At 43.5% G+C, this 72089-nt stretch overlaps 1 protein-coding gene across 1 annotated transcript; it reads left to right on the top strand.

The window, feature by feature from the left end:
• Positions 1–17105: 17105 nt before the first annotated feature.
• Positions 17106–71208, top strand: LOC138776561 (alpha-actinin-3-like). The gene is given in 22 exon segments (XM_069956141.1): positions 17106–17453; positions 47480–47594; positions 51061–51180; positions 55026–55112; positions 55578–55665; positions 60993–61071; positions 61152–61233; positions 61318–61403; positions 61492–61543; positions 61546–61583; positions 62329–62559; positions 62680–62813; positions 63857–64015; positions 64122–64230; positions 64309–64449; positions 64997–65179; positions 65278–65412; positions 66696–66875; positions 68300–68446; positions 68746–68811; positions 68965–69123; positions 69854–71208. Coding segments are annotated over 22 exon segments (2682 nt in total). The 5' UTR covers positions 17106–17321; the 3' UTR covers positions 70013–71208.
• Positions 71209–72089: the final 881 nt, after the last annotated feature.

Raw genomic sequence — 72089 nt, 5'->3', positions numbered from 1 at the left:
AATAAAAAAGTGTTTTTAATAATTAAAAAAAACTCTCCCCTAATAAAAGTTTAAATCACCCCCTTTTCCTATTTTATAAATAAAAATAAATTAATAAAAAATATGGTGTTTTATTTTCAACTTCACTGTGCATATAATTTTTTTCTGGTTTTGCAATATATTTTATGCAAAAATTAAGTCTGCTATTGCAAAGTACAATTAGTTGCACAAAAAATAAGGGCTCATGTCTGTAAGTGAAAAAATGCAAGTGCTATGGCCTTTTAAACCCAAGGAGGAAAAAATGAAAATATGCCCAGGAGGGAAGGGGTTAAAGTGCTACTCCCCTCAAGAAAGAACCCAGTTCAATCCCCACCCATAATCTAAGCTTCTTTCTATTACATGAATTTGACCATTTGTCTGTAGCACATCCTGACTCACACCCTGAAGGTGAAAAAAATCCTCACTTCTTGGTCCACTCTGCCTACACACCTTTGCCCTCTTCCTGAGACCAAGGTCACTCTGTCACTTCTGTTGCCAGGCAAACGGTAATCTCCTCATCTTTAACCCCACCCTCCACTGACATCAACATACCAAGCAACAGAACAGTGACAGCCTCCTGAGCAGTATAGGGGAAATGAAACAGATGTTTCATGTATCTCTCTCTCTCTGTCTCTCTTTTTAATCTAGATAGATAGGAGATAGAGAGAAATTTTGTTTACAGTGTAAAGGAGAAGCAGATTGAGCCAGCGATCGGCAAATATTACAAGATGTGGCGAATACAGTTGGCTTTGAGGTGCATTGCATGCTGGGAAATTTTATTTCCCGAACATTGCCATCTTAGATATAAACCGGCTTTTAGAGAAACTTGTAACTGGGTTCACACTATGGGGGAGATTTATCAAAGGGTGTAAAATTTAGACTGGTGCAAATTGCCCACAGCAACCAATCACAGCTCAGCTTTCCTTTCACCAGAGCTGGAAGTTGAGCTGTGATTGGTTACTGTGGGCAGTTTGCACCAGTCTAAATTTTACACCCTTTAATAAATCTCCCCCTATGTTTAATTTTTCCATCTGTTTTTGCAAAAAAAAAAAAAAAAGGTTAAAACGCATCCATTTTTTAACATACACAAAAACATGGTGGGCCATATTTTTGTGTATGCTAAAAAACAGTAACGTGTTTTAATGCTTTTTTTTATGATGGAAGTCAATGGAAAGATGGGTAAAAACAGGCAAATGAAGTGACTAAACATTATTAGTTTTAATGGGGCTGATTTAAATTTTTATTACAGGATTTTTTAAAAACTTTTTTTTAAGGCTTTTAAAAATGTTTGCCTAGAGGCCATTTATAAACAATCAATTGCTTAAACCCTAGATGACCTAGGCCATACTAGTACATCTGTCACCAGGCGACCCTGGGCATGTCAGGAATGTATATGCAATGCATTGATCTATGCTATTGGCAGACAGTATCAGCAGATCAGCCATGGCAGACACCAAGGTCTAGCAAAGGGTGTCAGCTGTAGATTCCCCCTACTCCCCAACCCAACCTGTGTCATAGCTCTACATCATGAAACAGAAAGGAGTTAAAGAAAAGCTACCAATAGCTCTGTACCCATCAGGGAGCCCGTTCCCATTTGTTTGTGCAGCTGACAGTGTTTCCTTTCCCTTGTAGCCACAACATTTCAACATCCTCAAAGTCATATCCTATTACTACATCTTTCACACGAACTTGCTAAGATTTAGACATACTCGTATCCCCCCCCCCCCCCCCGGTAGAAAAAATAAATAAATAAATATATATATATATATATGTGTGTGTGTGTGTGTATTCTATGTTGTACTATTTTTGAAAAAAATAAATAAATAAAACTTGTATTTTTCTGTAATAAAAATGTTTGCATTGTTTTGAAATTTTGTTTACACTCAGTGTTTTACAGTCTCATTAGAGAAGCTGCGATCATTTGATAACATACATATTACTTTGCAACAGCAACCCACAGGTGCAAGATCTTTCCGTTTAGTACCCAAGGGTGCTATAAAAAGAGATCATGTGGCTCCTATCTGCCCAGTTGTAGGCTTATTCAGCCCAGGAGAGGCCATTGCTAGTCAACCTGTGGGTTGCTGTTGCACTTTTTGTATTTTTGTCTGGACTTAAAGGAGAAGTCCGGTGAAAAATGTTATTTAAGTATTGTATTGGACCCTAAAAGTTATACAAATGACTAGGGCTGGGCGATAATGGCCTAAATTAATATTGCGGTTTATGGTACATGTAGCCGCGGTAACGATAATTCAACGATAATTATGACACGCCCCTTTTTGAAAACCACACCCACTTGCCATGCCAAACTGGCGATATTTTGATTAGAAAAAGTAAAAAAGAACTGAGCAGCAACCCATGGTTAGTCTATTATCATTATTACTATTTGTCATTATTAAGGGGTCTCAGCAGAGACCTGGATGTGTATATACAGGTATACAGCCTCTACAGGATGTGTATACACAGGAGGTCATATAGGAATACATGTGTATAACTATATGGGGGGGTGGATAGGTGTATATGAATATATGGGGGGGGGGGGGGTTGGTGTGTATTACTATACAGGAGGTACATAGGGATAGAAGTGTATGACTATACGGGGGGAGGTGGATCGGGGTTTATTACTATAAAGGAGGTACCTAGGGATGGGGGTACAGGACTATACATGGGAGTACATAGGGATAGGGATGTATGACTATACAGGGGGCACATAGGGATAGGGGTGTATGACTATACAGGGGGCACATAGGGATAGGGGTGTATGACTATACAGGGGGCATGTAGATGTAGGGGCGGATGGGGGTGTATGACTATACGGGGGGCAGACGGGTGTATGACTATACGAGGGGGCAGACGGGTGTATGACTATGGGGGACTAGGGGTGTATGACTAGGGGGGAATAGGGGTGTATGACTATACAGGGGGGGGGGCGGACAGGGCTGTATGACTATACGGGGGGTGTAGGGATAGGAGTGTATGACTATAAGAGGGGGCGGACAGGGGTGTATGACTATAGGGGGGTAGGGGTGTATGACTAGACGGGGGGTAGGGATAGGGGTGTATGACTATAAGAGGGCGGACAGGGGTGTATGACTATATGGGGGGGGTAGGGATAGGGGTGTTTGACTATAAGAGGGGGCGGACAGGGATGTATGACTATACAGGGGGCACAGAGGGATAGGGGTGTATGACTATACAGGGGGCACATAGGGATAGGGGTGTATGACTATACAGGGGGCATGTAGATGTAGGGCGGATGGGGGTGTATGACTATACGGGGGGCAGACGGGTGTATGACTATACGAGGGGGCAGACGGGTGTATGACTATAGGGACTAGGGGTGTATGACTAGGGGGGAATAGGGGTGTATGACTATACAGGGGGGGGCGGACAGGGCTGTATGACTATACGGGGGGGGTAGGGATAGGAGTGTATGACTATAAGAGGGGGCGGACAGGGGTGTATGACTATAGGGGGGTAGGGGTGTATGACTAGACGGGGGGTAGGGATAGGGGTGTATGACTATAAGGGGGCGGACAGGGGTGTATGACTATATGGGGGGGGTAGGGATAGGGGTGTATGAATATAAGAGGGGGCGGACAGGGGTGTATGACTATACAGGGGGGGCGGACAGGGGTGTATGACTACGGGGGGATAGGGATAGGGGTGTATGACTATACGAGGGGGCGGACAGGGGTGTATGACTATACGGGGGGATAGGGGTGTATGACTATACGGGGGGGGATAGGGGTGTACGACTATACAGGGGGGGGCGAACAGGGGTGAATGACTATATGCAGGGGTGTATGACTGTACAGGGGGGGGCGGACAGGGGTGTATGACTATACGGGGGGGGGGGGCGGACAGGGGTGTATGACTGTAGTCCCCTCTAACAGTACAGGGCTGTAACATAGGAGGAATGGATGTGCTGCAGCAGCCAGGATGCCACACACAGCAATTACTTATCCTGCCTGCTGCAGCCCATTCATTACTCCTATGTTACAGCCCTGTACTGTTACTGAGGGGACTACAGGTCAGCTGCTCCTCCACCTTCAGCTATGACATGACCGCGTCCCTGCACACACAGGATAACGTGTGCAGGGCTGACCGGCCGGGTGTGGGGGGACGCTCGGACGGGACTGGTCCGGGAGGGGGGACCGGCAAAGTCTCGTCCGAGCGCCCCCCACACCCAGCCGGTGAGCGCTGCACATGTTGTCCTGTGTGTGCAGGGAGGCCGGCATGTCAGAGCTGGAGGAGCAGCAGCACGTGGGGGCGGCTGTCCTGTACTCCCCTCAGTGTGCAGGGACACCGGACGGGTGGTGGGCGCATGAAAGGGACAGGTGCGGCAGGACGGGGCCTCGGACTGGACGGGTGGAGAGGGCGGACAGGTGTGCGCACGGGGCAGGGCGGGTGGCTTGGACCAGACGGGGGCGGGGCGGGCAGCATTGTCACCTGGGCCCTGCAGCTCCTCCAGCTCCCGCTCCGATACCGGCGTCCCTGCACGCTCGTGTGTGTGCATGGGGCTCTGACAGGACGGGCGCGGGGACATAGAAATACAAAAATACCGCAATTACTGTCCTGGCTAAGTTGAAGTCGGTTATCCGACGCCAGTGACGGTATCTGTATTTTGCGGTATACCGCCCAGCCCTGCAAATGACCAATATACACTTATATTATGGGAAATGCTTACAAAGTGCTTTTCTCCCTGCAGTTACTACTGCATCAATGCTTCACTTCCTGGATAACATGGTGATGTCGCTTCCTGGATAACATGGTGATGTCGCTTCCTGGATAACATGGTGATGTCACGACCCGACTCCCAGAGCTGGGCGGCTGTGGCTGCTGGAGAGGATGATGGCAGGGGGACACTGAGGGACAAAGGACACTGGTGGGACACTGAGCATCCCCCTGCCATCATCCTCTCCAGCAGCCACAACCCGCACAGCTCTGGGAGTCGGGTCAGGACATCACCATTTTATCCAGGAAGTGACATCACCAAAAAAAAAAAAAAAGTGGCCATGTTTTTGTAGCACTGGATAACTTGTAGGTTACCATCACTCGCCATTAATGCTGGACTGGTGATAAATCTGGAGATGGCACAGCCAAGGAAGTGTTACAATCTGGCAGAGACATTCCTTGGAAACCCTTGCAGTGTGTCCTCCCCATATCATCACCACACCAGTAGAGGGCAGTGTGGCCTCTCTACATCATCACACCAGTAGGGGGCAGTGTGTCCTCTCCACATCATCACACCTGCAGCAGGCTGTGTGTCCTTCCCACATCATCACACCAGCAGGGGGCAGTGTGTCCTCCCCACATAATCACACCAGCAGGGGCAGAGTGTCACTTCACAGCAAAGGCAGGATTGAAGCGATCACTATGAGGCCTCCATACTGTAACCTGACCATCATCAGATCCCCAAAAGAACCTGGATTCATTACAAAAGATAATACAATCTCAGTCCATGACACCACTGATGGTGATGCTGGCTGCTGTCAGTGGTGACATCCACAATGGGCACCATGAGCGTCAGGAAATAGCCAGGGAAGAGACAGGGGTGTAATAAAGGGGCTGCCTGCATCTAGATAAGCGGTGGGGAACCTCCGGCCTGTGGGCCTCATCCTGCCCCTGAGACCTCCAGATGTGGCCCGCGGCTCTCCTGTGATGTGCGCTGCTCTGGTGGGGAAGGAGCCGGCATACACAGCATCCTCCTGTCTCTGTGACAGTTGCCATACACAGGAGGATGCTGTCTGTGCCGGCTCCTTCCCCACTAGAGCGGCGCACGTCTTCCGTCTCCTGCGTGCTGCCTGCAAGAGAAGACGGGCACAGACTAGGAGAGAGAGGAGGACTTGGGCAGCGTGGGAGCAGAGGAAATGTGAGTGACATGTTTATTTTTTTATTTGGGACAGGCACTGGGGGCTAAGTACACTACCAGGGACAGTATAACATTGAGTGCGGTCCTCCAATGATTTTATTAATGCCTGAATGGCCTTTGACACAGAAAAGACCTAGATTGTGGCAAATTGTTGAAATGACCATCTCTGTTCTCCTCGTATAATGATACACCTCTCAAAATCTATCAGCTGGGAGAAATGCTCCACACAGGCATGTATTGTACTAAAAGGGAATGTGTCATCAGAAAATTATATTTTAAAAGATTTCTTTTTACATTAGTTCGAATTCTCCATTTTTCTATCTTTCTATTAAATAATAATTCAGTTCTCATTCTTAGCACTGGGGCAAAAACTAAGCTGGGACTTACTAAGCCGCTATTACACGGAGCGACGGAGAGGAGCAAGCTAGCCCTGTTAGTGCTCACTTGCTCCTCGTTCCCTGCTGACTGCCAGCGCTATTACACGCATCAGCAGCGAGCGGGTAAGTACAGGGGGAGGGGGCTAGACTGGTGATCACTAGATTGTCTGGGCAGCCCATAGCAGAGAGCAGCGGTCTGGATAACACCGCCACACCAGACCTGACCAATACCACCATACTGTGACTGGATAATACCGCCACACCAGACCTGACCATTACCACAATACTGTGACTGGATAACACCACCATACTAGACCTGACCAATACTGCCATACTGTGACTGGATAACCACCATACGTGACCTGACCAATACCGCCATACTGTGGCTGGATAATACCGCCACACTAGACGTGACCAACACCGCCATACTGTGACTGGATAACACCACCATACCTGACCTGACCAATACCACCACACTGTGACTGGATAACACTGCCACACCAGACCTGACCAATACCGCCATACTGTGCTGGATAACACTGTCATACCAGACCTGACCATTACCACAATACTGTCACTGGATAACACTACCATACCAGACCTGACCAATACCGCCATACTGTGAATGGATAACACAGCCAGACCTGACCATTACCACAATACTGTGACTGGATAACACCGCCATGCCAAACCTGACCAATACCGCCATACTGTGACTGGATAACACCACCATACCTGACCTGATCAATACCGCCATACTGTGACTGGATAACACAGCCATACCAGACCTGACCATTACCACAATACTGTGACTGGATAACACCGCCATGCCTGACCAACACCGCCATTCTGTGACTGGATAACACCTCCATACCTGACCAACACCGCCATACTGTGACTGGATAACACCGCCATACCTGACCTGACCAGTACCATCATACTGTGACTGGATAACACCACCATACCTGACCTGACCAATACCACCACACTGTGACTGGATAACACTGCCACACCAGACCTGACCAATACCGCCATACTGTGCTGGATAACACTGTCATACCAGACCTGACCATTACCACAATACTGTCACTGGATAACACTACCATAGCAGGCCTGACCAATACCGCCATACTGTGAATGGATAATATAGCCAGACCTGACCAATACCGCTATACTGTGACTGGATAACACCGCCATGCCAGACATGACCAATACCGCCATACTGTGACTGGATAACACCGCCATACCTGACCTGACCAATACCATCATACTGTGACTGGATAACACCACCATACCTGACCTGACCAATACCGCCATACTGTGACTGGATAACCACCATACGTGACCTGACCAATACTGCCATACTGTGACTGGATTATACCGCCACACCAGACGTGACCAACACCGCCATACTGTGACTGGATAACACCACCATACCTGACCTGACCAATACCACCACACTGTGACTGGATAACACTGCCACACGAGACCTGACCAATACCGCCATACTGTGCTGGATAACACTGTCATACCAGACCTGACCATTACCACAATACTGTCACTGGATAACACTACCATACCAGACCTGACCAATACCGCCATACTGTGAATGGATAACACAGCCAGACCTGACCATTACCACAATACTGTGACTGGATAACACCGCCATGCCAAACCTGACCAATACCGCCATACTGTGACTGGATAACACCACCATACCTGACCTGATCAATACCGCCATACTGTGACTGGATAACACAGCCATACCAGACCTGACCATTACCACAATACTGTGACTGGATAACACCGCCATGCCTGACCAACACCGCCATACTGTGACTGGGTAACACCGCCATACCTGACCAACACCGCCATACTGTGACTGGATAACACCGCCATACCTGACCTGACCAGTACCATCATACTGTGACTGGATAACACCACCATACCTGACCTGACCAATACCACCACACTGTGACTGGATAACACTGCCACACCAGACCTGACCAATACCGCCATACTGTGCTGGATAACACTGTCATACCAGACCTGACCATTACCACAATACTGTCACTGGATAACACTACCATAGCAGGCCTGACCAATACCGCCATACTGTGAATGGATAACATAGCCAGACCTGACCAATACCGCTATACTGTGACTGGTTAACACCGCCATGCCAGACCTGACCAATACCGCCATACTGTGACTGGATAACACCGCCATACTTGACCTGACCAATACCATCATACTGTAACTGGATAACACCACCATACCTGACCTGACCAATACCGCCATACTGTGACTGGATAACCACCATACGTGACCTGACCAATACTGCCATACTGTGACTGGATTATACCGCCACACCAGACGTGACCAACACCGCCATACTGTGACTGGATAACACCACCATACCTGACCTGATCAATACCGCCATACTGTGACTGGATAACACAGCCATACCAGACCTGACCATTTCCACAGTACTGTGACTGGATAACACCGCCATGCCTGACCAACACCGCCATACTGTGACTGGGTAACACCGCCATACCTGACCAACACCGCCATACTGTGACTGGATAACACCGCCATACCTGACCTGACCAGTACCATCATACTGTGACTGGATAACACCACCATACCTGACCTGACCAATACCACCACACTGACTGGATAACACTGCCACACCAGACTTGACCAATACCGCCATACTGTGCTGGATAACACTGTCATACCAGACCTGACCATTACCACAATACTGTGACTGGATAACACTACCATACCAGACCTGACCAACACCGCCATACTGTGAATGGATAACACAGCCAGACCTGACCATTACCACAATACTGTGACTGGATAACACCGCCATGCCAGACCTGACCAATACCGCCATACTGTGACTGGATAACACCACCATACCTGAACAACACCGCCATACTGTGACTGGATAACACTGCCATACCTGACCTGACCAATATCATCATACTGTGACTGGATAACACCGCCATACCAGACCTGACCATTACCACAATACTGTGACTGGATAACACTACTATACCAGACCTGACCAATACCGCCATACTGTGACTGGATAACACCGCCATACCTGACCTGACCAATACCGCCATACTGTGACTAGATAACACCACCATGCCAGACCTGACCAATACCGCCATACTGTGACTGGATAACACCACCATACCTGAACAACACCGCCATACTGTGACTGGATAACACTGCCATACCTGACCTGACCAATATCATCATACTGTGACTGGATAACACCGCCATACCAGACCTGACCATTACCACAATACTGTGACTGGATAACACTACTATACCAGACCTGACCAATACCGCCATACTGTGACTGGATAACACCGCCATACCTGACCTGACCAATACCGCCATACTGTGACTGGATAACACCACCATACCTGAACAACACCGCCATACTGTGACTGGATAACACCGCCATACCTGACCTGACCAATACCATCATACTGTGACTGAATAACACAGCTATACCAGACCTAACCATTACCACAATACTGTGACTGGATAACACTACCATACCAGACCTGACCAATACCGCCATACTGTGTTTAACACCGCCACACCAGACCTGACCATTACCACAATACTGTGACTGGATAACACTACCATACCCGACCTGACCAATACCGCCATACTGTGAATGGATAACACAGCCAGACCTGACCTGACCAATACCGCCATACTGTGACTGGATAACACCACCATACCTGAACAACACCGCCATACTGTGACTGGATAACACTGCCATACCTGACCTGACCAATATTATCATACTGTGACTGGATAACACCGCCATACCAGACCTGACCATTACCACAATACTGTGACTGGATAACACTACCATACCAGACCTGACCAATACCACCATACTGTGACTGGATAACACCGCCATACCTGACCTGACCAATACCGCCATACTGTGACTGGATAACACCACCATACCTGAACAACACCGCCATACTGTGACTGGATAACACCGCCATACCTGACCTGACCAATACCATCATACTGTGACTGAATAACACAGCTATACCAGACCTAACCATTACCACAATACTGTGACTGGATAACACTACCATACCAGACCTGACCAATACCGCCATACTGTGTTTAACACCGCCACACCAGACCTGATCATTACCACAATACTGTGACTGGATAACACTACCATACCAGACCTGACCAATACCGCCATACTGTGAATGGATAACACAGCCAGACCTGACCATTACCACAATACTGTGACTGGATAACACCGCCATGCCAGACCTGACCACTACCGCCATACTGTGACTGGATAACACCACCATACCTGAACAACACCGCCATACTGTGACTGGATAACACAGCCATACCTTACCTGACCAATACCATCATACTGTGACTGGATAACACCGCCATACTAGACCTAATCATTACCACAATACTGTGACTGGATAACACTACCATACCAGACCTGACCAATACCGCCATACTGTGACTGGATAACACTACCATACCAGACCTGACCAATACCGCCATACTGTGACTGGATAACACCACCATACCAGATCTGAACAAAACCATCATACTGTGACTGGATAACACCACCATACCTGACCTGACCAATACCGCCACACTGTGACTGGATAATACCGCCACACCAGACGTGACCAACACCGCCATACTGTGACTGGATAACCACCATACCTGACCTGACCAATACCGCCATACTGTGACTGAATAATACCGCCACACCAGACATGACCAACACCGCTGCTGGGGGGAAGGAAACAACATTAATCCCAAGGGGACAGACGATGTCCATTGACATCTATGTCCATGAGTCTTGCTGTAAAGTATGTCACTAAATGCTGTTAAGAACAGCCCAGGCAATATGGCAGCCACTATAACAATGTACAGAAAGTGAAATTAAAAAAACATTACAGTCAGAAATAGAAGTAGAATAGAAGTAGAATAGAAATAGAACAGTGGTAGCTCGGTTTAAGAGTAACTTGGATTGAGAGTATTTTGCAAGAAGAGTTCACAGTTTTTCAAAATTGTAACTTGGTTTAAGAGCTCCATGTACTAGGTGAGAGGGGGAGCTGGGGAGCGGAGTGGTCTGCATAGCGGGGTCTACAGCCCTGTACTCTGAACCAGGAAGTCTCCCTCACCTTCCAAATCATAGCAGATCCACTTCAGGCTGGGGCTTGCATCAGGGGACAGGACTGTGGAGGTAATCTCTTTATAGCTGTAACCCCTCTCTCCGCAGACAGAGAGTGCTGCATTTATGTGCCCACATCTGCCCTGCTCATTGCTTCATGCTCCCTGCAGTCTGTCAGCCTGTGTTTCCCATTCTCTCCATTCCTGCTATAATGTGCCTGCACTTACACTCAGCTATACACAGTGCTGCTATAATATGCCTGCACTTGCACTCAGCTATACACACTGCTGCTGCTATATTCTGCCTGCACTCACACTCAGCCATTGCTGTAAAGGATTTTCTGTCGTTATCCTCCTGCACAGCTCTGTGATTCTCACTTCCTGATTGGTCCATGCTGAACACACCCTCTTCCCCATTGCTGTCATGTGACCACACAGACCTCTGACAGCAGCCCTGCTTCTCTATTCCAGCCTGCTGTACTACGCTACTGCATTATGGGGATTTGCAGCTCCATCTTGTATCTACAAACTGCTGCTGTGTTATCAGGTTTATGCAGTTACTATATATTATACACCACATGCTGATAGCTATACTGTACAGTAACTTATAATATGACACATTCAGCTGTTGTTTGATTAGTTTTACATGTTATTTAGAATATAAAATGATTTTTGGGGCGTGGAACCAATTGTCTACATTTCAGTGATTTCTTATAGGAATATTTGCTTTGGTTTAAGAGTGATTTGGATTACAAGCACAGTCCCGGGATGAATTATCTGTGTAATCCAAGGCACTACTGGACTTATTATCAATGAGATCCAGATACAACATAACGTACACATACTTGGTAATCACAGTACCACTCTCTACATTAAGTCTAAAAGAAAGAAAAAAAAGAATTCGCCATGCATATTAATGAAATAATAATAATAATAATAATAATAATAATAATAATATATATATGTGCCTTGGATTACGAGCATAATTCGTTCTGGAACAGTGCTTGTAATCCAAATCCACTCTTAAACTGAAAAAAAATTTCATATAAGAAATCACTGATATGCAGACAATTGGTTCCACACCCCAAAATAATGATTTTTTTTTATTCTGAATAACATGTAGAACAGAAGAAACAAACAATGAGAAGCAGGTAAATATGTCATTTTATAAGTTACTGTACAGTATAGCAATCAGCATGTGGAGTGTGAGTGCATGGACATTATAGCAGCAGTGTGTATAGCTGAGTGTGAGTGCAGGCACATTATAGCAGCAGTGTGTATAGCTGAGTGAGTGCAGGCATATTATAGCAGCAGTGTGTACAGCTGAGTTTAAGTGCAGGCACATCATAGCAGCAGTGTGTATAGCAGAGTGTGAGTGCAGGCACATTATAGCAGCAGTGTGTATAGCTGAGTGTGAGTGCAGGCACATTATAGCGGGAATGGAGAAGATGGTAAATATAAGTGCTGACAAAGACTGCAGGGAGCATGAAAGAATAAGCAGGGCAAATGTGGGCACATAAATGCAGTGCTCTCTGTCCGGGGAGAGAGAGGTTACAGCTATGGAGAGATTACCTCCACAGTACTGTCCCCTGATGTAAGCCCCAGCCTGAGGTGGATCTGCTATGATTTGGAAGGTGAGGGAGACTTCCTGGGTCAGAGTACAGAGCTGTAGACCCCGCTATGCAGACTCCCCTCCCACCCAGCACAGGGAGCTCTTAAACCAAGTTACAATTTTTACAAACTGTGTGCTCTTCTTGCAAAACGCTCTTAAACCAGGTTACTTTTAAACCAAGGTACCACTGTCTGTCTGTCTGTCTATCTATCTATCTATCTATCTATCTATCTATCTATCTATCTATCTATCTCCTATCTCCTATCTATCTATCTATCTATCTATCTATCTATCTATCTATCTATCTATCTATCTATCTCTATGTGCCAAAAACTGTTAAAAGTGCTTTTAAAATGAGCAAAACAATATTCCGTGGAGCCTCGGTTGCGAGTCTCAAAACATGGGATAGCAAGATATCTCTAGCCTGTTGCCACGGGGTGCCTCCATGATGGGGAGAGCACCACACCACCCTGATAAATAGCCCCTTAAGTCCCACTCGGTTGCGAGTATTGGAACATAAATAGGGAAACACCAGGGTGGCCCCTTTTTGTCAACGTCTAACTCAAGGTGCGAGTATTGCGATCATGACAAGGGCTTGCCAAGGCAGGCATCTATCCACAGACAGCCGTTTCGGGGTATTTGCCCCTCATCAGCGTGGAGCAGGATTCTGGCTAATTCGGGCAAATCAACCAACAAAACACAGTAATCACTGAACTCAAGAAGATCAGTGAAAATATCCCAATGAAGTACTCAATCAAGAGTCTCCACTGATGCCCCCAAAAATTTAAATATGCAAAACAAGAGTCCGTGGAGCCTTGGTCACTTTTAAAATGAGACTTCATACACCTACAATGACTTAAACGTGTAAAGATGACATACATAAGAGGCAAGGCGGAAAAAAAATGTTCTGGTAGCTTAAACTGTATAAATGAAGGGAATCGGCGACACCTGCTGGTCACAAGCAGTACTGCATTGTTCTTTTGTTCTCTTCCTTCATTCTTTTGTAACTGAAGCAATATTTCTAGAGAACAAGATGGGTGATGCACTAAGCATACAGATAGTAACCATGGAAGAGCAGCATACATACATACATACTTGATGTAGAACTGTGACACCCTGCATCCATAATATAATAATTCAATTACTATTGGCTCCGTTATTTTTACAGGGGTATTTTGGCATTTAAAAAATAAAAATATACATATTTATGTTCCTGAGACTGTGAAAAATTAGATAAAAAAAACTATACTTAGAGAATAGGGAATAACAAACTGATTGGTGGGGGGCTGACCTTTGTATTCAGCACAATGGGATGTAGCAGCACAGCACCAAGTGAATAGATCAGTGTAATGCACATGTATTTCATTGAACTAAGCAATGTAATGAAATAAGTGACTTTTAAAATATAAAAAAAATATTCAAATTACCCTTCAGTTTTTCAAATAAATAAACACATTTGGTATCATCAATTATCCCAATTCTGAATTGTCAATGATATTAAAAAACAAAACAAAAAAAACAAAAACAAATAGCAATATTGCTGATATTTGGTCACATCACAAACAAGAAAAAAAGTTATCAAAAGTCACAAAAGGGTTAAAAAGCAAAAAGGCATGGAGGGATCTGGGTTAAAAATATTGCTGGGGAGAGCACTGGGGGTGTATGTATATAGTGTATAGAGGAAGTGACGGGTGGCCCTGCTGTTTATTGTGTCAGTTGTCACACTGTCCGCAGCTGCTGTCGCTATAGTGTAAAACAATATAAACAGAGGGCTTTCTGAGCTTTTTGGTTGCAGATTGTAGGTAAAAAAGTATAAAAACGGCAAACAGATATATTAATCCGTTTCCAGGCATATGTAGACTCAAAAGTAGCAACAAGCGTGAATATTTTTTCTTTTGCTATTTTACTATTAAGATTTCCAGTATGAGTAAAAAAGTATAAAACTAATCCCCAAATTAATATAAACAAAATATTTGTGTGGCATAAAGAAATCACTGAAGGGGAACTATGGAGAAAAAACAATAATGTAAAAAAAAGTTATACTGCTTTGTGAATTTCTTCTATTTAAAAATAAATAAATAAATCAAGTCTTCCAGTACTTATCAGCTGCTGTATGCCCTGCAGGAAGTGGTGTATTCTTTCCAGTCTGACACAGTGCTCTCTGTTGCCACCTCTGTCCATGACAGGAACTGTCCAGAGCTGGAGAGAATTTCTATGGGGATTTACTTCTGCTCTGGACAGTTTCTGTCATGGACAGAGGTGGCAGCAGAGAGCAAGTCTTCTTATGAAGCTGCTGGGTCCCTTCTTCAGCCACAGCTGACTACTGGGTATCTGCCCTGTTGATTCAGTTTTATATAGGTAATGGTAATTGTAACAATATAAAAAAAGAGATAACTTTCAGAATTTTTTTTATGTTTCTGGAGTCACATTTTTGATCACTTATCTCTGTTAAAGGGGTACTAAGTAAAAAAAAAAATCCCACTCAGCTGGTGCCAAAAAAAATTATAAATATTTGTAAATTTTTTCTATTTAAAAAATCTCCAGTCTTTCAGTACTTATCAGCTGCTGTACACCACTTTCCAGTCTGACACATTGCTCTCTGCTGCCACCTCTGTCCATTGTCAGGAACTGTCCAGAGCAGGAGAGGTTTTCTAAGGGGATCTTGACAGCTGTTGTCACAGACAGGGGTGGCAGCAGAGAGCACTGTGTCAGACTAGAAAGAATACACCACTTCCTGCAGTACTACAGCAGCTGATAAGTGCTGAAAGACTTGAGACTTTACAAATCTATATAACTTTCTGTTACCAGCCAATTCGAAGAAAATAACTAAGTAGGTAGTTTATGTAGACAGGTACCTCTAGTAGGTGGATAGGCGCTCCCCAGTAGGCAGCTCTCCCTAATAGGTAGAAAAGTGCCCCATAAAGATTGTTGCTCCCAGTAGGTAGTTGCCCTTAGTGTACAGTGTATATTTGCCCCCAGGGTGTAGATTGTTGCTTCCCAAGAAGCCACCTGGATGAAGATAGGTGCCCCTTGTGGTTACCCCTACTCTACTGACTGAGGGCACATAGGAGAGATCATTGTGCGTGTACCTGAGCCAGAGGCAGGGGGCAAAGGTCCTGTGCTGCTCCAAGTTAGCTTGAGGCCTACAAGGTAAGCTCTGCTGTCAGCATGTCCTGTGGTCACACTTGTCTCACTAGGCCAAGGATTCCTGGTGCTAGCCATTACCAGCATTTGCAGAGGTGGCATCCTAGGTGGGTGCCCATCCTACCTACCCCTTGGCCTGGCACTGCAATGGCTGTTATAGGGCACCATGGTGAAATCTATGAGGGCGCTGCTACACATTGGAGGGTAATTTATTGTGGGTATATTGGAGCACAACCTATATATTATGGACCGGAATAGTTGAGCTCATAGCACCATGACCACCTGAAGCAGTGATCCCCCCCCCAAGCTCTTACGTCATAATATGTTATACGATCTGACAGGTTAGGATGAACATTCATTATTATTCACATACCTCACGCGTACTTTTAGGTTGGATTTGCGACGTTTCCCAGATAACACCTCTTCTGTATCAGAGTCACATACTTGCTATTTCGAGGGGTGTATTTGTTTTACTGCTACGGCTATTCTTGGACACTGAAAGTGCTAGCAGTTGAAGTGTACGCCGGGGGAAGACAGCGAGGAGAGAGAGAGGTCTATTTCTGTCTCTGTGACATCATGGCAGATGTCACATACAGTAGCCTTGAGGGATCTCAAGAACTTGGGAGTTACAAAGTGAAGCAGGTGATACGGACCTGTAAAAAAAAAGAAAAAATGATATTACTAATGGGCCGGGATGCAAAATAAGTGTAATAACCCTATAAAAAACTTTTGTCCAAACTTTTTGACAAAGTCTGAACTCATAGGACGGATCAACTAGGAGGGGTTTGGTTAGACCACCCACTCACCATTTATGGCTGCCTATCTGACCACATGGTACCCAGCTGATGGTACTTATGGGCAATAGGTCACGTGTATTTTTTTTGACCAGGGACAGCAGGCTGGTGAGGAGGAAGCAAGCAAGCAATTCGGAGAGAGAGAGGGGATTCCTGGTTAGACCTCCCTACTACCTTCCACTGCAATCCATCTATTAAGCCATTACCTGCTGGCCGGGGGCTGCAGGAGCCTGTGATCCCAAAGTCGAGACTACCGAGAGTGACAACGAAACAAGGGAAGGGAGAGCGCAAAGATGACGGCCATTGACCCCCATCTACAATATGCCAACTCGTACACTGTGGCAGAAGAAGACTACATGCACCAGGAAGAAGATTGGGATAGGGACCTACTCCTGGACCCTGCATGGGAGAAGCAACAAAGGAAGGTAATGTCTTGTGGACTTTATTCTTATTGTTTCATAGGCGTTAAAGGGCAATGCCGCTTTTATGGTCTCTCGGCACAATGGTGTTAATAGTAGCTAACAGCATTGACAACTGACTAGGTCTGTGTGCTAAGCAGTCCGCCCAGCTGGCCTGTGAACAGGTGCCCACCCCACACGCCTGGCTCCCCTCCCCGACATTCGCCTGGCTCAGGATGTTCCACTCAGGCTTTTTTTGGAAGGAGTGGGCTCAGCAAGAGTGCTGGATTGTTTTTCATTCTCTAACCAGCCCCTTCATTTTAGTTGGGAGAGCTGCAAGGTGATCCTTGTAAGGGAGGGGGTGGGAAAGGAGGCCCCGCATCTGTGGTTTTAGGAGCAGCTGGTCCCTTGTAATAACCCTGGTATGGTTGATGCCTTATAGGTTGGTGACATTTTCAGTAGAAGGTGTCATCATTAAGCGGAATGTATGAGGAGGGCGATCAGGTGGCGCGCTGGAGACTTTATGGTTGGGATATGACTTCAACGTACAGATATAGAGGCCGGCCTGGTTATCGAATCTCTAGTGACATCAGCCCGGTCACTTTATCTTCCCCATGTCATAAATGTTTGGCACGAAACCATGTTTGCTTTATATCAAATGGAGGGTGACCTCTAGTTTTCCATCGACATAATCAATATAAGGTTTGCTGGCAACACCTATAACACTGGAGCACTGTCCGGACTACAATAGGCGATCTGCTAAAATGCCAAAGCGATAATTGGAGAAACAATGTTAATAATGACTGCCCTGTAATCTGAATAGATCACATTACACACAGAATTTAGCATAAAGCATAAAATGAACAAAAATTTTACCTAAATAATAATAATAAAAATAATAATAATAATAATAATAATAAATATTATAACAAACGTAATATTAATACTATTTCATTACCAAAGATGGATATCTGCAGATTATCTATATTAGTATCCTCTATATTTCCAGATAATTTCCAATTTTATAGAAATGAAGAGGAGGCAATGAAATGATACTATTTGCGTTCCCACTTTCCAGTAGAGCCCTGTCGCAAATGTTTTTAGCCCCTAGAAGTCAGGAGTTTGAACTGAAAAAACATATTCTCTTGTTTACATACAAATTTCAGAAATATCACAAAAAGAGCAAAGAAAAAAAAAGTATTCCTTCGCTATTCACAAATAAATGACCGAGAATATTCGGAATGAAAAAGGTACAATAAGAAACCGAAAGGGAAAGAATTGCATTAAAAATTACACAACTGTATTTGGTTCGTATTTTCATACAGAAGTGTGAATGAGGCCTATGAGGGGTGGACAAAGAAATTTCATAATTCCTTTAAATTATCTATCTATCTATCTATCTATCTATCTATCTATCTATCTATCTACTTACCTTCTATCTATCTATCTATCTATCTATCTATCTTCTATCTATCTATTATCTATCTATCTACCTATCTATCTATCTATCTATCTATCTATCTATCTATCTATCTATCTCCTATCTATATATCTCCTATCTATCTATCTATCTATCTATCTATCTATCTATCTATCTATCGCATTTCTATTATATATCTCTCATATCTAGATATGGGAAGACTACTGAGTAACATGAAAAAGCTCTATTCTATCAAAAACAGATATCTCTCTATCTATCTATCTATCTATCTATCTATCTATCTATCTATCTATCTCCTACCTATCTATCTATCTTCTATCTATCTATCTATCTATCTATCTAATGCTGGGTTTACACGGAACGATAATTTGCCCAATCGAACGATTAACGATTTTGAAGCAACAATTTGGTTTTTATAACGATCAGCGTTTAGATGGAGAAAAATCGTTAGAAGATTCGTAAGAAAAGTCGTTATTGCGATAGTTTTTAAGATCGCTTAAGCCCACCTTTTACATAGGGTGAATCTTGGAAAGACTGTTTACACAAAGCGATCTGCGAATTTTTAGCGACTGACGAACAACGATTTGAGAACATGTTGAAAGATCAAAATGAACGATTTTTCGCTCATTGCTTGATCTTTTGTTGTGTTTACACGGAACGATTATCGCTCAAATGCGATTGTTATTGCGAAAATTTATCTATCTATCTATCTATCTATCATCTGTCTTTCTATTGATCTACCTTTCTTTCAATCCCTCTATAAACCAGCAGTCCACCAGTCTCGGCAGCTTCTGGATGTAAACAATCATTTTCCTTCACTATCAGAGGTGTTTCCATTATAAAACCAAGCTTCATGTACGTGCACATATTTGTAATGTCGGACTGACCCACAAGAGGACTGAAGAATCCTCCGGTGGGCCCCCAGCTTTGGAACCTGCAGGAACACTGACTGACATGTTGTTTCTCACAGGTTCTTCATTGGTGGGCCCCCAGGATCATTTCCTCTGGTGGGCCCCAGATACCCCAGTCCGACACTGCATATCTATACAAGCCTATATGTCTCCATGGTTACAGACTACACACTGGTCTGATCTTGCAGTCAGGCATTACTCCCTTCTATTTTCGGGGGGGCGGGGGGGGGGGGAGTTACATTTCTGTGACATTTTTCTTGTAATTTTTTCCACCACAACAATTGCATAAAAAATACATAACGCACAAAACACAAAAAGTGACCTTATTTTTGCATAATTTTAGATTATTGCAAACAAATAGAAAACTGGTAGAGAGATGTAACATTTTACTGTAAGATCAGACTATACAGTTTGTTTGTTTGTAGTCTGTAACTATGGCAACAAAGCTGTACGTATCCTTTAAGGCCCAGACTTTTCATTACACTTAGATTAAAAAAATGTTTTCCCTGTCCTGTGACCGTTTCGATCTTTAAGGGTTATCTAGCACTTTTTATATGTTGCTGCCCATACATAAAATATGACACCATCTTATACTTACCTCTCCATGCTCCCCTGGTGCCCTTCTGCATTGGCTCCGGTGTCTCCTGCTGACCACCAGTTACAACCTGCTCAGCCAATCATTGACTTAGATGGGACAGCGCTGCGGGCAGTGACTGGCTGAGCAGGTTGTCACTGCCCATAGTTTCTCTGCGGAAGTGGCGGTGGCTGCGGTCAGTGGGGGACACCGGAGCCAATGCAGAAGGACACAGGAGGGAGTGTGGAGAGGTAAGGATACATTGTTTATTATGTTTTATGTACGGGCATTTATGCTATTTCTGTAGGACAGGGGCAGGGGAACCTTGGCTCTCCAGCTGTTGCAATATTACAACTCCCATCATTCCTGGACAGCCAAAGCTTTAGGTTTGGCTGTCCAGGCATGATGGGAGTTGTAGTTTTGCAACAACTGGAGAGCCAAGGTTCCCTACCCCTGCTATAGGACATGCCATTTACATGTGGTAGGTTGGGGCCTTTGACAACCTTTCTGGAGAAGAAGTTGGCAGGTGACTGCTGCTAGTAAGTTAAGATGCGGGGTAGTGTGTCCCACGCATTATCTAGGGAAGATACAGAAATAACCAAGCGCAAAGGTCAGAGGAGGTGAGACCCCGGCCTAATTTCTATCATACGCCATGGCTGGGCAATAAAGGTCTTTGGCTGGTATATCTGCTCCTTTGAAAAAATATTATTTATACAGTAGTTATATATATTGCTCCTATATCCAGATATTTTAGGAGTAATGTTAGTATAGTGTATAGCACCACCTACAACTTTTCTTTAATAGCTGTGTAAAGGTGGACACTCATGCTCACAGCAAACAGGCCAATATGTCCCCAATGAATGAGCAAATGCTTATTAGTCTGCGGATCTCATCGTTTTAGAAACATAAAAAAAATCTTCGGCTATACATCTCATCCCCACCGCCATCGTTATGTAATACCGGCTGTTGTTTGGCCTCAAACTGACAACCGAACTAAAAGACGACCATCAAATGGCCAAGTAAACACTAGAATGTTAGGCCATGAAAGAAGTAAAGGGCCACACAAATGAAAGATAGTCGAACCATGTAAAAGACTCCTTAACGCGAATGCACCATCAGCTACATCGCTTTGTTTTTTTTTTATATTAACAGACTGGAGCCTTTTTTTGAACCGCCGCCTGGTTCCTGTGCATGGCGCTGGTCTATTCCCAAGCACTGGCTCAGTACGGAGCAGCCCCCAGTGTGATGAAACCCCCTCCCCTCTGTGACATGGCTAGAATAAATGGAGCTACATTACAGCGGGAAGGGGTGATAGTCACACTGGGGGCCAGCGAGCCTACCTCCAGGGCTTCATGCCCTTGGGAATAGACCAGCGCTGGGCGTGGAAATCAGGGAGCAGTTAGAAAAAAGGATTGCGCCACCTACATCCCAGCGCCGGTCTGTTAATGTAAAAGACCCAAAGCCATTCGCTATAAACAAGCACCCATCTACACGACTGGCACTTGTTTGGTAAATTTATCAACCATTCTAAAAGAACCCTTAGGGCCCCATTACACGGAACGATTATCGTGCGGAAAATCGTTATATTGTTCAAATATAAACGATAATCGTTCTGTGTAATTGCAGGCAACGATCGAAAAATTGTTCATGTGTTGTTGATTGTTGATTTAGATCTGAACCTAAAATCATTGTTAATCGTTCGCTAAGCGTTCGCTGTAATTCCATTCCATTGCATTTGTTCGCTAATTGTTCAGTGTAATTGCACATTGTTCATTCTTTTGTTGGGATCAGATGGAATAAAAGATCACAGTAACGATCGTAGTAAAAATTGTAACTAATGACCATCGTTCCATGTAATATGGTGAATGACTTCAGGTTAACGATAAACAATCCCGTTCGCGATCATTTATCATTAGTCATTTATTATAAAAAAAATTGCTTGACCTAACAAGACCCTTAGTCTTGCTTCTCTCTCTTCTCCACCAGGAATATGGAGGGATATGTGGAGTGGTGAGCCTCCAGATGCTGCTCTTGGATAGCATCTCTGATATTTACTGATGTCGACACGGTAAAGGCTCTCATACACATTAGGAAAAATTTGTTGGGATCACTGTAGGCCTGGCCAACTATTGAATGTGTATAGGGGTCTCCCGATTCTCCCCCAAGAGATGGTGTCAGGGTAGAGAAGGATCAGGAAGATATACTCTGGTGTTGGAAGAAGAATTCATAGGTGACAGCTTACTCAGCCTGCTAGATCTACTAGGTCACACCCAAAGCCTTGGTAGTTCAATGGGCCAGCTGAGATTTGTAGTGCTTCACACTAGTACGGATGGGTCACAATTAGGGATGAGCGAACCTGGAGCATTCTCGAGTCCATCCGAACCCGAACTTTCGGCATTTGATTAGCGGTGGCTGCTGAAGTTGGATAAAGCCCTAAGGCTATGTGGAAGACATGGATATAGTCATTGGCTGTATCCATGTTTTCCAGACAACCTTAGAGCTTTATCCAAGTTCAGCAGCCCCAGCTAATCAAATACCGAACGTTCGGGTTCGGATTGACTCGAACACGAACCCGGTTCGCTTATCTCTAGTCACAATAGCTAGAGTGAAGTCTCTGGTCATTGGGCACTCCTCCATCAACTAGCCAATGCTACCTTGAAGAGCCCTTAATGTCAAGCATACATTTTTTTTGTAAAAAAGGTTAACTGCACATTCACATTTAACTCCAACAGCCTGTTCTGTCCCATAGGCAAACACAAGCTAGGACCTATGTGTAGACATTATGGTCACCAAGGCAGGAAGACAATGACAGCAAGAGAGAGGAAGGCATTAAGACATGGAAGTGGATTGTAGAAATTGGTAGTTTGAAAAGCTGTCTTTTAGGCTATGTTCCCAGCTCTTAAAGCGAATGTACCCCTAAGTACATCACTTTGTGTTTTTTACATGAATAGACTGCGGCAGATGCCGATGCTGCGATCCTTTCTTTGAACTGCCAACCGGTTCCGGCGCACGGCGCCGTTCTATTCCCGAGCGTCAGCCCAACATAAAGCACTGGTGTCGGGTCACTGGCCGCAAGTGTGATGAAGCCCCCTCCACTTTGTGATGCGGCTCCATCAAGTTCAATAGAGCCGTGCCACAGAGGGGAGGGGAGAGGCGGGGCCGCCACCAGTGCTTCAAGCTGAGATAGACCAGCACTGTGCAGTTCAAAAAAGGACCGCGGCACCGCCATCCCCGCGCCGGCCTGTTCATGTAAAAAACACAAAGCTATGCACCTAGTGGTACATTCGCTTTAATATTGACACCTGTAAATAATGATCATGGCCCATAAAATAATGTATAACATCCAAATGGTCCAACACAGCAAATGTAATACCTAAAAATGTTAACTTCGAAAAGCCCAAAGCCTCCCTGTGCCATAAAACAATAAATGAGCCATACTTGTCCCCGTCCTACTGCTCCCGCTGTGCAATCGTCAGGCCTCGGTTGTGTTCCCATTCTACCGATTCCACTGACATCCCATTGAACTCCGTGATTGGCTGAGCAAGGAGGGGTAAGTCAGCTGAAGCCGGAAGGGCGGAACACAACCGGGGCCGTACAATTGTTGCTCTCACCTTACTGCGGTGACCATGATGATACTAAATCTTGCAGATTTAACGCCTTTTAATGGTGAAAAAATTATGTCATCACACTTAGGATGCAAACAAAAAAGCAGCAAGGAATCATGTGAATATATGACTCTTTGGTTTTTCCCACTTAGGCCATGTTCACACGTCGTAAGAGACCGGCCGTCCCGTGACCCCGCCAGGTCTCTGAAAAGATAATCCCAGCCGGTACTGCAGTACCAGCGGGATGATCTCTCACGCTGCAAAGTTCTGATACGGGCGCATCTGAGCACGCCCACATCACAGCAAACTATGAATAAACTACTTCATAGTGTGCACTGACAGAGCTAACATGTCAGTTCTTTGCGGCACCACCAGTGATCCCGGCAGGAGCGTGCATGGATCCTGACCAAACTGCAAAGCCAATTTACATCTCCACTTTCTTTCATTCACATCCTCTCAAACTCAACCCAGCTCTTTTAGTGCCTTCAACAATCCGAGATGCGTCCTTGGTAGGCCACTGGTTATTTTCTCATATGAGAGTGTAAAAACCAACATGGCCGACACTTGGGAAAGGTAAGACCCGGGAGGGAAAGGAGGAGGTGTTGATTATCTCATGAAAATTCATGCCCCCCTATTAATAAAGGACAAAAAATGATAACCTTCCTGTGAATAAACACAAAAAACAAAGAGATATAATATAAAGCAACTAGACTCATGATCCATGTTTGATCATCGTTACTTACACAATTCTTTTATTGTCATAAATTCAGGCCTCCACTATGATGTGTCCATCACTGTGCGAATGGAGCCTAACTCTGTTAATCACATTTTAAAGTGGCCAACTTCACATTTTTTCTTCACACATCTGTTTTACAGCTTCAAGTCCTAAGATCTCCGTACACCTTATATATTTGTCAGCCATACCCGCCGCTCGCTGGGTAAACTGTCCTCAGCTATCTCTGGCAACCCATAGAAGCTTCCCAAAAATAAGACAGCGCTTTACATAAATTTTTTCTCAAAGTAGGCACTATGGGGGAGATTTATCAAACTGGTGTAAAGTAGGATTGGCTCAGTTGCCCCTAGCAACCAATCAGATTCCACTTTTCATTTTTCAAAGAATCTGTGAGGAATGAAAGTGAAATCTGATTGGTTGCTAGTTTGGTCACACCTGATTGGTTACACCAGTTTGATGAATCCCCCCCCTCCCCGATGTCTTATTCTCAAATTATGTCTTATAAGACATCCCCCCTGGACCTCCCTGTAATACTCACATCCTTGCAGCGGGACCAAGAGGGCATCGGGGCAGCAGGACATGCGTGACGTAAGACAAGCATGTGCGTCAAGCGTGTGGCGGGACGTGCGAAGGATGTGGGGGCCTTGTATGCCGGCTGTGAAGATCCATGAGGGGATTAGGTGAGTCCCGGGTGGCAACAGGCGACCTTACTCGGCGGTGCCCTAGTTTAGAGTAGGGGTGCATTTTTGGGGGGATGCCTTACTTTAGGCTAGTTGGTATGGTAGTTGGGGTATCTTATTTTAGGAGGGCGTCTTATTTTCGGGGAAACACAGTATGTGCCCCACCACTCCATTCTGATTGGAGACGAAGGTCCATGTTCTTTAGATTATGAGGGTCTCAGCATTCAAACTCCCCCCTGCTTACATAGTTGGGGCTGTATTTACCTATTTGCCTATGGTAGAAGTTGTGGAGGCCTCATGAGGCTCCATGGGCTCCTCTTTTGCATATTCATGTTTCCCAGGGGGCAATGCACCTAGGACTTCACTGCATTGAGCGCTTTCACTAGCAGCCGGCAGTGTTGTCATTTGGCTGGTCTCCCTGAGTTCAGCAATCTGTTTCTCCTATGGTAGAAGTGTTACAGAGGCTCATGCTACGGCCTGGAGGAAAAATTCCCCTCATTTGGTTGCTGCCACATGGTTCTCAACCGCTGCAAAATTGACCGGCAGACTTGTGGTGGCAGCATGCTCATTTTGTGGTGGATTTGTGATTGATTTCTTTGTTCAGATGGCGGTGTAGTTTATACTGCATATTTGTGAACAGAGTATATTTAGTTGAAGAGCCATGGGCAGCCTGAGCTATATATATGGCCCTGGGTAGGGGATAACTTTGCAGGTCCCTTTACTTTGCCTATAGATGAGAGGGTGATGGAGGCCTCTGGGAGCCACTTATCCACTACTTATAGCAGTAAACACACACGTCTGGGTGACAGCTATATAATACTAAGTACACACCGAAAGAAGAAACGCATGTGAGAATATAGGACTGCCATTTCCATATATCACCATTATAACTGTCATTACCATAAGGTATTCCTATATGGAATTAATCCTTTAATTGGCACCGGCATGTGATATATAACATGTAAAACCTCCCTGGTAGCTTCAGTGCGCGAAGTGTGAACCGTCACATAGCTGAGGTGTGAAGACTTCTGACAGATGTATCTAGGACATTGATCGTGTATCCCAAATATGTACCAGCTATCTATATTTAACCTGGTTACATAGGGCGCATTCATTTACACGCTTTACTGCATGGACGTTCACCCCCACACAGCTGATTTTCTAAAGAAAACAAGATGCTTCACCCAACATGCCTTTATATCAGGTTACAACAACTCTGGAGGTCTATATTACCAATGGGACATATGGAGAATATGGTGGCTATATTATTTTGCAGATGTGGCATCAATTCATGAAATCCCAGAATAAATAGCTGGAGATGTGTCGGAAATTTCTTACACGTTGCATAGCGTATTAGGTCACATTTGTTTACTTGCCAAAAAAGGGGGTCACAATCTGAGGTTAGGTGGGGGAAGATCGGACACAGTGTCCGAAAATATTATTTTACTGAGTAGTAGATGATTGAAACAAACAGTTGACAAAGGCGAGAAGCCGAAATGCGCCCTGTAAAGTTTTTTTGTTTCACTTATGATGAAATGATACAATAAACACTTCAAACTGAATTGGTGACTGCCGAGAATTCTATGAATATATTACGTGGGATTTGTTCTCATCTACGAGCACCACCCACCGCCAGAGTGCCGAACCTGATTGTGAATAGAGATCAGCATATGTCTATCCTAAAATAAAAATAGTCCCCTCCACAATTGTCCCCACACAGTAGTTGCCCCCCACTATTGCCCTCACACAGTAGTTGGCTCCATTAGTGCCCCCACTTAGTGGTTAGTCTCCATTGTTACCCTCAAACAGCAGTTGTCCCATATAAGTGCCTTTACATAGTAGTTAGCCCCTATTAGTGCCCCCACACAGTAGTTGTCCCCAACACAGTAGTTATCCTTCATTGGTGTCCCCATAAGTAGTTAGTCTCCTTGAGTGGCTTAAAAAAGGCAGAAAAACATTTGCGTCTAGCGCAGACAAGCCAAGTCAAGAATTCACCTCTCAATTTTTCATGAGGTTTTTCCCAATCAATCAGTGTTTTAAAAAACTAACTAAAAATCAATCTGTATCCAAAAACTAACTAAAACTGTATCCACTATACTAGATGGGTGGATTTTCTTGCCAGAAACATTTGAAATTTTATTTTTTACAAAAACTTTATAGACATTTACCAGGGAAATAAACATTTTTGAAAAATAAAAAACATGGATAGGCCATGAATGTGTGATCAGTGGTGGTGCAGTCCCCCGAATCCTGACTAATCAGTATGTTGTACAATAATATTCATGGTCTCCCCTAAGGATCCCTGGGACGGCAGTAACTAGTTTGGTTAGGGGTTTGCTCATAACAAATCATGACAGTGTGTGGTATGTGTGATATGTGTGATATTCTGACTAGAGCGAACCTGGAGCATGCTGGAGTCCATCCGAACCCGAACTTTCGGCATTTGATTAGTGGTGGCTGCTGAAGTTGGATAAAGCGCTAAGGCTATGTGGAAAACATGGATATAGTCATTGGCTGTATCCATGTTTTCCAGACAACCTTAGAGCTTTATCCAAGTTCAGCAGCCCCCGCTAATCAAATGCCGACTCGAACTTGAACCCGGTTCGCTCATCTCTAATTCTGATCCATGTCTGGACTTTATCACACAGCATTAGAACTTTACATTGTGTTTATAACTTTTGTCAGTTATTACTGTTAAATTGTATTATGGTAGTATTCAACCAGGATTGACATGATTTCATTACAACTGACATTGAGCAATATCTGTAACAGCAAAAAAACATTCATCATCAGTAGTGGTATCTTTCAAAAATAAAAAGGCTGCTTATTGTAGTGCTGCCATTTTACTGACTCTCCAGCACTGTGCAAGTGCCAGAGGGTCATTGTGATCATACATATAGGCTTAGCGATCATAGTAACTGGTTGGCAGCAGTGGAGTATAATAGGGGCGTTCTGGGCGGCAGCCCGGGGCCCTGAGCTCCTGGGGGGCCCATGACCACCCAAAAAGACTTATACTTTCAGTGGTGTACTGTCTCCTGGCTACACTTCCACCATGATTTGCAAAAAAATCACAGTTTTTTTATTGCAATTTTGCACATCATGACATTATCTATACTGTACTATGAACGCCAGGCTAGTGCCGCCATAGTTACAGTGGGTTGGGGGGCCCAGGCTTGGTGTACAGCTCGGGGCCTATGGTAAAGTTAATCTGCCCCTGCTGGTTGGGGTGTTAACAATGTGTGGTGGACAAAAAGATCATAGAAACACCGGGACGTGGCCACATTTGGTGTCAGAAGGGGGATGCCAGTGATGTCATCAATAGTTTTTTTCTGGATGCACACATGCCTGGGTCTTTGGAAAATAACATGTCTGCCAGTGCATTATAGCTAAAGGGGATTTGTCATCACTTTTATGTTTTCATCAGAGGCTTCTGCCTGCCCTGCCAGCCACCAGATCTCCTACTGTATCCAAACAGGAAGAGATCTGTCAAGGGTGGTATGGCAGGGAGAGGTTTTCAGGGACCACCTTAATGTTTATTGGTTTAGACAGAACGAAAGTGAAGACAGTTTCCCTTTAAAAACGGTAATTTAAGTAAAATGTCTTTAAAGAGAACAAAAAAGAAAAAGTTGGACAAACAAACTTAATAAAATGTCATATGACAACAGTAATTCTGGAGGGATTCAAAGCTCTCCATACATTAAAATGGGTGGACCTCAAACTTTCAGGTTCCTGGATTGATCATTATGGTGCTGTGAAGTTGCCAAACCTCTGGAGGCACATTAAGGCCATAATGTATTCGAAAAAATCACTTTAAAGGGGTTTTCGAATTAAAAATAATCGGCCGATAATCATTCGGTGTAATAGGGCCTTAAGTCTAAAATAACAGGACTGTGACCAACAAAGTGATATTTCTTAGGGTCTATTTACACAGAAAGATTATCTGCCAAAGATTTGAAAGCCAAAGCCAGAAACAGACTATACACAGAGATCAGGTCATAAAGGAAAGCCTGAGATTTCTCCTCTTTTCAAATCCACTCTTGGCTTTGGCTTCAAATCTTTGGCAGATAATCTCTCAGATAATCTTTCTGTGTAAATGGACCCACACAAGATAATTTATTGGAACCTGAAACAGCCTCAATTTAAACCAGGGATGGGGAACCTTCAGCCTTTCAGCTGTTTCAAAACTACAATTCTTATCACGCCTGGACAGTCAAAGCTTCGCTATCCAAAGGTTCCTCATTCCTGATTTAAGCAATAACACAGCAATGGATGTTGAGAAAGAGCGAAGGAGGAAATCTGTGAAAGTCCCAAAGCTTGGACCCCAGGGATGATACAATGATTACATATGGTATTAATATTTAAGGTGGGCGACTCTTTTTGGTGTTCTGTGTAGGCAGTGTCAGACTGGGGTATCTGGGCCCCACGAGAGGAAATGATCCTGAGGGCCCAAAAATGAAGAATTAGTGAGAAACAACATGTCAGTCAGTGTTAGTGCAGATTCTAAAGCTGAGGGCCCACCGGAGGATTCTCCAGTACTCCGATGGGCCAGTCTGACACTGTTTGTAGGCCATATTCATTACACACAAATGATTCCCTATGTAAATAAACATGAATCAGGTATATTGGTGATGCAGAGGATGTTAGTTTTTGAACCGTCCACATTGAATTTTTAGAATCAGTTGACGTTTAGTTTTTTTTTTTTTATTCAGTTGTAGTTCAGTTGTTTTTTTTTCAGTTGTATTTTTCTGTCAGTTGAAACAAATGACTGTAAGGAATCGAGTGCTTTATTTGACTCTCTAGTGGCGCTCAGTACTGTGGTAACAGATAAGGTATATGCTGAAAGATAGCAGACAGTTGGCAAGGCTATTATTAGCTGTTGGGATTTAAAGACACAGCACCCGTGTGGCAGGACTGCATCCTGTATATAGAAACAGGTGGTAAAACCCTGTTGTAGACTGTTTGTGTTGTGTTAAATGGATTTACAGACATCTCCACTGACCAGCAACTCTTTTAAACAGAAATTATGTGCGGGTGGGTAGGGTAGTAATAGTAGCACAGTATGGAGAAAGACGGACAAATCAGAAGATGTGCAGTGTTTAGGGGTGGTGGTAGTAGTAGTACAGTATGGGACATGATGGATAAGGCTGGAGATGTGCGGTGTGTAGGGTTGGTGGTAGTAGTACAGTATGGGACATGATGGATAAGGCTGAAGATGTGCGGCTGTGTAGGCTAGTAGTAGTAGTAGTACAGTATGGGACATGAGGGATAAGGCTGGAGATGTGCGGTGTGTAGGGGTGGTGGTAGTAGTACAGTATAAGACATGATGGATAAGGCTGGACATGTGCGGCTGTGTAGTAGTAGTAGTAGTACAGTATGGGACATGATGGATAAGGCAGGAGATGTGCGGCTGTGTAGTTGTAGTAGTAGTACAGTATGGGACATGATGGATAATGCTGGAGATGTGTGGTGTGTAGGGGTGGTGGTAGTAGTACAGTATGGGACATGATGGATAAGGATGAAGATGTGCGGCTGTGTAGGGGTGGTGGTAGTAGTAGTACAGTATGGAACATGACGGATAAGGCAGGAGATGTGCGATGTGTAGGGGTGGTGTTAGTAGTACAGTATGGAACATGACGGATAAGGCAGGAGATGTGCGGCTGTGTAGGGTGGTGCTACTAGCAGTAGTACAGTATGGAACATGACGGATAAGGCAGGAGATGTGCGGTGTGTAGGGTAGTAGTAGTAGTACAGTATACAACGTGATGGATAAGGCTGAAGATGTGCGGTGTGTAGGGGTAGTAGTAGTACAGTATAGAACATGATGGATAAGGCAGGAGATGTGCGGCTGTGTAGGGTGGTGGTACTAGTAGTAGTACAGTATGGGACATGATGGATAAGGCAGGAGATGTGCGGCTGTGTAGTTGTAGTAGTAGTAGTACAGTATGGGACATGATGGATAAGGCTGGAGATGTGCGGTGTGTAGGGGTAGTAGTAGTAGTACAGTATAGAACATGATGGATAAGGCTGAGGATGTGCGGCTGTGTAGGGTGGTAGTAGTAGTACAGCATGGGACATGATGAACAAGGTAAGAGATGTAAGGCTGTGTATGGGTAGTAGTAGTAGTAGTTTGGAATATGATGGATAAAGCAGGAGATGTGCAGCTGTCTAGGGGTAGTAGTAGCAGCCATCATATAAATAGATTCTTCTGAAACGAATAGCAAAAGTTTCAGATTTGCTGAGTTTCCAAAATTTTAAACAAATTTTGATTGGTGCTGAATTTAATTAGTTGATCTCTAATTTTTAATTTTCCAGACATGTGGAGAAGTTCTGCACCATTGTCCAGCTGATGCAGTCAGAATGGCTGAGGAGGCTGCCATGTAACAATTTAGGCTCACAGTCTATGAGACCTGGAAGGCCCCATTGGGTTGCACTGGGAGTCATCCGTCCATGTCACATGACACAGCTGGGAGCTGGGGGAGTTTACCTGTCACTAACTTTCAAAATTTAAATCAACAGTATATGTGAAATAAAACAAGTTTTTAATATAAATTCATTATTATTTTTTAGTTATCATGCTGTAAAACAAGGCTATACTTACCAGAAATCCAGGTTCAGTCTCCTGAAGATTTTTAGTCTTGTGTTGGTTAAAAAAACAGACTAAACCAAAGAATTTCAGCCAGTACAGAGAGTCACGGCTCAATGTGTCAATCAATCACATGACTACCTTCTCTGTGATCGCTCAGATGGCCTGGGGAAACACAGGACTTCCTGTGTTTAGACTCTCTGGGAAAAAAAAACTGTCAGAACACAGGAAGTGCCGTGTTTTCCATGATAACTAAAAAAAAAAATAATTAATGTAAATTGCAAACTTGCTTTATATCACATCTACTGTTGATTTAGGTTTTAAAAGATATAATGACAGACACACGTTAAAGTGTAACTGTCGTTATAATGTTCTAAATCTACAGTAGATGTGATATAAAGCAAGTATGCCATATACATTCATTATTTTTTGCTGTTATCATGCTGTAAAACAAAGTTGAACTTACCAGAAATCCAGGTCCGGTCTCGTGCAGGCACATTTTCTGACTTGCGCTGGTTGAAAAAAAACAGACTAAACACAGGAATTCCGGCCAGTACAGAGAGTTACAGCCTAATGTCACATGACTGCCTTCTCTCTGTGAGCGCTCAGATGGCCTGGGAAACACTGGACTTCCTGTTTTCTGACTATTTCCTATTTTTTGAGGGAAAAAAAACAGAAAACAATAAGTGCTTAGTTTTCCATAATAGGATGACAGTGACACTTTAAGTATGTGGTACACATACAAACTTTGCTTAGTAGGGGAAAAAATCTTTAAAATTTAGAGACAATTATAGAATTCTATCTGAAAAAAATAACCCCGCCTCAATCCAGAAAAATGCCCTCAACCATTTGTATAAGGGTGGGAGACCACTAATGAATGTGGACCCCAAAAAATTCAGCTATGTTCCGAAGTACTGTATGGCTGCACCTGCAAAGTGTATCTGTACCTCACATAGGTAAAATAGGTAAATCGTTTACTGGGCCTATTACACGGCTCGATAATCATTTAACAAGGGCTGCATGGACATCGTTAGCTATGTCCTTGCAGCCCTTGATTAAACTGTATACATTACTTATCCATGCTACAGGGCTCCTCTTGCGCTCTGCTTCTCATCGGGTCCCGCGTGCTGCAGCTCCAGAGCGGCCTGTCTCATCAGTGTGGAGCAGGATTCTGGCTAAGTGGGAGCAATGCCTAGTAGAGCCATAAGAGAAACAGATTGCTGAACTCGGGGAGACCAGCCAAACGACAACACTGACGGCTGCTAGTGAAAACGCTCAATGCAGTGAAATCCTAGGTGTCAGTGTCACTGTCATTTGTAAAAACATTTGTCATGTCATAGAGACGTCATAGAGGCACGTTAAAAGTTTTGATCAGTCCAAGTCTGAGTGTTCAGACTGTACCGATCGGGAGAACAAGTTAAAGGGGTTATCCAGCGCTACAAAAACATGGCCACTTTTTCCCCTACTGTTGTCTCCAGTTCAGGTGCAGTTTGCAATTAAGCTCCATTTACTTCTATGGAACTGAGTTTCAAAACCCCACCCAAACTGGAGACAACAGTAGGGGGGGGGAAAGTGGCCATGTTTTTGTAGATGCTGGATAACCCCTTTAAGCATGGTCCTCTTCAGGCTCTGTGTCACGTGATCAGTCGGGTTCTGATTGACAATGTAAGTGTACGGAGTCTGACTGATATCACGTGACAGGGAGCTGGGAGAGGACCACGCTTAGCTCGTTTTTCTCCCGGTTTGTTCTTCCAATCGGTGCGGATATGAACACTCAGACCCCGGACATGTCAAAAGTTTTTACAAACGATGGTGAGACTTTAAATTTAGACCTATTTCTCTTAAAGTGGTTGTACGGCAAGCAGAAGACGGTTAAAGCGAACGTACCATCAGGTACCATCGCTTTACTATCACCCATGTATAGAACGGCACCAGCTTCGGGAAGCCGGTGCCGTGGTCCGTTTCTTGAACTGCGGCCCGATTCCCGTGAATGGCGCTGTTCTATCCACGGATACCGGACCTGCACTGCAGGTCGGCGTCATAGAGGGGCGGGGGCTTCCTCCCCCCTCCACCTCCAATTCTTCAGCCCCGGTCCGTGGATAGAACAGTGCCATACATGGGAACCGGGCTGCGGTTCAAAAAAAGGACCGCGGCACTGGCTTCCCCGCCCCGGCGTCATTCTATACATGGGTAATATTAAAGTAAATGTACCTGATGATATATTTGCTGTAAAGCTTTCTGTTTGCCAAACGTTTTCTCTCTTCTGAGACACGTGTGTGTGTGTGTGTGGGGGGGGGGGGGGGGAGGGTAGACAGAAATAATTTACAATTATTGCATATAGGTGAAACACTTTTGTAAACACAATATTGAAGACACAGTGCAGCTAGTGGGCATTGCGTGTGTACATAGCTTTTTCCCGCAGGCAGTGACTAAGAGCCCTATTCCACCGGACGATTATCGTTCGCATAATCGTTAACGATTAACGATCTCAAACGACCGCTATTGTCGAAAGACCGGAAAACATTCACTCATTTTCATGGAACGATAATCGGTACTTATGATCGTATTTGCGATCGTTTTTTCCGCGCTATTTCTTCGCTTTTGCGTTCATATCTACAGCGAACGACCGAACGATGTATTATTCAATGCGAAAAATTTGTGGACGTTTTGCAAACTAGCAACGATAAAAAGAGGCCCAGGTCTTATAAAGCGATCAACGATTTCTCGTTCGGTCATCAATCGTTAACTGCAATTCAACCGAACGATTATCGTTTAGATTCGAACGATTTAACGATAATCTGAACGATAATCGTCCGGTGGAATAGGGCCCTTAGCTCTGCATCCCCCTCCCCCGCACTTCTTGAAAAGCTTATTTCTGAGATGTTGGATCAAGTGAGCACTGGGCAGCAGAAGGCTTAAGCTACCTTCTGGACAACCTGGGAAAACCCAGCAACATTCTAAAGCCCCATAGAGAAGAATGGAGCACTGGCTGGGCACACACTGTGCTCCCCATTCATATGGGGGACTCCATTCTTGTGATCTGATGTAGGGAACCCCCATGGATCAGCTTAAACACTGAGATCACAAATGTTTTATACCGTGATGGCATATAGCTAGGAAATAAATTATGAGATGGGAATCCTCCTTTTAAGCAAATGCCATGCAACATCTCAACTATCAGGAGTGCACAAAGACACAAAACATAAGAAAAGTTTGTGAAGGTGGTGGATTAAAATATATAAAAAAAAAATTACCCAAAAAAAAGTGTCAGATCACTAGACAAAGCTAAGTAGTGTAATCCCCAAGGTCAGGAGGCTAAACATTGTGTCATCCAGGACTTTCCATTACATAACAGGGAGATTGCTGGCTGTATGTGATGAAGGCGAAACATTCCATAAATGCCTGTAGCACATGGCTTACAAGTATGCGGTAAGATATATGGTATATATATATATATATATATATATATATATATATATATATATATATATGTGTGTATCTATCTACAGCATATATCAGTTGATAGAAAAAAACAGATGTGACATCACGCATGCAAGCAAAATCAGCTCATATGTTTTTAAGTCATTGGTCACACCAACTAAGTTCCTGACCCTGGGTCTTGAATTTATTAAAGGGGTTTCCACATGGCATACAGCTGATCGGCAGGGGTTTTGGGTGTTAAAGTGACTCTGTACCCATAATCTGCCCCCCCCCCCCAACTGCAAGTACCGTCAGATAGCTGCTTTTAATCCAAGATCTGCCCTGGGGTCCAATTGGCAGGTGATGTAGTTATTGTCCTAAAAGACAACTTTTAAACTTGCAGCCCTGTGTCAAACTGGCGTGGCCGAGAGTGTCGGTGCCCTAGGCCTGCAACGCCCATCCGTTCCTACTCCCCGCCTTCATCACCATCCCTGGGTAGGATTTTTCCTATTAATCACTTGTCTGATCACTGCACATGTGCTGGATCGTGCTGATTAGCAGAAATACTGTCTGGGACATTCCTAATGATGAAGAGGGCGGGGAGGAGGGACGGAGAGGCAGTGCAATCCTAGGGCACAGACACTCTAGGCCACATCAATTTGACATAAGTTTAAAAGTTGTTTTTTAGGACAATAGCTGCATCACCTGCTGAACGGACCCCAGGACAGATCTTGGTTTAAAAGCAGCTATCTGACAATACATGTGGTTTGGGGGGGGGGGCTAACATTGTGGGTACAGAGTCGCCTTAAGGTTCCCATACACTTTAAACTTCTGTTGGTCAAACCCACTGCTCGTCAGTATAAAGCGTTTGACTCCTCAACAGTTGATGATGGTGGAGATAGGTGTCCGGCATGATGGAAAATCACTGCCCAACCTCTTTATTCTCTGAGAGATAAGCTGCAGCCAGGGCAGTCTCCCTGTACAGTGTTGGAAAAGTGTGTAGAGAAGTGTGCAGCTGATTGCTTCTCTCACAGCTCTCTGTGCAAGAGATCCCATAGACATACCGTTGGCGCAAAGTCCAACAGGAGCTCAGTCCAATAGATAAATAGGGTGGTGGGTGCACCAGCAAAACCAGCAATCCAAACTTTATCACGCATGTACATTTGGCGTCTGTCATGGTGACATAACACAGAGTCGGTGACCACTCAGACCTCAACTGATCAAAATTTTTGTGTCTCTAGTAAAAAGGTTCCTTTAGAACATGGCAATTTACTAGAAACACCACCTACCTGTCCATTGCTGCTGTATTGAGGTGAATGAGGCTGCAATACCAAACATAACCTGTGGACAAGTGTGGCGTTGTTTCTAGCAAAAAAGCAGCCATGTTTTTCTAATCCAGTACAACCCACTTAACTAACAGGCTGTGGATGTGGTGTCACATTTTAATATCACGATAATTAAATGGATAAACTTATAAATAAAAGACGTCTTGTAAAGCGCGCCAGGCACTGACTGTGTAATAAAAGAGGCTCATGGGACGGGGATGTAATCCGAGTGCTTTATGGAGCATTAGTCGAGCCTCATCTGGAATATGCTGCTCTGGGCATGGATCATAGAAGGGAACAAGTGGAGTTGGAAAGGATACAAAGAACAGCAAGTGATAAGGGGGATGAAGGATCGTAGTTATAAGGAAAGATTACGAGGATGGAACCTATTTAGTTTTAAAGGGTTACTAACATTTCCGGTAAGTTTTGACAGGTCATCAGACATGTTTAAAGTTACAGATCACAGCGGGTGTCACTCCTGATGTAAGAAAATTCAACTTGTTTTCTCAATAGAATAGAGTGATTGGCACGCACTGTCATGCCATTCCCTTGGCTGTATGTAAGGATCACAGCTGGCGTCAGGGGCGAGACCCGATGCAATCAGTTATTTCTGACATGTCTGATGTCATAAAGATAGGAATGTCCAATAGCATCTGTGGTGAAATCAAATCCAATATTTTATTCACATGATCAGGTACAATGAAGCAACATTTCCACCCTATGGGCCTGTGTGAAGCATGGGAAATAGACCAATACGGTCAAAACGTTCTTCACTGTTTGACCCACCCTCAGAACACGTAGAGGTACTCCATCCATCTGAAGAAGAGAAAACTCAGTCTCCAGAAGTAATAGGGATCCTGTACTATAAGAAGAGCTTTAAATTTGTGGACTAGATACATCAGGAACAGGAACATTAATGTGTATCTGTCTCTTTTTTAAAATGTTGACGTGTCGTAGAGGCAAATTAGAACTTTTAATCGGTCGAGGTCCCAACCTATGGCTAGAATGAGCAGGGAGTGAGATGGGCGGATGAATACTTCTCTCCCCATTCTCTGCATGCAACTTCGGGTCCTATTCCATGGGCCGACCAGGGCCCGATCAATAATTCAAACGAGTGCTGATCTAGGTTACTGGGCCTATTCCACGGCCCGATAATCGATTAGCGAGGGCTGCAGGGACATCGTTGCCGATGTCCTTGCAGCCCTTGTTAAACACCATACATTACCTAACCATGCTGCAGGTCTTCTCCTGCACTCCTCTTCCTCCTGGTCCCGCGCGCAGCAGCAGCTTTGGTGCGGCCTGTCTGAGCTGACAGACTGCTTAGCCAATCACTGGCCGCGGTGGTCCTGGCCAGTGATTGGCTGAGCGGTATGTCAGCTCAGACAGGCTGCACCGAAGCTGCTGCTGCGCACGGGACCAGGAGGAAGAGGAGTGCAGAAGAAGACCTGCAGCATGGATAGGTAATGTTTGGTGCTGCTGAAATCGCCTGCCACACATTGCTATTCCACACAGCGATGCGTGGTGGATGCCCGATGATTTCATTGGCTGATCGTTGTCTTTATGCCACGAAACGGTAATTGGCCGAATCAGGCCGATTCGGCCGATTATCGCTCCGTGGAATAGGCCCCTTAGAGAGTCCAATAGACTTACACTTAGGGTCCTATTCCACGGGCCGAGCAGGGCCCGATCAACGACGTAAACCAGCGCCAATCTGCTACATCGGCGCCCGTTTATTCCACGGCCCCGATGATCGTGAAGCAAGGGCTGCAGGGACATCGTTACTGATGTCCTTGCAGCCCTTACTTCATACATTACCTGTCCGGGTGCAGGTCTTCTTCTCCCGGTCCCACGAGCCGCAGCAGCTTCGGAGCAGGGTTGTCTGAACTGACAGACCGCTCAGCTAATCACTGGCCGCGGCGGTTCCGGCAAGCGATTGGCTGAGCAGTCTGTCAGTTCAGACAGCCCCGCTCAGAAGCCGATGCTGCCGCGGGGGACTGGGAGAAGAAGACCTGCAGCCCGGACAGGTAATGTATAGTTCTGCTGGAATCGTTGGTCGCCGCCGCACACCACTATTCAACCGTAGCAATGCGCTGGTGGCGAACGACAATTTTAGGTCTGAACCTAAATGAACGATCAGCCGATGACACGATCATCGGCTGATCGTTCTCTCTATTCCACGGAGCGAAAATCCGATTATCGCTCCTGTGGAACAGGCCCCTTAGAGTTCTTCAGGAATTTTTTTTTACCGATCAGTGAATGACCCCGACTAATCAAAGGTTTTGACATGTTAAAAGTTTTGTAAGTGACAGCTAATGCTTATGTATATATAAAAAATTAATCACACAATGTATTTTGAGGCAATAATACAGCCGTAAATAATGATCATGAATACTTGTGGATGTGTTCATGAAAACATAAATGTAAAGTAAGAACCCCGGAAAACATTGGGGAAGATTTATCAAACATGGTGTAAAGTGAAACTGGCTCAGTCGCCCCTAGCAACCAATCAGATTCCACCTTTCATTCCCACCGACTCTTTAGAAAATGGAAGGTGGAATCTGATTGGTTGCTAGGGGCAACTGAGCCAGTTTCACTTTACACCATGTTTGATAAATCTCCCCCATTGTGTTGGTCCAGTCTTATCATCACTTAAAGGGATACTCTGGGAAAGGGGCTTTTTTTTTTAACATATGCCCAGAGGTGGGTTGTTTTAAAATAATAAAGCACACTTACCTCCTGGCTCCAGCACCACTATCTTAGGCTAGGTTCACACTGTGTTTTTGCAAGCCTTACTGCTCTGTCACACTATTCAGGCACTTGCGGGTCCAGATGTTGCAGGCAAGCCTACCCAATCAGCGACTGAGGCAGCCGCTTATTGGCTGGATGAGCCCTAGGACCCAGAAGTGGCCGAACAGTGGGACAGAGGGGTACAATAATGATGTTCGAGTCAGGAGGTAAGTGCGCTTTATTATTTTAAAACAATCCACCCCTGGGCATATGTAAAAAAAAAGCCCCTTTTCCAGAGTATCCCTTTAAGATTAGGAACATATTCCTTCCCTTTAGGGTAGACTGGCTTATATGTTAAGGTGCACATACATCTTCAATAGCCATTGGCTGAACATTAATTTGGCCGACAGCTATGTCACCTGACCTCCGTTTATACATAAACATTTGGTTTGCCTGAATGGGAAGAAGGGAGGTGGCAGAGACTTTTCTCCCTGAGAACAAATGGGTCAGGCAGTTGAAGTCCAATGTATCTGATCCATTTAGCTTACATGTCTCCTTACACATCACATGGTTAGCCAGGGCTTGATCAGTTTTGGGTCTTGGGTGCTCAGCCGCTTGATTCCCATGGGTTGTTCTAATGATCATCCAATACTTTTGATAGGACTCATCATCCAATACTTTTCACATGGCTCATGTTAAAAGTTTTGTAAAATGACAGCAGCACTTTGGGGGACATTTATGAAAAGTATGGCATACGCCTGCCGTATCCCCCGCTTGCCCGATGGGCAGGCAAGGGGGGGGGGGGCTCATCAAGACGGCGAGGAGGCGTCTTATTAAGCAAGAAGAAAATACCTAATTATGATCTAGCATCTAACATATATATATATATATGTATATATATATATATATATTTATATATATATATATATGCGCTGCAGAATCTGTTGGCGCTATACAAATAATATCATATATATATATATATATATATATATATATATATATATTTATTCCAATTATTATTCATCATTTTGAGATATAAAGCCATAATAATATTGCCAAAAAATAAATCATATCGATGAGTCATATCATATCGATAGTCGGAAGTCTATGGAGGAACAAAAAATGATTATTTTTAGCCTAGGTTCACACACAGTAAAAAAACAAAACAAAACAAAACAAAAAAAAAATTTACTTAGGTAAACGTATAAAAAGTGCTGCGTACACATTGTAAAAAATATCATTTTACATAAACTTTAAGGCTAGATTCACACACTAAGTAAAATTAAAGCAAAATACGGCTTCAAAAATAAAGGGAAATAAAAAAATTCGAAGTTGGTTAAGAATTCAGTCCAATCGTGTTCCTTGGAATTTTAGATATACGTGTGGAATTTATTTCCTGTTATTGTTCCTTACGTCTCCTATAATAACCGGGACACGGAATAGTTTATGGGGTTCTGGACGTCCAGCTATTGGGAATCCATCTTGAAAGGCCCTGTCTGAGCTATAATGGTTTGCAGCATGTGTAAGGGGAGTAGCAGGAGGAATCCAGCATCATATAACAGCTGCTATTCCGGACTGCGGAGCCTTTAATGGTAATGTCTAAATTAGCTCAAGATTCCTCCACTCTGGGGGGGTGAAGGAAACGCAGGGCATGAGGTCACTTGGGTATTTCGAAAGGAGGACCTGTCTTAATTAGGGTATATAAGAGACCTGATACATTTTAAGGTTGGATCAGGTTAGTTGAGGAGATCTTGGAAGCCGAATATCATCAGGAAAAGACTCCAGTAGTTCCCATTCTCCTAGAATTACATAACAGGGAGTCTATGAGGACATAGAGAGGGTTACCAAAGAAAAGGGAACAAAATCGCATAGTGTATCCTAGATAGCTGAGAATTTAGAATTGTAATTAATTCACGTTAACAAATGGACATTATTCTTTTATGTATATTATACAGTAGCGCCTCTAGTGGTCAATTTCAGTACTGCGCGTCTAATTCAAACTTAAAAGGTTTGCCCCTTTAATTTGAGAGTCAATTTCCAAGATTTTTCTGTGACACGTAAGTGGAGAATATGTGTTATATATAATTGTACCGCTATAAAATAAACTCTTTAGATGTTCTAGTCCTATTTATGTGACTGTACACATGTATATGTGGTCAGCTATACTGACACCCCCCCCCCCCCAAAAAAAATGGCTCCCGTATCTAAGCATTGCTTCAGAGCAGTAGGTTTCTATGGAAGCTCATACAAAGGGAATGATTTGTTAAGAGTGGAAAAGTGAATCTTTACCTGTATAGATTTGCAATAGGCACCTGTCATACATAGGATCCTATGTAAACAATGGGGGAGATTTATCAAACTGGTGTAAAGTAGTGCTGGCCTAGTTGCCCCTAGCAACCAATCAGATTCCACCTTTCATTCCTCACAGACTCTTTGGAAAATGAAAGATTGAATCCGATTGGTTGCTAGGGGCAACTGAGCCAGTCTTACTTTACACCATGTTTGATAAATCTCCCCCAATATATATATATATATATATATATATATATATATATATATATATAGAGAGAGAGAGAGAGAGAGAGAGAGAGAGAGAGAGAGAGAGTTATAGAGAGAGAGTTATTTTACTAGATTTAAAGGGGTACTCCAGAGAAAAAGAGTTGTAAGTTACTTCTAATTAAAAATAAACTAAAGTCTTCCAGTACTTACCAGCTGCTGTATGTCCTGCATGAAGTGTTTTTTTTTTTTTCTTTCCCATCTGACAAAGTGCTCACTGTCCATGTCAGGAACTGTCCAGAGCAGTAGCAAATCCCCATAGAAAACCTCTCCTGCTCTGGCATGGACAGAAGTGGCAGCAGAGAGCACTGTGTCAGACTGAAAAGAATACACCATTTCCTGCAGGACATACAGCAGCTAATAAGTACTGGAAGACTTTATTTTTAATTAGAAGTAACTTAGAACTCTATTTTTCTCTGGAGTACCCCTTTAAATCTCCATTCAGCAATACTCATTCATGTGACTCTGCTTGCACAATAGTTGTGCTTCTCTAAGTGAACTGTTCTCAACATCAGCGCCATGTAATAGAGTATAGACACTGATAAAGATTAAGAGGGCTGATCCCTGGATCCTATCTCCAATAAACACTAGATTACTTTTAGTGCCATGTACAAGTGTTGGCCAAATGCTTTCTCGGCATCATTAAAGGGGTTATCCAGCGCTACAAAAACATGGCCACTTTTCCCACTACTGTTGTCTCCAGTTCAGGTGCGGTTTGCAATTAAGCTCCATTTACTTCAATGGAACTGAGTTTCAAAACCCCACCCAAACTGGAGACAATAGTAGGGGGAAAGTGGCCATGTTTTTGTAGCGCTGGATAACCCCTTTTAAATTTAGCTTCTTAGTTATATTTGAGCAGCATTAAAGGGGTTAACCAACACTACAAAAACATGGCCACTTTTCTCCAGAGACAGCACCACTCTTCTCCATTCACTTCAATGGAACTGACTTACAGAACCTGCACCCAAACTGGAGCCAATAGTGGTGCTGTCTCTGGAAGAAAGTGGACGTACTTTTGTAGTGCTGGATAACCCCTTTAAGTCTTGTAGTGTGTTCACACCTTCATGTTTTAAAGTGAAATTTTAAATAAAAAGAAACCAAAATAGATCATAAATACAAGGCATCTATCAAGGATAAAAACTTAGGGTATGTTCACACTGAGTAAATCAGGCGGAATCCCACCTGGCTCAGTGTGCCATAGCCTGTCTATTGGGGAGGGCGCTCTCCCATAGACAGGCTATGGCACACTGGGCCAGGCGGGAGTCCGCGGTGGAAAGTTCCGCCTGATTTACTCAGTGTGAACATACCCTAAGGCTCCTTCTCTTTTCAAATTGATTCCTGGCTTTGTATTCACAATTTCAGTTAAAAACCTGAAGGTGTGAACGCACCCTTAAAAGATGATGTCTCTGCCTGCCAACACGATGGTTAAGAAGAGTGGATTTAAAGAAAGGTGGAATGGGGTTAGTAGGCCGGTGTGACCTGTTACACTGTATCTATTGGCCGTGTTGTGCAGTCATTTACTAATTAACTCTTTTATGGTGGGCAACCCATGTAGGACATATTACCATTGGTGGGTTGTAGATGTCTATGGACTCTGTATAACTCTGTGTACATAACCTTATTGGAGTAGTGTGATAGTATAAACATAAGATCAAGGGAAAACATAGGGACTCCAAGAAACTATAAAAGAATAAAAAAAAATGGCCACCATTACTTAAAGGGACTTGACACCATGAAAATATTATCTACTCTATCAGCATCAGGTTATAGAGCAGGAAGAACTGAGAAGATTGATATGCATCTTGATGAGAAAGTATTCTGTATAATTTGATTGAAGTCCAAACTCTTTCTATTCTGGACTCCTTAAGTATGGAAAGGTCCGATATTTCAATCAATAAATGACAAGTTACACAGAATCTTTTCCCACAAAGATATATCATTCTGCTCGGCGCCTCCTGCTCTATCACATGATGTCAATAGTTTACATAGCATTTTCATGGTCACAGGTTCCCTTTAAGTGTCTGAAATTGTTGAAACTGAAGCTCAGTCCTTGCTTATTGTCAGATGTAAAAGAAGCAGCTTTAGCTATAAAATCAATAAAATATATACAAAGAGCAACAAGAGACATTTATGTAATCATTATTTGTGTAAATGATAATTAATGGTATATATATATATATATATATATATATATATATATAGTGTGTGTGGTAATGAGCTCCAGCTCCCGTCATGTATATACACCTACAGCATCACGTAACACCATGCCTTGCCCTTGTGGAAACAGCTTGTACAGCTTGTAGCTTGGTTTTATCGCCTTGAGTTTGACAGCTGACAGCTGCGGAGAAGGTAACTTGGATCTCATGTGGGGAGGCCTGGCTGAAGGCTGTCGCTCAGGATCAGCAAACTCAGAAGCAATACCCTTCAGTGGAGTATGCATTTACTAATCCTGAAAACACAACTATCACGATGAGTTTATAACCAATACATAGAGTCTAATCCATCTACAACAATTACCTTGGGCCACTGCATAAAAAGGAACAGAAACTCAACTCTACAGGGACATTGTAGTCTAAAGACGTCCATAACCCATTGTCCCAGTGTTGAACTGGGGTATCTGGGGCCCAACAGAGGAGATGATCCTGGGGCCCACCAATGAACAACCAGTGAGAAACGACATGTCAGTCAATGTTTGTGCAGGTTCTAAAGCTGGGGGCCCACCGGAGGATTCTCCAGTCCTCTGGTGGGCCAGTCTGCCACTGGTAGTCACTGACCATAAAACGTGTTTCTCCTGAATATATAGGTCCTCTTCTTTCAAGTTGTTGGAAGACACATCATATCACATTACTACTACCACCACAAGGGGACATGACCCCAATTCTGTAGGGTCCCTAAAGCCAACTCTGCTTAGGTTTACGACTAACATTTCAGGATTATGAAAAAGCTTGGTGACCCGTAACAATGGCCATATTGGTTTTCACTAGCTACATCCATTTTCTAACAATGTAATAGGAGGGCGCCCAAGAAATTTAAACAATCTAAAAACTTTGCCCACTTGAGGATGAGACTGCGGCCGTCACGGGTGCTGTTGTTTTAGTGGTGGCCATTTTTTTTTTCTCGACTTTGGTTGAGTAGTCTATTGTTATGATGATCTGGTCTACGGCCCACGGTAGTGATCCTGGATGAGCGGTGATAATCTGCCCTGCACAGTAACAATCCAGGCCTGGCAGCGATAATCTAGAAGGTATGGGAACAATCCGCGGCCGTCATACACTCCCAGCTCTGCCAATGGTGAATGGTCAATTGTACTGTGCTTTCTAATGCAATGACTCATGCATGACTTAAGCGGCCCGAGATACAGTGATGTATATGTATACAGTGTCTGTAGAATAAAGCGCTATTCTATGGCTGGAGTCGAGGTGTCATGTGGTATGCCGCGTCCTAAATAGACCATCACTGCCATAAAGTCCTGCAGGAAGATGTTAGCAGCACATTGCAGACAGTAATAGGATCCCCCACCTGTCCTTCCCTTTGGTATGGGATAGCCAGGCTCCCTCATTCCAAGATGATGTACAGTGTCCATCCCATAAACCCTCTTTGGGACTCTCCAGGATATCGTTACCCTAAAAATAGCTTTCTAGGAAGCTGACAGATTTGTGGCTTTGGCCAGACGCCTAGAAAAAAAAAAAAAAGCCTTGCAGCTAGTGGTTAACATAGACATACTAATACATACTAATGGACCGGGAGAAAAAAAACTGAGATTTTTCTATGCTAGAATCAATGCACTAAATATATCTGTAAAACGACAGCAGTCAAGTAATAAGATCTAGTATTTAGGTCTATGGTTGCATCCTGCTAATTGTATCTATTAAAGGGGGACTCCAGAGGAAAAAAAAATTGTGTTTAAAATCAACTGGTCTCAGAAAGTTATACAGATTTGTAAATCACTTCTATTTAAAAATCTCAAGTCTTCCTGTACTTATCAGCTGCTGTATGTCCTGCAGGAAGTGGTGTATTCTTTCCAATCTCTCTGCTGCCACCTCTGTCCATGACAGGAACTGTCCAGAGTGTTAGCCAATCCTGTTATTACTGTTGTTTCTATATTCTTTGTTAACTCATATGTTAGCTTGTTGTACAAACATGTTTACTGTTGGCACTAAATTCAGTGCTTATAGATTTTCTCTTTTGTAATATGTTCTTAAAAAATCTAATAAAAAACATTGAACCAGAAAACCTCTACTGCTCTGGAAAATTCCTGATATGGACAGAGGTGGCAGCAGAGAGGCTGGAAAGAATATACCACTTCCTGCAGGACATGCAGCAGCTGATAAGTAAAGGAAGACTTGAGATTTTGACACCAGTTGATTTGAAATGGTTTTTTTTGCATCTTAGATCGCATCTACAACTGTAAGCATACCGGCAGAACAGCATTCCGGATACCGGTCAATATTCAGTCTAAAAAGGTTGCCTAGGATAAGTAAAAGCACAGCTACTTTTTTGCAAAAACAGAACCCCCACCCCCCTATCATCCTCAGGTTGGGAGTGGTATTACAATACACTTCTATTCTTTTTAATGGAACCGAGCTGCAAAACCCACACCCAAACTGAGGACAGGGGTGGTGTTGTTTCTTGAAGGAAATGGCCATGTTTTTCGAAGCATGGATAACTCCTTTAAAGTGTCACTGTCGTTTTTTTATTTATTTTGCAGAAATCAATAGTCCAGGCGATTTTAATAAACTTTATAATTGAGTTTATTAGGCAAATATGCCATTATCTGCATTCATAAAGACTTTCCCCAGCCACCCCCCCTCTCTCATTTGACTCTTTTCCATCAGTCGGGCTTTGTGTAACCTATGGAGAGGGGAGGGGGGAGGAGGGAGATTAGTCACCAGCAGAGAACAGAGAACAAAGGATTACACAGCGGGACCTGTGTGAAAGCTGGTATTCAGAAGTCAGAGAGGTCACTTCTAACTTCAGAGGAGATAGCCTGGTGATGTCGCTGTAAATTAACTCTTTGTTATCCTGTTTTGGTGCCTCATCGCCCTCAACCACTCCCCTCTCCATAAGAGAAACATGAAGAGAGGGGGGAGAGTTTCAAACATCTTTTTTCATGATAAAAATGCATTTTTCGGCTAATAAACCCAATTACAACGTTTCTTAAAATCGCCTGAACTATTGATTTCTGCAAAAAATTAAACGATTTTTCGTGAGTGTCTCTTCAATTTTTTTCTTCTTACCTTAATGTCACATTAAGGTAAGAAGAAAAAATTGAAGAGACACTCATGAAAAATATTCATACAAATAATTTGAGGGGAGACATTGTATGCAAGGACTAGTCCAAAAGTGGAAAAATCCTTAAAATAATCCTCCATGAGTGATGGTTATATATAGTGATGGTATGGTATAGTGATGGTAACATATAGCAAAACGTATAGTGTGCAAATCTGTAGATAAAAGCAACAGCCTATTAGAGCCAATCCCCTGTTGTGTCTCCACAGACCTTTACAGCCTGGTGCAACTCTCACCTCAGGAAAGCCGGAACACAGATTGAGAACATAGAGGAAGATTTCAGGAATGGCCTGAAACTTATGCTGCTGCTTGAGGTTATCTCCGGTAAGTGGTATACGGGACAGTGAGACCCTGTACAGAAGTATATAGCTAATAGCAGTTATATTCTATTAGTATTGTTACGCACGTATTACGCTGAACAGTTAAAGGGGTTATCCAGCAAAACATTTTGCTTTCAAATCAACTAGTATCGGAACCTTTTATATATTTGTAACAAATGTGGCCTTCATGTACTTATTAACTGCTGTATGTCCTGCAGTAAGTCTGACACAGTGCTCTCTGCTGTCACCTCTGTCCATGTCAGGAACTGCCCAAAGTACACTATTTCCTGCAGGATATACAGCAGCTGATAAGTACAGGAATAATTTTTTCTGGTCTTGGATAACCCCTTAAAAGCTATATATAGTTATCAGAAGTGTCAGTGCTAGCCCTAGACAGCTTTCATCAGGATCTGACTGCGATCTAATCTGACTACAGCAGACATCAGACGGTATACGGTATAGCCACTGGGAGCGAGGAGGGAAATTGTGGAACGAAGAACCACGTATGTCACACACCATCTGCACGGGACTAGTATTTTCAACTATTTGAACAACCGTCTCACACAAACAGGAGAGACCATGCTGCCTCCATTCCTGTGTCTGAGGAAATGATCAGAATTAGCTAGGCCTCATCCTCACAATCAGTGATTTTTATGGTCCGCATATACCTCCGCAATTTTTTCTCTGTGACTGGGGAGAATGGTTAGCAATGGCATCTGTAAAAATGTTGAAGTGGTAAAAAAAAAAAGAAAAAGTAATTGGTTTGCTTAGATTAGATCCACGTTTTTTCACGGACGTCACGAATCCCATAGACTTCTATTGGCTAATCCATGTCGCAATTGCTATCTGCATTATCTTTTGACAGCACGGATTATGGATATGTGAAAGCACGGAACGTGTGAATAGCCCAATAGAAATAGTCAATATCACGGACAATGTTACTGAATGTGTGAATAAGGCCTTAGGCTAGAGTGACATTATACTAGTATGAGAGAGTATCTGGAAGAAGCCATCATAAGTAAGGGTGCGTTCACACAATCGGAATCTCCGCCACAGACTTCGCTCAGAATTCCGCCTACCTTACTGTCTCAATGTTAAGTATAGGGCGCCTCCGCTGAAAGACTTGACATGTTGCGGAGAGCAGAGGCGCCCTATACTTAATATTGAGACAGTGAGGCAGGCGGGAATCTGAGAGGAGTCCTTTGCGGGGAGTGCGCTCGGAATTTCTGCGTCTTTTCCTCTGTGTGAATGGGCCCGTGCCATCATATTGGATAGATATCTGGAAGCACTGCTTTAAAGGGGTATTCCAGAGGGAAAAATCAAATCAACTGGTGTCAGAAGGTTATACAAATTTGTAAATCACTTCTATTTAAATATCTCAAGTCTTTTAGTACTTATCAGGTGCTAAATGTCCTGCAGGAAGTGGTTTATTCTTTCCAGTCTGACGCAGTGTTCTCTGCTGCCACCTCTGTCCATGTCAGGAGCTGCCCAGAGCGGAAGAGGTTTTTATGGGGATTTGCTACTGCTCTGGACAGTCCCTGACATGGACAGAGGTGGCAGCAGAGAGCACTGTGTCAGACTGGAAAGAATACACCACTTCCTGCAGGACACACAGCAGCTGATAAGTACTGGAAGACTGGAGATTTTTAAATAGAAGTGATTACAAATCTGTATAACCTTATGGAGTACCCCTTTAATATAGGATGCAACAGAAAAGGCTTTGTAGGCCTCTATGAAAGGAAACACATTCGCTGTGGCCTCACAGATTACAGCTCCGCAACTCATAGCTTGTACAGAACCCTAATGTAGTCACGTGAATGAGCCCTAAATGTAAACCTAAGAACCAAGTGACCCCAGCGGTGCCATAGTGCCAACCTAATAAAAAATTTCTTGATTTCCATTTTTTTACCTACTTCATGTAGACCTGATGAAGAGAACATTCGGTCCCCTGAAACACGTTGTATTAATTAATGTTTGTGTAGTGCTCCCGTAATTCGCTTACCTTTCCCACGCTCACCTCTCCCATAGATTTCTGAAGTCTGTCTGCTATGTATGAAGATGCTATAGTTTAGCCAAAGTTACATGGTCACATCACTGTGAAGAAAGAGTTCTCTCTATTACTGTGCACATCACTACTTTCTGCTACTGTCAGAGATGGCAGTGGGTGGCAGGTACCTTTTAAGACTGTATGCCAGTAATGCTTCACTCCCTGGCTTGCTGCAATCTCTGACATGTAAAATATTTTTTGTAATGATAGAAGCTTATTCAGACTATCGCTATCTGATGAGTGGGCGTTTGATACTCAGCACCCCTTGTCAATTTGCTGTATGTCAGATCTGCAGCACCCACTTACACAATAAACAGAGCCAGAAGCAGACAACTCTTAGCAATGTGTAGTGGCCAAACTGAGTAACTGCAGCTCCCTTCCTATTCATGGCAATGGAAGCTGGGCTGCAGTTACCGAGAATGACCACTACACAATACATGGTTCTGGCATACAGCTGACCAGCAGAAGTGCTGGGTGTGGGAGCCCACTGATCAGATACTAATGGCCTATAATTAGGATTGGCTATCCATCAAAAAGTAGCAGAAAGTCTTCCCATCATATCATTGGGGTAGGGGCATAACTACCACCATAGCAGCCATAGCGGTTGCTACTGGGCCCGCTGCATCAGGGGGCCTAGTGGCCCTCTCCTGCAATACACTACGCCCCGAGCCATCATCATTTGCAGCCCCCAAGTGGCTGAGCGGGCCTCCTAAGTGCTGCAAATGTCCCTTTAACTGAAAGTGCTTTTAAGGATCACTTACAGTTAAATGCTGATGGTTATGACTACACTTGACAGGTTTGTTGTCAGTCGGGAGGGGGACCCAATCAAAAGTTTGCTATGGGGATCAGCCATTTCTAGATTGGGGTTGAGCTGCAATGCAGGACCAAGCCCATGAATGAGTGCGCCTCTGTTTCTGGGGGGAAAAGGTATTACCAATGGTTTTGTTTTTTGTTTAAGGCTGGGTTCACACCACATTTTTGCAATACGTTTTTTTTTTTTAATTCCGTTTAAAAAAAAAAAAAAACAGATTGAAAAACCGATGCATTTGTGTGCATCCGTTTTGGTCCATTTTTCCCTTGACTTATATTATAAAAAAAAAAAAAAAACGCATCAAAACGCAGCCATTTTTTAACACACACAAAAACATACTTGGCCTTATTTGTTTGACGTTAAAAAACTGAAGCGATTTGATCCGTCTTTTTTATAATGGAAGTCAACGGAAAAAAAGGAACAGTTTTTCCATCCGTTTTCTGCAAAAATGGATGAAAAAAGAAAACATTGTAAAAACGCAGTGTGAACCCAGCCTTACTATGGTTCAAAATAAATAAAAGTTCAAAATAATTTCAGGTAGCTGGTTCTTTCCAACCTTACATATTTTGTAATAATAGAATAATTTTTTAATTAATTGTATTTCTGTTACAGGTGAAAGACTGCCTAAACCAGACAAAGGGAAAATGCGCTTCCATAAGATCGCTAATGTGAACAAGGCTCTTGACTTCATTGCAAGCAAAGGGGTGAAACTGGTTTCTATTGGTGCAGAGGGTGAGTGGCATCTCAGACAGTCAGTCATGTGACTGTATTACCTAATATGCTGGATGGACAGGTGATAAGGGAAAAATATTGTTGGATTCACTGGTTATACTGGTTATATACTAATCAACAGACACCTGTATAGTTTTAGTACATACTGTACATAACAATTTTTTATTTTAGTTTGGTGACATTTAATGCAGAATTGACAATATCCTTGTTCCTGTTATCTGTTATGGGATTTTCATATGTAAATACACCTCCACCATTACACAGAATATTTCTAAGGTGGGGGGTGTATGGGAAAACCCTTATAGTGTCCTATCATGGCTGAGGCTATGTTCACACACAGTATTTTTGCTCAGTAGTTTGGTCAGTATTTTGCAACCAAAACCAGGAGTGGATTGGAAACACAGAAAGGCTATGTTCACACACTGCTGAAAATAAGTGAATGGCCGCCACTTCGCGTATACAGCTCCTGCTGCAGCCACGGCCGGTATGTGCTGCGGCTGCTGCAGGAGCTGTATACAACGGTTCAGGGAACCATATCAGCCCGAATGGTTCCCTGAACCGTTGTACACAGCTCCTGCAGCAGCCGCAGCACATACTGGCCGCGGCTGCAGCAGGAGCTATATACCCGAAGCGCTCTGCCTGTCAGCGCACTCAGAGAGGGTAAATGACAGGCAGAGAGGCCAGTAGGGGACTGCTGCAGGAGCTGTATACAGCAGTTCAGGGAACCATATCAGCCCAATTGGGCTGATTGGTTCCCTTTAATTGCAAATCACAGAGGTTATTTCAAAACAACGGCTGTTGTTTTAAAATAACAGCAATTATTTTCCAATAAATGACGGCCCTCCACTCAGTTTCAGCAGCGTGAGAACATAGCTTTTCTGTGTTTCTAATCCACTCCTGGTTTTGGTTGCAAAATACTGACCATAATATCGAGCAAAAATACTGTGTGTGAACACAGCCTAATAATGTGGGTGAGAAAATGAAGTTAGGGAATCACTGTGTCAAGAATGATTAAAGGAGAAGTCCGCACAAAACTAAATTAAAGTACTGGAAAATATTCTCAATAGTCATGGGTCGTCTCAGGGTACTATTACACGGAACGATAATCGGCCCGAGTCGGCCGATTATCGCTCCATGTAATAAATACAACGATCAGCCGCAGACAGGCTGATCGTTGATATAGGTTTGGACCTATTTTTGTCGGGCGCCGACCGCACATCGCTACGTATAATAGCGGTGCGCGGCCGGCGACTGACGATATACATTACCTATCCACGTTCCAGGGCTGCTGCTGCGTTCTTCTTCTCCCCGGGTCTTGCGCGCTCTAGCTTGAGATTGACCCGTCAGCTGACAGGCCGCCCGGCCAATCACAGGCCGCGGCGGTCCCGGCCTGTGATTGGCTGAGCGGCCTGTCAGCTGACAGGCCACTCTGAAGTTAGAGCGCGCAGGACCCGGGGAGAAGAAGACCGCAGCAGCAGCCCTGGAACGTGGATAGGTAATGTATATAGTTAAGCAAGGGCTGCAAGGACACCACCCTTATATGCCAGATGAAGTCTTATAAAGCGGGTGCTTTCTGGTGTTGGTCAGTCAATCGAATGTGTGCCGCTGTGCCTCCTCTCCTGCTCCCTCCTACTCGCCGGGACTGGAGTCTAGAGTGAGCCATGGCGCCCTCCTACTGTGGTAATCAGGCTGCTTGGTGGTGTGGGGCTGCTCCGGATGGCTCTGTCTCCCTCCATCTCCACACGCCGGAGCTGTCATCCTGTTTGCACCCACACAGCAGCCACCGTACAGCTCGCACCTCCTGGAGTTACAGCGTCACAGGGCAGGAAAGAGAGAGACCACAGGGGTGTAAGAATTGAATGCAAAGCATGAATGCTGCTGAGCTGGGGTGAAACATATGACACTGAATAAATATTGTATACTTTATATGTGGTGCAGATATAAGATGCTGTAATGGTGCAGCCTGAATCTCTATGACACAGGCAAAGGGATGAGCCAACATCCCGATATTCAGTTCGGATCCCGAACACAAAAAAAGAAAAGATTGTGAAAAGTGAGATTCACGAACAAATAACAAACATACAGTAGAAGCGTACGTTTTGATCTACGCAGTCGTACGCATTTTTTTTGCATTCATTTGCGTACGTTTCGGTCTAGAGTTATGCGCATGCGTACAGATTGTCAGATACAAAGTGTAAATTACGCAGTGGCGTACATTCGCAAGTTTGAATATGTTCGAAAATGATCGTTATAACCATTCCGAACATCAAACTAATTGTTTGTGATCGGTGAACACAAATAATTACATGTTCGTACGAACATACGAAGATTTACAACATGTTCACCAATGTGGCCACAAAAAAAAAATCCATAAATGCAGGTTGTATCTTCATGACAGATTCCCTAATAAAGAGGCACACTCATCTGTCCATATAATACACAGTCACCATTGTTATTCCTGTAGTGTCCTCTGTTCCATCCCTGCTCTGCTCTCCATACTTTTCATTATTATATCTGAGTCATGTGACCTTTGATCAGCCAGCACCTTGAGCTGTAAAAGCATCATCAGTAACTGTGACTGCTTGTGTGGAACAGTCCATCCAGCTTTATCATATATAAAGTTCTGCTGGTCGAGATGGTGGCCCCATTAAAGGGCTTATCCATCACAAGAAAAACATGGCCACTTTCTTCCAGAGACAGCATGACTCTCGTCTCCAGTCTAGGTGTGGTTTGCGAATAAGCCTCATTCACTTCACTGGAACCGAGTCTCAAAACTTGCACCCAAACTGGAGACAAGAGTCGTGCTGTCTCTGGAAGAAAGTGGCCATGTTTTTTTTTTAAACCCTGGACAACCCCTTTAAGAGCACAGAAACACATGTAATTTCCAGGGGTATCCACGTGAGGTCACATGACCCAGGAATTTTCAGATAAAAAGTAACAACTATATCATGTATATGGCTGATTATAGGCATAATGAATAATCAAATAATCCAGAACTAACTCTTTAATGGTACTTTTACACGGAGCGATAATTCGCCCAATCGCACGATTAACAATTTTGAAGTAACAATTTTATTTTTATAATGATCAGCGTTTAGACGGAACGATATATCGTACGGAAAAATCGTTTTGCGATGGCTTAAGCCTATCTCGCACATAGGTTAAATCGGCGAACGACTGTTCACACGGAACGATCTGCGATTTTTTTGCGAACGACCAACGTTGATTTGAGAACATGTTGAAAGATCAAAATGAACGATTTCTCACTCGTCGTTTGATCGTTCGCTGTGTTTACACGGAATGGTTATCGTTCGAATTCGATCGTTATCGTGCAAATTCGAACGATAATCGTTCCGTGTAAAAGAACCATAAGATACCTGTGGGAAATTTAAAGGAACACATACAAATATATGAGATTAATGGGGTAGTTCACAAAAAAAAAAATCTTTCAAATCAACTGGTGCCAGAGATTTGTAATTTACTTCTATTTCAAATTCTCCAGTCTTCCAGTACTTATCAGCTGCTGTATGTCCTGAAGGAAGTGGTATTATTTCCAGTCTGGAGAGCAGAAGTTTTTTATGGGTATTTGCTGCTGCTCTGGACAGTTCCTGACATGGACAGAGGTGGCAGCAGAGAGCACTGTGTCAGACTGGAAAGAATACACCACTTCCTGCAGGACATACAGCAGCTGATAAGTACCAGAAGACTGGATATTTTTTTATAGAAGTAAATTACAAATCTCTGGCACCAGTTGATTTGAAAGAATTTTTTTTTGCTGAAAAAATACACTAAAAATATATCCTGTAGTTTTATATACCAATTCATTGTGTCTTCTCTTTCTGCAGAAATTGTTGATGGAAATCTGAAGATGACCTTGGGTATGATTTGGACTATTATTCTGCGTTTTGCTATTCAGGACATTTCCGTTGAAGGTAAATCTATAGCGCTCCATTATATTACAGCATTTTCCATGGTTTTTTATTATGTGTTATATAGCATTGTGGGTTATGAGGTCTACCACTGATCATTCCTATACATTTCTATAGTAACGTTGCACTGACTGATCAGTAATAAACACCAGGCAGTTATTGGCCACATGGGCTGATCATTCATTAGCCGTTACACTCACGCAGCTTGAGATTTAAAGGGGTTGTCCAGCGCTACAAAAACATGGCCACTTTTTCCCCTCTCTTGTCTCCAGATTGGGTGCGGTTTGGAACTCAGTTCCATTGAAGTAAATGGAGCTTAATTGCAAACCGCACCTGAACTGGAGACAAGAGAGGGGGGAAAAGTGGCCATGTTTTTGTAGTGCTGGACAACCCCTTTAAGTAACCTAACTAGCCCTTTGGTTGGTCCTTCTTGCTCATGTTTTATAAAACCCTATTGTGTTCGCTTAGAAACATCTGCTAAGGAAGGATTGCTGCTCTGGTGTCAAAGGAAGACTGCCCCCTACAGGAACGTCAACGTGCAGAACTTCCACATCAGGTAATGTAAGGTGAAAGGAGAGTAAAGCTCAAATATGTTTCAGCAATATGAGCAAAGGGTGCAAGTGTCGCCCCCTTAAACGACATGACTCCAAGAGCAGAGGGCTTTAAGGGACTCTGTCAGCAGGTTTATGGAGTCCTATCTCAGGGTAGCATAAACTAGTGATAGAGAAGCTGAATAGAATGGTGTATCACTTACATTGTTCTGTGCAGCTGATCCAGAGATCTCCTCCTGAATAACAAGGACAATAAGTAGTTTTCTCCATTATGTGCATGTGCTCAGTAGTCCTTGATATTCATGAGAAGCAGAAAACTCCGCCCACCAGCTGCTGATTGGCAGTTATCTATCCATGCTGTGTATAGTCAGCAACTGTCAATCAGCAGCTGGAGGGTGGGAGGAGGGATGTGGCAGGAATACTATTCTCCTGCATATTAGGAGAACGGCTAAACAGAATGATGTATGTAATACACCGATCTGTTCAGCATTTCCGTCACTAGTTTATGCTGCCCTCATTTAAAGTGGAATAAACCTAGTGACAGATTCCCTTTAGGGGTGAAATAAGTATAAGGCTATGTTCAGACTTTGAAAGAGACTGGCCATTCCGTGACCCGGCCAGTACCAGCCAGATGATCTTTAGTGCCACTGAATTTTGATGCCGGCGCATCCATGCGCGCCTGCATTAGAATTCCCCGCTGCCCATAATGGAGCATGCGGCCAAAGCCGCGCGCTCTATTGTATGCACTGACAGGGTTTTCTGCGGCTTCTATTCAGTGACATGTCAGTTTTTTGCGGTGGCGCTAGGGATCCCGGCCGGAGTGTATACTATGTGTACAACTATTGTTACAATGGTTGTGATTACTACGGAACTTACGTAGTGTGAACATAGCCTAAGGTTGTTTTCCAACCTAACTTGATGACACAGGATTACTAGCCATATAAGATCCCTCAGCAGTGTGCCAATCCATCAGTATATATAAGACATAGATGGGAATGTAAGCTGTTGCACAGATATTTTGTAGGTAGCAATGCTCAGATTACACATATAGTAGTATGGACACAGGTTGTGTAATACAAGTCTCTATGTTTTATCTGTTCATCTGTAAGATATAGCTGGTTGAGGCATGTGGCAGTATTCTTCACTTCTTGGTTATCAATAAAATCCAACTACATTATAGATCATAGAGAGAATGAGTACTCCTCCTTCACCTGGCTATAACTCACAATTGCAGCAGGTCTCAGGAGTAAAACTCAATGTAATCTTTAGGGGTACCCCAGCTGAAATTGGCTTTCTTTCAAATCAACTGATGTCAGAAAGTTATATAGATTTGCAATTTACTTCTATTTAAATATCTCCAGTCTTCCAGCACTTATCAGCTGCTGTATGTCCTGCAGGAAGAGATGTATTCTTTTTAGTCTGACACAGTGCTCTCTGCTACCACCTCTGTCCATGTCAGGAACTGCCCAGAGCAGGAGAGGTTTTCTATGGGAATTTGCTGCTGCTCTGGACAGTTCCTGACATGAACAGAGGTGGCAGCAGAGAACACTGTGTCAGACTGGAAAGAATACCACTTCGTGCAGGACATACAGCAGCTGATAAGTACTGGAAAACATTGAGATTTTAAAATAGAAGTAAATTACAAATCTATATAACTTTCAGCTGATTTTGACGGAATCCTCCTTTAACTTCTGACATGCCTGAGGACACTAATGCTACATTCACTTTAAATATAAATGCAACATTCCCTTATACAACAAGTTCTATAGCATTGACTAAAATCACTATCCTCCATGTGGTACAATGATTTGTCACCCAGGATAACTGTGCTTGATGTCTGTGTTCCCCTTTACACCCTTTAAAACACCCTACCCCTTGGCACTCGCATGGTCTGCTTCTATGGCACATGAACTCTTGCATCAGGACATTCCCTTCTCGAATGTCTGCCAACCGGGTGAATAGTTGTGAAAACTATTCTTAGATTTAGATCCGCAGCTTACTCATTACAGCATCAGGTAGGCAGGTAAAGAAATAGAACTTTTTGGCTGAGTTTTCTATTTGCTGTATGAATATGGTATGAACGGGGTAAGAGATAACTAGCTGACTGGGGTCTGACTGCTGAGACCCCTGCTGGTGATCAGAATGGACAGAATTGTAGTTTTACAACGGCTGGAGGGGTGAATGTTCCCTATACCTGGTCTATGTGACCAGTACTGTCATTTCCAGGAACGTTTGACATATCCTCAGACAAGTCAAAAGTTACTGATGGCAGTGGGTCTCACTCCTGAGACCTGGTGTTATACCGGGATCGGAGTGCTTGGCAGCAGGGACTTCTGATTTGTTTGCTGTTAAGGTGCGTTCACACTACGGAATACGCACAGAATTTTAAGCTGATTCCAATTTAGTCCGTAAAAATGAACATTTCATTATTCTATTGTGTTGAATAGGCTTTCCACTCATTCGTCCACATGCCGGAATTTCTGTCAGGATCCGCGTTCCGTCTAAATAGTTGACATGTTAATTTTTTTGTGCGGATTCCACTAGAGAAATCCTATAGAAGTCAATGAGGCTTGCATTCAGCTCAAATTCTGCTCCTATTCTGCCAGAGCTGAATAGGTGGGGAGTTTTAAGCAGAAAACTTTCCTCTTCAATTCCTCGCCTTTTCCTCAGTTTGAATGCAGAAATTCTGTGCAGAATTTCCGTGCGGATTCGGTGAGTGCATGTGGGAGTTCCACATGGAATTTTCGTAGCCGATTCCGTAGTATGAAGGGCCCTAAGGAAATCACGCGCATAACTTGCCGCGGATTCCGCCTCACGCGCGCTCCCGCTTGAAGTTCTGCTGGTCCCATAGGCTCCATTCTATGGTCCGGCGGATTTTGTCGTCCACCCAAAGAAGGGACATGTCAATTCTTTTGGCGGGCAGCGGAATCTACCCGACTGTAGAATGGAGCCTACAGGATGGCCAGATGTTTAAGCAGAAGTGCGCACGGAATCTGCTGGAGCTTATCTGCATGATTTATTCAGTGTGCAAGGGCCCTAATGGAGAGAACAAGTCAGATTTGATTGACAGCCGCAGAGTGAATGGCACTGTCTCTTAGGATTTCAGTAGTTCTCGGGGGTCAGTCACAATAGACTTCTGTTTTTGTAATTGGTACGGATACCCCATTTTCTATTGGGATCACCCCTTCTGTTTCTCCACCTGACTGGAAACGGGACACAAAAAAACTACACAAAATAGCCACTGTCACAGTACCTGGATAAGTATGTTGTATCAGTATTTGTAAACCAAGAACAGGCATGGATCCAAAGTGGCCTTATAAATCACTGACCCTAATGCTGAGGTAATACCTCAAAACCTCAAATGTTGGAGGAAATCTCATTTTGCACAAATTGGGAGTAATTCCATCGATATTTACCTCACTATATGGAGCGACAGATTTACAAGGTGCCAATACTCTAAACCCTTCACACATTCTACTTTCCCAATAGCCGGGATGAAAGTCAGCTTTCCATTCCTGTCTTTACGTTATGTGACTTTGGCTGCCGTAATAAGCTCGGCCTCATCCTGACAACCCTCCCAGGAATCTGCTTATGACAGTGAACTACGGAGAGCATCTGCTGACATCAGTCACCACAACTATTTTTACCTCACAGGGTGGCTAACATGGCTCTCCTCATATCAGGGACGGCGGAAAACAAGTAAAATACACTGATGTAGTCACAGCCTAAAAGTAGCACTTTAAGAACACAGGATAAGTGGCAGCGCTTATATATTCTTCACATGTCATGGAATGGAGGGAACTACCTAGATATTTGGTTGCCATATAGGCGTGACCTTAGGGCCTGCCGCTTGTGAACACACATGGAAGAGCACTGATCGGCACTCTCTTACATGGTTTGGTAATCGCTAGAGATGAGCAGAAGTGGAGTCTGATCATTCGGCATTCGATTATCGGTGGCTGAAAAAGTTGGATACAGCCCTAGGGAGTCCAGGAAAACATGGCTACGGCCATAGGCTGTAGCCACCGTTATTCAAATACTGGACGATCAAACTGACTTGAGTACTGAACCTATTAGGCCCAAAAACACATGGGAGGGGAGATTTATCAAACTGGTGTAAAGCAGAATTGTCTAAGTTGCCCCTAGCAACCAATCAGATTCCACTTTTCATTCCTCACAGACTCTTTGGAAAATGAAAGGTGAAATCTGATTGGTTGCTAGGGGCAACTAAGCCAATTCTACTTTACACCAGTTTGAAATATCTCCCCCACAGTGTTTTTTTATTATTATTTTAATTTTTGCTGTAAATTTCCCACTTTTTACAGCATTTGCATAATAGCAAAATAGCAGGAAATTCGCCATGTGTGGACACTACATTTCTTTCCTCCTATTTTGTACCAAAAATAGACATTATTTGGCCTTTTTATGGCACAAAAGCCATCCACAAAAAATTCCTGTTGACTGAAAGGCCCCAAAACTGTGTGTGAATTGTTACTGTAGGAGTGTTCTTTGTTGCCCATAGCAACCAACCAGGATTCAGTAAAACTGCCTTTTTTTTTTGCATTTTTTTTTGCATTTTTTTCTTACCAGCCGTTTTTCCATTCCGTTAAACTCAATAGCTGGCAAAAGACATTGGTTTTCTGGCTGTCTTTTGTAGTCTTGTAAAATTGCCAAATAATGGCTGTATTTTGATATATAAGATGGGGGTGGTTGGGATGGAGGAATTTCGTCTGAAAAGTGCCGATCAGCAAGATAGCATGATCAATTGCTCGGCCAGGCTGAATGGAGGATTGCTGTATCATTTGTGTGGTCATTTAAACACATTGCTAACATCCGGTGTACACAGAGAGATGTGTGGCCGATAACAATGATCTTTTGTGCCGCACAAAGTCAAGCTTCCATGTTAACATGTATTATATAGATATCAGAGAAGGCTGCAGCACTACTGACACAGGCAGCTTCCCCAAGTGTAATATCTATTCTAATGCTTACATGTATTATACAGACATCATAGGAGGCTCAGTATCTGCATGCAACAACGCTAATATCGGTAACGGTATGCATGTGCAGACCTGCATGCGTATACTTGCGCATGTGCAGCCCTGTATACGTTTGCTTTGGCATGTGCACTCCTGTATGTGTATGCTTTTACATGTGCAGCCCTGTATGCATATGCTTGTGCAGCCCTGTAGTTCCCAACACAGCCATTGGTGTCAGCAGAGGGACCATGTAAAAAAAAAAAAAAAAAAATTTCTTTAGTAAAGTCATAGTTAGTTATTTAACTTTATTTAACAAATGTAATAACGAAAATCGTACTTTCTCTTACATAAAGCTGGAAGGATGGCCTTGCACTGTGCGCTCTCATCCATAGACACAGGCCTGACCTCATCGACTACTCCAAACTGAGGAAGGTACAGAAAGATCAACTACAAAACTCTTTATAATACTTAAAGGGGCTGCACATTTATAATTTTATTGATAACCCCTCTAGGATGACCCCATCGGTAACCTGAACACCGCCTTTGATGTAGCAGAAAAGTTCCTGGATATTCCCAAAATGTTGGACGCAGAAGGTATGTGCTTTATAACAAGTAGAGGAGCGGAGCGATAGGTCTGCCTACAGCCTTATATACCTTATATGTTATTCTCTTCCTCAGATATTGTGAATACACCCAAGCCCGATGAGAAGGCAATCATGACCTACGTGTCCTGCTTCTACCATGCATTTGCTGGAGCTGAACAGGTAACAATAGACAAAAGTCTATAATCTCTAGTTCTGCTGTTTCAGTATTCTGATAGTTCACCTCTACATATCTTTTTTTCCCCCACAGGCTGAGACTGCAGCAAATAGGATCTGTAAGGTTCTTGCAGTGAACCAGGAAAATGAAAGTTGATGGAAGAATATGAAAAGTTAGCAAGTGAGGTTAGTGTAATACTCCACTGCTACTATACTTTACTTTCATATTTCATTACATATGGTTGTACAAATCCAGTCACTTTAAGCTGATGACTCCCCAATGCAGTCCAGAATGCACGGCTAAGTGCTTCTCTCTATTCTCTGTCTATGGGTTAGAGGATGTCGTGGTCACTCTTGGTCATGTCTTGGTCACAAGTCCCAGAAATTAAAATAAAAAATACAGGAAGGGAGGGTGTGTGTGAACATAATAATGAAAGTATACTTACCTCACCGTGCCTCTGTTGCGCTGCTCTCACCTCTCTTTGACAGCCGCCAAAGTAATTTTCATCCGGCTTCTCCATACGTCAAGGCCCCAGGTCCTCCCACTGGAACATCATTGCCGTGATGATGGATATACTTTCGTTATTATGTTCACGCAACCCCCACCCCACATCTTTCTCTATTTTCTTTTTATTTCATGGGACTTTTCCTTTAAGCATAGTAATTAGAGAACTTGCTGAAAGAATGTGGCTGCTATAGGGCTCCTCGGGGGAGGAGCCCAGTTAAGTTTATTTCCAATGAGTGAAACTTCTACAAACCTACACATGTGATGAGAAGTTTGGTGGTTGAAAATGTACTGACATGGAAGGGGCCCTATATTAAATTATGGGCTACAGCTTCTTTATTTGTTCCCCTGTTAGAAAATGTTATTATGACAAATCGTCTGCCAATGTTCTAATCACTACTCTAAAATTTTCAATCCATTCTTTAGCTCCTGGAATGGATCCGCCGTACTATCCCATGGCTGGAAAACAGAACCCCCGAAAAATCAATGGGTGCGATGCAGAAGAAACTGGAGGACTTCCGAGATTACAGGAGAGTTCACAAGCCTCCTCGCGTTCAGGAGAAGTGTCAGCTGGAAATTAACTTTAACACTCTGCAAACCAAGCTGAGGCTCAGCAACCGCCCTGCCTTCATGCCATCCGAGGGCAAGATGGTTTCTGTAAGTATAACAGGGCAGGGAATAAGTGAAGGTACAGATGTCATGAATAAACTAAATACCTAAATTTGTTATTTGGCCCTTGTGTGAGAAGAAAGCATTCACTGAGATATTTTACATCAGGATATTGCCAATGCCTGGAAAGGACTGGAGCAAGTAGAAAAGGGTTATGAAGAGTGGCTTCTTCTAGAAATCAGGAGACTGGAGAGACTGGAGCATCTGGCCGAAAAGTTTAGGCAGAAGGCCACCTCTTCATGAGTCCCTGGACTAGAGGTAGGTGGACAACTACTCAATGGAATAGTGTGGAAACAATCACTGCGAACAGTAGATTATGGAGTTCTGATATTCTGTGAGAGTCATTAAAAGAAAAAAAAAGTTGTACACCAGTCATTCACCCTCAATTTACTACTGCAGTCTGTCTTGTACGACAAGACAGATTACCAGCTTACTTAGAAACCTGGTGACATGCTGTCCACTCTATGCAGAGGGGAGGGTAGCAGAAAGTGTTGTGGTCAGAGAAAACTGACAATTAGAGACGGAGCCTGTAAAGGAGAAAACTCAAGCAGGGATTGGGATAGGAAGGGGTGCGAGGAGGCATTGAAGACTGCAGCATTTAAGGGATTGGCTGGGAAAAATTCACAATTAGCAATGCTACTGGGGCTGTGGGGGACATGTCAGTAATCTATACTTACCTGTCCCACTCCTCAACACTGCTGGATGAAAACATCCAACAAAGTACTGCTCCCACTGAAAATGTCTAGAGTCTATGCTGACCATGGGAACGTGACATTATGAATGTTACGAAAACACTGACAAGTGGGCAGCCTAGGAACCAGCAGCGTCGGGGGACCGGGATTGACATGTATCCTGCAGCTCCGGGAGCATGGGTTAGCATGAATCTTCCCATGACAACCCCTTTAAAGTGCCCCGGACTGCCACTTCTGCCTGCCTTCCATGCGCAATTCTGGCCCGATTCTGGCCCGACAGATATAGCTTTCCGAGTAGGGAGAGGCGTTGCAGCCCAGGATAATTCAGTGCTTTGACCACGCCTTTATGACACTTTAGAGCGGTAATAAAAAAACTTTTTGGGGGATTGAAGCTTTGGGCAACTACAGTACCGTTATGGATAGTCTCACCGCTTACATGGCTATGTAAGCAAATTGGGGCAATTTTTCTAGCAGGCAGTTTTTCTTTATTTCCCGTTACCTCTTTTCTCCAAATGGCTCAACAGATACATATATCCAGCAGTATGACCAGCTTGAACACTTGGTGATTTTCTTCTAATATCTACTCTTCTGTTGTGTCCAGGAAAGGAAGAACTGCTGTCTCAGAGAGACTATGAATCAGCCTCTCTTATGGAGATCAGGGCCCTTGTGCGCAAACATGAAGCCTTCGAGAGTGACCTGGCTGCCCACCAGGACCGCGTGGAGCAGATTGCAGCCATTGCTCAGGAGCTGAAGTGAGTTTAGATGTCTCTTCAATACAACTCTATACTTTGTCTGGTCTCTTGTTGTTCCAGTAACCACCGCTTTAGGAAAAGCTTACACTATTCTGTTCCTCTACAGTGAGCTTGACTACCATGATGCCGCAGCCGTCAATAGCCGTTGCCAGGCAATCTGTGACCAGTGGGACACTCTTGGTACCCTCACACAAAAGAGGAGAGATGCTCTTGAGGTAGAATACTGGATAAATAATACTAATATTAAGAAATTGTAAGGAAATATAACTTACAGTGATCATGTTTCTTCTTAGCGTGTAGAGAAGCTCTTGGAAACCATTGACCAGCTGTATCTGGAGTTCGCCAAGAGAGCTGCTCCATTTAATAACTGGATGGATGGCGCTATGGAGGATCTGCAGGATATGTTCATTGTACACAGTATTGAAGAGATTCAGGTGAGAAGGCCTTCAATAAATCCTAACCCGTCAGTAATCAGCATTTTTGGTGAATCTAAATATCCACTGTTGTCCCAACAAACTTAGCATAGATAATTGTTACAAGTGAGACTGTAATATATCTTATCAGACAAGAATGCTTCTTATCAAACAAGAATGCTGACATCCACTCGGCTTAGCAACGACTTTTGTTTACTGGTTACAACTTTAAGTAGCTCAGTGATCAGTCTATGAAGGGGGGGGGGGGTGCCTAAGAACACACACACACTGCAGAGAGAGAGAGAAAGACAATTAAGAGACAACTTTTTTTTTTTTTTTTTTTAAATCTCAGCCTTTTCTATACTTAAGTGCCCAGTGGGCTGTTGGTCACTTAGGACCGCCCACTGGACACCAAATTTCAGAATGAGCTGTGACTTATATATTTTTTAAAACAAGACAAAATAGATTCAAAGGACTTGAGAATAGTTAAGGAAGAAATCTTTTTTTGCGTGTATTTTCTTTGTTCCACGACACTTGATAATATTGCCTTGGTTTATTGTAATTGCAGAGCCTCATTACAGCACATGAACAGTTTAAGGCAACTCTTCCCGAGGCCGACAAGGAAAAGATGTCAATTCTGGGCATCCAGGGTGAAATTCAGAAAATTGCTCAGACTTATGGAATCAAGTTATCTGGAATTAACCCATACACCGTCCTCACCCACCTTGATGTTGCCAATAAGTGGGAGTCGGTGAGCAGTGGGAGTCGGTGAACAGAGAATAAAATAACTTTATATATAGCATGAATATTTGAGAAACAAATACTTAAGACCTTTTTTACTTTCAACAGGTGAAACAACTGGTTCCCCACAGAGACCAAACCCTGCAGGAGGAGCTGGCCCGTCAACAGGCCAATGAGCGCTTGCGTCGTCAGTTTGCAGCACAAGCCAATGTCATTGGGCCCTGGATCCAGACCAAGATAGAGGTTGGTTCAACTGCATCAAAGCTTAGATAGCGATACGTAAGGACTAGTGCATCATCCTAGTCCTTTTTTCAAATCTGTATAGGATATCCCCAATCCGTAAAAAAAATTGTCCGTAATGCATCTGTAATCCGTATTTTTTGCAGATCAGCAGTTTTTATGGATTTATGAACATTACGGACATTTCTTCCATAAAAATTGTGGATCTGCAAAAATTACTGATGCTTCCATAGACTTCCAAGAGGCAATCTGTGCCGCAGTTATGGTTTGCACTAGAGTAATTTCTGTGGATTACTGATCTGTAAGACTATGGACAGTGTGAATAGACCAATTGAAATCAATGGGCCCTAAATTTCCGGGCACACTTACAGAACATGTGAATGTAGCCTTAGGAAGCAGCCACATGTTGCAGAAATGCTGCGGAAACATTCACTTTTAACTACTGTGAGTATTATGATGCATTGAGCTCCCAAATGGCCAGAGCACTTCCCTACTGAACTGGCAAAGCTGTTATTTTGGTAGGGTAATGCTCTGGCCATTTAGGACCTCATTGCATCATAATTCCGTATGTTGCTGTGAGTTCAATTCTTTGAAATTTGGCCGACACATGGACCATGTTTCACAGCCAGAACATGACTGCGTGCATGCATCCCGAATGCTGACTTAGTATAGTGAGAAGCGATGCATACAGTATCAGAATGGGTTTACAGTGCGTTTTTGCGAAAAATGGATTGGAAAAAAAAGCAGGTTAGACAAATCTTTGTGTGCACAAGACGCTGAGGAGGAAGGTAAGTTTTCTGAGTGCAGTTTCCATGCGGGCAGTTTGGAGCACTGGGTGTAGGACTACCCAGAGCACTGATCCGCCCCTGGCCTGCTCCGTTACATTAGGAGGGATGGGCTGGCCAGGCTGACCAGTGCTCCAAACTGCCCGATTAGCCTAAGGATATAACTACAAATTACACTGAAATGGCGCAGAGGATGAAGGTAAGAAACTCACCTTCATCCTTAGCGCCCTGTGCACAAAGGGGAGATATCAGTAAGTTAGATGCATCAACCAGTAGGTTTATGGTATCTCAAGCCATCCCCGAGAATAGGGGTGAACCCCCATGTGTGGTCGTTTACCATCAAGTAAATGGGAGATCTGGAAAAAGACAAGTGTATTTGGTTGCCTCTGTAATGGAAAGTAGTCATGGTCAGATGAAAAATAAAACATTTCTTGCATGTACAATATGTTATTGGTTATTACTTTTTACATGTGCCATTTCTGGTTCTTCGCCTCTATCTAGGAGATCGGTCGCATATCTGTGGACATTAGCAGTTCTCTGGAAGACCAGATGAACCACCTTAAGCAATATGAACAGAATATCATCTCCTACAAGACCAACATTGATAAACTTGAGGGAGATCATCAACTCATCCAAGAGTCTCTGATCTTTGACAACAAACACACCAACTATAGTATGGAGGTAAGTCTTTTAGGGTTAAACTAAGGTGAGATCTCTTTTTTGTCCCATGATATATCTGCTATCCAGCCGCTCAATTCCTTCTCTATGGGAGCTGTACTGCAGCAGTTCCTATATAGAGTTAATGGAATGGTGATGCACACGTGTGACCGCTTCTCCGATATGACAGGAGACTAATGGCAGTGTGGTGAGAGGCTAGAAATAACTTATTTTGGTCCGGAGGACTTACTTTAATTGCAAACAACTTCTCTCTATTTATAATCGTACATGATTCCTAACATATTTATAAATCACATCTATTACTAAAAATGAGATATCTGGAAAAAAAAAACAACCTTAAAGTCTTGGCCACTAGGTGTCTCACTTACCTTCAATCTGCTGTCCACTGCCTGTTGTTAGGAGAAATCTGTCTCTAGCAACAGACATATCAAAATAAATGACAGGAAATTGGGTGGAGGTTAGCATGTGCTATGTGCAGGAGAGAGGCTGAGCCTTGTGCCTGCAAGCTGAGCCACTCTGGCTGCAGAACAGGTACATTGTTCCTCAAAGGTAAATCAAGGCTTCCATATCCAGCCACAAAGCTCAGGGCAGCTGTCCCTTGTGTAAATATCAGTGTACCTACTGCTGCAGCAGCAATTTCGGTCACATCTGCATCGTTGCCGCTGTTTCTTAGAATTTTGCTCACATAGCATCAGTAACCCCTTCTCCATCCACTTGCCATAGTAGTGTACTGAATAAATCACCACCCAGCAAAGTGACAGCCTGCTCAATTCAATGCACTTTCACCAGCAGTATGTCAAGGTATAGCAAAGAGGTGTTTGTGCCGTTACTGGCCAGAGAAGTAAGGGAAAGGAAGCCCATGTGTGTGTAATGCTGGTCAGAGAAGTAAGGGAAAGGAAGTATATGTGTGTACTGCTGGTCGGAGAAGTAAGGGAAAGGAAGTCCATTTGTGTGTACTCCTGGTCAGGTACGTAAGGGAAAGGAAGTCCATGTGTGTGTACTCCTGGTCAGAAAAGTAAGGGAAAGGAAGTCCATGTGTGCGGACTCCTGGTCAGAGAAGTAAGGGAAAGGAAGCCCATGTGTGTGTACTCCTGGTCAGAGAAGTAAGGGAAAGGAAGTCCATGTGTGTGTACTCCTGGTCAGAGAAGTAAGGGAAAGGAAGTCCATGTGTGTGTTCTCCTGGCAAACAACCCAGCTCTGGTCTAGCCTCCAGAAATAGAATAAGGGTTTCGGTAGGAACAAATTGTTTGCGGGTCTTTGAAGAAAATTATATTCTATCGTTTCTTATGTCCTGTATATATTACATACTTTATTAAATGGGTTTTTCATCATACCACTCTGTGCTTTACATGACAGTTTAGGTTGACTTAATATTTCTTTGTTTCTTTTCTCATCACTTTTATATTACTTTCTACCTTTTTCTTCAGCACATCCGTGTTGGATGGGAGCAGCTCCTCACTACAATCGCTAGGACCATCAATGAAGTTGAAAACCAGATCCTGACCCGTGATGCTAAGGGCATCAGCCAAGAACAGATGAACGAGTTCCGCGCTTCATTCAACCACTTTGACAGGGTGAGGATTCCCTACTCATCAACAGGACCACGTTAGCTAAAAATATAAATTGTGTGACACAGTCATTAAGATAGAATATAGAATATTCTGCACTGTGTACAACAATTAGAAGAAAAGCTATAAGTAGCTAAACAAAGAATAGAAAGGAGCAAGTTATTGAGTTCATAAGAATTCATGACCGCTGCAGTGACCTACTCCGGAGAGCCCTCACCTTACAGAGGGCCATTGGTCTGCAACACAGATTATTGGTTATGTAATATTTTTTTTCTAAACTACACTTCATTTTCTTTTACCTACAGAAGAGGAATGGCATGATGGATCCTGATGACTTCCGTGCTTGTCTGATTTCCATGGGTTATGATCTGGTAAGACAATGAACCAAAAAAAAAAAAACACAAGTTACCGGTAAATTAATTTTGAAATTAAGTTTAAATCCTTTTTTAAAATTTTTAATTTCTTTCATTTAACTTTTTTACTCCGTAGTTAAAATATTAAATTTTTTTTTTTTTTCCCTCTAGGGTGAGGTTGAGTTTGCTCGCATTATGACTTTGGTTGATCCTAACAACACAGGAGTTGTGACCTTCCAGGCCTTCATTGACTTCATGACTCGGGAGACAGCAGAAACAGACACTGCTGAACAAGTTATGGCTTCATTCAAGATCCTGGCATCCGATAAGGTCAGTAGGAAAGCAAACAAGCCTAGAATTGTGTGTATAAAAGTCCCCTATACCAATGCCATAGCCGATGGCCAAACAGTCGCTCAGGACAACAGCTATGTCTCCCGATCCCTCCATACACATGGAAATTTGTCTCGGCTGAGTGTTCATGTGCAGTGAAGAGATGGAGGAGTATTCCAGACCCCATTGCTGGTGGATAAGGCAGTTAAAATCCAACCTGCCTGTTCCTCTATCTTGATATCACCTGTCAGGAGAGAGTTTGGTGGTCCTCCACACAACTTCAAGAGTCAGTCAGTCTTGATGAATTTTTTTTAGGCTCGGATGCCTTTTTTGATAAGGTGCTTGGGGAGGTTTGAGTTTAAAAGCCAGGTGCAGACACCTGGCTATTTTACCCCTTAGATGCTGTGGTCAATAGGGACTGCAGCATTTAGGTGGATAGACTGGGGGTGGAGTTTCATCAGATTGATGCTTGCCAGAGGGGCATCAATAGATTTTCATGGCAACTAGGGACTAACAAAGTCTTCTTTGCCTGCTAAGACTTTAGGGATCAGAAGATTGCATTGTGAAATTCTTATGGGAGGGGGTCCCCATGGCTGCACCCCACAAAATAAGGAATACAACTCTTCTTGGGGAAAAGCAGACCCAACTACTTCTAAGTCAATAAAAAACTGAAACGTTATTAGTAGCCATTGCAGTTCCATGAGTCTGATGTATTTTCTTTGATTTTCAGAGCTACATCACCATCGAGGAACTCCGCAGAGAGCTGCCACCTGAACAAGCCGAATATTGCATCAGCCGCATGACAAAATACGTGGGTGCAGACACTGTTTCCGGAGCTCTGGATTATATGTCCTTCTCCAGTGCTCTTTATGGAGAGAGCGATCTGTAAATTAAAAAAAAACAAAACAAAAAAAAACACCTTCCCCTGATGCCCTTGACTGTTCCCGAGCTCTACTCCCCTTCCCTCAATCATTTATCTAAAGACAAAATGGCCGTCCTAAAGTCTAGCACAGTGCCACATAAAATGTATATATACACTTTACTGAGCGACAAAAGCTGAGGAATGGTCACCAAGTTATTATGTTATCAACACGCATCATGTATGAGTTTGTCTATTTTATTGGTATCTGAAATTCATATGGTTGTCATAGTCATATGTTCCAGAAGCACCAAATGCACTTTGTTGTACCATTGTGAAGGAAGGAACACATATTACGGTCCAGACATATTTATGAAAGCTGTGCAGTCCTGTGCTGTAGAAGCTGTGCAGTCCTGTACCGTGGAAGCTGTGCAGTCCTGTGCTGTGGAAACAGTGCTGTCCTGTGCTGTAGAAGCTGTGCAGTCCTGTGCTGTTGAAGCTGTGCAGTCCTGTGCTGTTGAAGCTGTGCAGTCCTGTGCTGTGGAAGCTGTGCAGTCCTGTACCATGGAAGCTGTGCAGTGGAAGCTTTGCAGTCCTGTACCGTGGAATCCGTGCAGTCCTGTGCCGTAGAAGCTGTGCAGTCCTGTGCTGTCGAAGCTGTGCAGTCCTGTGCCGTAGAAGCTGTGCAGTCCTGTGCTGTAGAAGCTGTGCAGTCCTGTGCTGTGGAAGCTGTGCAGTCCTGGGCTGTTGAAGCTGTGCAGTTCTGTTCCGTGGAAGTTGTGCTGTGCTCGTCCAAATGCTCTCTACATGAACTTGTCCAAATCATTATTGGACCGTGTCGCCATTTGGACGTCCCTAGCGCATCCCATCTACAGAATAAGTGTATATATACATTTTTCAATTGCTGTATTGTCATGAAGGTAGTATTTGTAGTTTAGCTTTTCAGGCAAGTAGCGGTATATGATACTTTTCTAATGTGCACAAATCCCTAAAGCGGCAAAGGGTCATTGAACGTGGTAAAAAAAAGAAGAAGAGTGGGAGTCAGTCTCAAGGTTGGTGAACTCACTGAGCCAATACGTGTCAGCAATGTGCCTGTTTACCCAGTGTGGTGTGCTTTATGGTTCAGGAACAAATTTTTTTTTTTTTTTAACATTGTCAACCATTACTGTGGCCTACTCTCAGAAAACCTCCTCTAAATATCAGAGGAAATAAATGTGAATATTTAATGGTTTGTTGATTGTTTTGTTCTACTTTTCGTACCATACACACGTATAAACTGCAAACGTTTCACTGGGGATTATTACTATATGTTATTAGACAGGTTATTGGCATGTTTTCATGTTATGGAAGCACAGATGGATATATGACAGGTATTATGTGTCTGACCTAACAGTTGTTAGGAATATGAATTGCAGGTGACAGATTTACTTTAAAGTGTCACTGAAAACTTTTGGCTGGTCATAAAGACACTTTAAAAGTTTTTATTAGTGGGGGTCTGGGTGCTTCTTCCTGCTGCTTTGTATGGTCTGAATAGATGTCATATGTATCTATGACATATCAAACGGATGAGGGACATAGCTTAGATGCACAATGATGCACCGAAACGCATCAAAATGTAGATTTGTAGCTCAGGTCAGTATAAGCACATAGACAAGTCTGAAGATGTGGCACCAAACTTATCAAACAGCCTGAGCCACTGGGGTATATTGGCCTATTTCCAGATTGTGTTCTTTAAGTATTAGAAGACATGGATGAATCTGAGCTTTATAGAAGGACAAGGGAAGATTGAAAGACTGGCCTCATTATTAGGGTGCGTTCACATGTTTAGATTTTCAGATGCAGTTCTTGAACCAAAAGCTTAGAACTCATTTAAGACATAGAAGTCTCAGTCCACATCCTTAAAGGAGAAGTCTGTCGAAGGAAAAAATATACAGAGCGGGCAGGGGGTGGGAGGAATATAATAAAGAATGTATAATTACCAGTCCCTGACACGTCTCCGTTCCCAGACCCCCGCCAGCGTCCTCCTGCAAGTTGTGAGCCTGTTGACTCGATGCTGCAGGGGCATAAAGACTGGTAAGTATACATTCATTATTATGGGAAATTGATA

The sequence above is a fragment of the Dendropsophus ebraccatus genome, unplaced genomic scaffold, assembly GCF_027789765.1.
Source record: "Dendropsophus ebraccatus isolate aDenEbr1 unplaced genomic scaffold, aDenEbr1.pat pat_scaffold_432_ctg1, whole genome shotgun sequence".
Classification (NCBI taxonomy): Eukaryota; Metazoa; Chordata; class Amphibia; order Anura; family Hylidae; genus Dendropsophus; species Dendropsophus ebraccatus.
The sequence above is the reverse complement of the archived record's forward strand: the minus strand, read 5'-3'. Positions and strand labels throughout refer to the sequence as shown.